This window comes from Rhineura floridana, chromosome 13 (genome assembly GCF_030035675.1).
Source record: "Rhineura floridana isolate rRhiFlo1 chromosome 13, rRhiFlo1.hap2, whole genome shotgun sequence".
NCBI lineage: Eukaryota > Metazoa > Chordata > Lepidosauria > Squamata > Rhineuridae > Rhineura > Rhineura floridana.
Genome location: NC_084492.1, coordinates 4079807 through 4151895, shown reverse-complemented (window position 1 = coordinate 4151895; position 72089 = coordinate 4079807). Strand labels below are relative to the sequence as shown.

General features: G+C 41.0%; 2 protein-coding genes across 3 annotated transcripts; both read left to right on the top strand.

Annotated features, from left to right (window-relative positions):
• The first annotated feature begins 25716 nt into the window (after positions 1-25716).
• LSM14A (LSM14A mRNA processing body assembly factor) lies at positions 25717-69888 on the top strand. Of its 2 annotated transcripts, XM_061594387.1 has the most exons (10): positions 25719-26287; positions 35623-35786; positions 47580-47709; positions 50021-50140; positions 53774-53950; positions 54403-54468; positions 55057-55236; positions 57680-57842; positions 66392-66632; positions 68578-69888. In XM_061594387.1, exons 1-10 carry the CDS (start codon positions 26167-26169, stop codon positions 68599-68601), a joined length of 1386 nt encoding a protein of 461 aa, XP_061450371.1. In that variant the 5' UTR covers positions 25719-26166; the 3' UTR covers positions 68602-69888. The 2 variants fall into 2 exon arrangements, with proteins under 2 accessions (XP_061450372.1, XP_061450371.1); XM_061594388.1 differs by lacking the exon at positions 54403-54468 and having other exon boundaries at positions 25717-26287.
• On the top strand, positions 35969-38790 carry LOC133369272 (uncharacterized). The gene is made up of 2 exons (XM_061594399.1): positions 35969-36114; positions 37109-38790. Exon 2 carries the CDS (start codon positions 38152-38154, stop codon positions 38710-38712), a length of 561 nt encoding a protein of 186 aa, XP_061450383.1. The 5' UTR covers positions 35969-36114; positions 37109-38151; the 3' UTR covers positions 38713-38790.
• Positions 69889-72089: the final 2201 nt, after the last annotated feature.

Genomic DNA, 72089 nt, shown 5'->3' with positions numbered 1-72089 from the left:
CAGCAAGGATCTTGGAATTGTTGTTGATCTCAAGCTGAATATCAGCCAAGCGTGCAATGTGGCTGCAAAAAAGGGCAATTGCTATATTAGGCTGCATTAACAGAAGTATAGTTTTGAAATTGCATGAAGTACTAATTCCTCTCTGTTCAGCACCGGTTAGGCCAATTCTGTACACCACAATTTAAGAAGGATACAGACAAACTGGAACTGGTTCAGAGAAGGGCAACAAGGATGATCAGGAGACTGGAAACAAAGCCCTACGAGGAAACAATGAAAGAACTGGGCTTGTTTAACCTTGAGAAGAGAAGACGGAGGGCCGATATGATAGCACTCTTCAAGTACATGAAAGATTGTCACACAGAGGAGGGCCAGGATCTCGTCTCAATCATCCCAGAGCGGAGGACATGGAATAATGAGCTCAAGTTACAGGAAGCCAGATTTTGAATGAATATCAGAAAACACTTTCTAACTCTTAGAGCAGTACGACAATGGAACCAATGGCCTTATAGGGCCATTCCAACTCTATTATTATGTGATTCTACCAGGCTGCCTGCCCGCTGCTTCTCATCTTCCTCCTTCCCACAGTGCTCCTCTTACCAGACCGTTTCCTTATCCTAAGCAGCTGGACAGGGGCAAGGCAAGGAGGCGGCCCGGCAATCGAGCAGTCATGGAGCACAAGTGGGCCCAAGGCAGCCTGGTGTCAGTGAGGTATGTGGAAGAGAGGAGGAATGTTAAACTGAGCCTCCAGATATTCTGGTGGGCTGTTTTTTGTTTTTTAAAGCGCAAAGGCAAGGCTTTTGAAAAATGTGGCGGCACTATTGTACCCAGTCAAAGTGTGACACAGCCTAAGGGGAAGACATGGTTAAGAATTATGAGCCTCAGAAGTAAATGGCATGAGCATGCACAGAGTGTACCTGCCTCTCCAATGAGGAGTTTCTGTTTGTGTTTAATAAGATGATTCCACAACAGCAACCTCTGCCTGAAATATAAACTCTTCCTTGCCAGTCAGGCACATGATCCATGGGATCACTGCTATTCATTTACCAAAATGCTAAGAAAGAAGACAGAAGCAATTTGCTCTAGCAACAACAAATAGTAATCACTGTAATGTTAAAAGAATCCAGTCAGTGTTTTATGTGTTTCATCAGACTCTAGAGCAGTTTCCGTCCAGGTTTTACAAAAAACAAACCTCAGGAACCTAGGTCTGTTGAAGAGACTGATTTATGGCAGGCTTTTCTCATGCCTAATGTGTTCTAAATAAAATTTGTTCTAAATAAAATAGGTATCCTTTGCATAAAGAGTACATCTTACAATCACCACACAGTATTGTTCTGCACTCAGTGTCCCCACATCAAAACTTACAACAGCATTCAGTACACTTACACAATATATAATTCCAGGTCAAATCAAGCTGTAAGTATATACACCTCTTCTTTAGATGGCATTCCTGTTTGAGAGTTTTAGCCTTTAAACTACCATTCCCATTATGCATTTATATCAACAAGTTGCCAGGCTCACAGCATCCATTGCTGACCAAAAATGAATGTATGTCCTGGCATGCCTTTGAATAAAGCCAATATTCCCTTCTCTCTCAGCATAATTAATTATCATCTTAATTCCATCAACTTTTAATGAGGGTGAACTGCTGCAGAACTGGCAAACACATTTTAAAAAAATAAAAAATAAAATAAATGTTAAGCCCCCCACCAAGACTAAAGTAATGACAACAGAAGATTTATGTAACTTTAAAGATGACAACGAGGACATTGAGCTTGTCAAGGATTATCAATCCGTTGGCACAGTAATTAACCAAATTGGAGACAATAGTCAAGAAATCATAAGAAGGCTAGGACTGGGGAGGGCAGCTATGAGAGAACTAGAAAAGGTCCACAAATGCAAAGATGTATCACTGAATATTAAAGTCAGGATCATTCAGACCATGGTATTCCCAATCTCTATGTATGGATGTGAATGCTGGACAGTGAAAAAAGTGGATATAAGAAAAATCAACTCATTTGAAATGTGATGTTGGAGGACAGCTTTTTGCATACCATAGACTGTGAAAAAAGTGGATAAGAGAAAAATCAATTCATTTGAAATGTGGTGTTGGAGGAGAGTTTTGCATATACCATGGACTGCGAATAATTGGGTGTTAGAACAAATTAAACCAGAACTATCACTAGAAGCTAAAATGATGGAACTGAGGTTATCATACTTTGGAAACATCATGAGAAGACATGATTCACTAGAAAAGTCAATAATGCTGGGAAAAACAGAAAGGAGGAGAAAAAGAGAAAGGCCAAACAAGAGATGGATTGATTCCATAAAGGAAGCCACAGACCTGAACTTACAAGATCTGAACAGGGTGGTTCACGACAGACGCTATTGGAAGTCGCTGATTCATAGGGTCGCCATAAGTCATAATCAACTTCCATGGCCAGATATGAAAGTAAATTCTGCCAGATTATCAACATTTATATGGCCATTTAAAATCGTCAGATTTAGACGGCTCACCAGTTTAGACAAGCATATACCCGCATAATTTACTCTTAGATCCTTAGAAGTTCTATCATACTTGGGAACGAAGTTCTCCATATCTATTTCTCCCCATAGCGTAGATGACAGAAGGGCATCATTGTCAGGGCCAATTCTGGCATTAAAATCGCCCATTACGATGGGGTATGCCTTTGGATAAAGCATTTCAAGATCTACTATATATTGTTCCAACTTCTCCCAAGTTGATTTTATCCTCTGTTTATAAGAAGAGGGCAGGGGATATACATTGATTAGCAGAAGGGTAATAGATCTAGATTCCATTAGGGCCGCAATAGCGATATTTCCACATGTTGGGAGTTCCCTAATATTTACATACAAAGAAGTAGATATCAAAATTGCTAAACCTGCTTTAGGCCTGCCTTTGCCATTTGGGGGGACAGCCATTTGATCCAAGGCCGAAAACCCATTGAGAAAGATTTTTTTTGTTGCCCAGGTTTCCTGAATACAGATCACATCGTGGGTTCTTAAAAACTCCCAGAAACCTGGGGAGTTTTGTTTGGAAGCCCAACCCGCAATATTCCATGTCAGGAATTTTATTTGGTCCAATATCAGATCAGCATTTCCCCGTATTTGTCTTGGGCATGTCACATGGTGCTCCAGTAACGGTCTAGCTAAGTGGCCAACAATAGGGGTTTGTCAGTCGATCTCTATAATTTGGTTTAGTACGTTATCCTTATCCAGAAATATAGCACCAGAGTTTACTTGGGGCCGATCCGTCGTCCGATCGATGTATTCAGTTTCTGGTGTCCTGCCCGAGTCATGGCCCAATTCCTCCGGATCAAGATATCTATTGCGCAACCAGGCATGGAAGCAGTGTAGTACCATATGTTAATTTCCCAACCTCTGCTAAACCTAACCTCCAAATTTATAGTTGGAGATAGACTTGAGAGTGACCATCTACCCTTATCCCTTAACTTGTTATTACCGGGGGTAGGACATCTTGCTGCAAATCCTCAATATGAGGATAATCCATCTGCCCCATGCTATAAGAGAGTTTATTGGACTGTAGCGATCTCCGAAAAGGTGGATACTTTCCTGAATTCCCCTTCAGGTGTGGACCTTAGAAATTGTATAGCAGATGCCAGAGAAATCACTAATATCTTACATGTTTATTCTACTTTGGCCTCTGCCCTAAAAAAGATCCTAAGGCCAACATCCATTTCACGCCGTTCATATAGGCTGACTTCAACTAGATGGTTTGATAAGGATTGTCTTAATGCTAAGAACCAATTGAAAAGGGTATATAGTAGCTATAGGAAAGATAATGCAAATATTCTTCCACCTGAATATTATACTATCAAAAAAAAATACAAGCAACTGATTGCCTCTAAAAAGAGACAATCAATTCAAAATGATTGGAAGGTTCTAATAAACGCTACTATAAATAAAAACTCAAAACTTTTTTGGTCCTTGGTTACTGTTATTGTAACATCTCACCGGCTGTTTGGGAATGCCATTTTTCTGCATTATTTGCAACCTTTAGTGACCATGATCCACAGTTGACCAAAATGGCGGACTTTAGTGACCTGCCAGTCTGGCCTCCCAAACAGCAGCAGGAGATAATTACCCTGGTTAACAACTTAAAAACAGGTAAGGCTGAGGGAATTGACATCATACCCCCAGAATTAATCAAGGCACGTATTGATTGGTGGGCTCCACTACTGGCAAATCTTTTTACCCAGATAAATCTTACTGGCAAACTCCCCTTAGATTGGCTTGAAGCAGTTGTTATTCCAGTGTTCAAGAAAGGGGACAGGGACGATCCCTCAGATTATAGACCAATCAGCCTTTTATCTGTTGTGGGAAAGCTATATGATAGCCTACTAAATGAGAGACTGAAATCTTGAATAGAGGAGGAGGATATCTTGGGCTGGGAGCAGGCGGGTTTTAGGAAAAATAGATCTACAATTGACCATTGCCTAGTTCTTAGTCATCTGGCGGAGAAATATAAGAGCTGCAATGGTAAGGGCCTTTTTGTTGCCTTTATTGATCTTAAGGCCGCCTTCGACTCTATTCCGAGAGAATTATTATGGGTTAAGCTATCCCAGACATCGATGGACAAGCGACTTCTGTCCTTGATAAAATGCCTCTATCAATGCACAACACTTTGGGTACGCTGTGGAGCTGATGGCAGTTTGACAAATCCCATCCCCGCTACTAAAGGGGTATGACAGGGATGTATTTTGGCCCCCACTTTATTTAATTTGTTTCTAAATGATCTGATTAAGCAGTGTTTTGCTGATAATTTTCATTCTCCAAAGCTGGCTGGTATTAAGTGTCCGCTACTGCTATATGCAGATGATGCTGTGTTAATGTCCTTTTCGAAGGTTGGCCTTAAACGGCTGCTACGGGCCTTTATGACTTATTGTGATAAAAATTCGCTTACTATCAACTTCAATAAGACTAAAATTATGGTTTTCTCTCATTGGTCTTCGTTACATCCATGGTTAATAAACGGCCAAAAGATAGACCAGGTCAGACAGTACAGATACTTAGGGATCTTGTTCTGTGCTTCACTCTCCTGGTCTACACATATTCGGGCTACTATTCAATCTGTAAATAATAATCTAAAGGCTATCCTTTTTTTCTCATAAAGGGCGGTCAGTATATTCGGGCTGCTCTTCAAAATTTTAAAACTAAAATACTTCCGCAACTTTTATATGGAATTCCAATTTGGGTACCGTGTTTTAATACCAAGATCGAATCGGTACTTTCGGGCTTCCTGATATCAATATTTAGAATGCCACGCTGTGTTTCTGTGGCTGGTTTGCATCTTGAAGCGGGATTTACCTCAATTGACTGTTCTGCCTGGATCCAGGCTTTTAGATTTTGGACCAAAATAACCTATGCAAACCCTCCTTCAGGACTCCCAAGCTTAATCTGGAGTGACTCATATACCAGCTCCTGGTCTAAAAGCTTCAATGAGAAAATAAAGATTCTTGGCCTTTCAATGGATCTTCTATCCACTATGGATATTGGCACAGCTAATCATATTATTGGCCAGCGTATTAAGGACATTGACCTTCAATATTCTATGGCCAACGCTCGTAAAACCTGCTCTCCATCCTATTTTGGCTTAAATTTCCTTTTTCCCAACCATGCGACCTATTTGGATGATTTGTTCATTCCTCGCTATCGGAACTTATATGCCAAGGCAAGATTTAATTGCCTTCCGTTGGCGATGTTAGAAGGCCGAATTAATGGTGTCCCATATGAAAGCCGTTTTTGTATTTGTACATTGAGAGAGATTGAAACAATTGCACACATTCTTTTCGCCTGTGATATGTATAAGGATGCCCGAACTAGACTTATTTTACCAATTATTAAAACTTTTCCTGGTAGATCTACTGATTGGCTTTTAAAGCATTTTCTATCTGATACAGATAAAGCCACTACTAAATCTGTTGCAAAATTTCTATATGTAGCTCAGTCCATACGTAAAAGGATATCTGATATTAGTTTGCCTGTTTTAGAAGGACTGACAAATTGCTAATACTGTATCGGACTGCTTTTAGTTTTTTTTCTTTTTCTTCTTCTTGTTTTTAAATTTGACTGTCTAACCAACTGTATATTGGTCTATGACTGTAAATAAACATTACTTACTTACATAATCAACTTGAAGGCACATAACAACAAAACAAACATGTATAAGTAAAAAAACATTCTGTTTACAAAGAAGATATCACAGTTGTCCAGTGGTGCTCGCTCACGCTGAAATAAAAATAAGCAAACAGCAAGACTGATCAGGGAAGCAAACATTCCTTGGGTCTAGCTTCCAGAATGTGCTATATGGGTGTAGTCTTCAAGGAAACAGCTCTGAGCATGCTCAGAACAGATGTATGAGGCTAGGAGAGCTGCCTTAGCCACTGTCCCATTAGTTATGTAGTCTTCCTTGATTGCCCTCATGACAATAGGAATGAGTGCAAACTTGGACAATGGGACAGAAAAGCCAGCATTCCTCCTAAATCCTAATATTCAGATTTCACATGGCTTTTCTGTCCAGAAGCATATCGGAGGATCCTCTTTGCCATAGCAATACTTTTGGATTGGGATTGGCTGAGAGCTGCAGAGAGCTGTTTGGCCAGAGAGCAGGAGGTTGACAGAAATGTCTCCAGGAGTCTCTCTAAGTTCAAATGGAAGTATAAAATATATGTGGGAGTGGAAAATGTGTGGCTTTGAGATTGAAGGGGGAGGATTTTAAAAATAATTGCTTGACATTCTTCTTGGGAGGGCTGTGCCCTAGCAGCCTTAGTGCAAGAGCCTCTACTGCTGCAGATGCTCTGGCCAGGGCCGGCCTCAGACATGCCAGGGCCCTTGGGCACCAGACACGTGGGAGCCTTTGGGCAAAAGCCTGCCCCAGGCCTCAGCACTCCCCTTCCGTGACTCGCGCACGGCGAGAGCTTTGGGACCCCGCCATTCCCTTCCTTAACTACCTTGTTCTGTGGTTGCGCACACAGCGGTGCCCTTAAGAAAGATGGCTGCTGAGGTTTACCTAAGGAGCTGAAGCCTCTGCCGCCATCTTGGTTCATGGCAGGGATGCGAGCGCACAGCACACATGCGTGCCATCAGCCAAGATGGCGGCAGAGGCTTCAGCCCCTTAGGAAAACCTCAGCTGCCATTTGTCTTAAGGGCACCGCTGCGTTCACAACCGCAGAACAAGGTAAGTTAAGGAAGGGAATGGCGAAGCTCCAAAGCTCTCGCCCTGTGATCCGTGGCAGCAATCCTGCCGCGAATCGCGGAAGGGGAGCAGAGGGCCCCCCCAGGGGCTCCTGTGCCGCCTCTTGAAACCGGCCCTGGCTCTGGCTCTCATTTTGCCTGTTTTACTTTGCTTAATTGTATATGACTATTCCTACAAACACTCCCTTGGAGCAGTCTAAATAATTATCTCCTTCTCTTAAAATATTTGCCATTTTTCATATTCCCTCTTAAGTCTTTGGTCAATCTGTGTATGCATTTAATTTCCTGAATATTTTTTTATAAGTTAATTCTTTAACTAGGGCCTCTGTTATTTCCAGTATTACACCTCTATTGTTGAAATCATTCTGAAATTTTAAGAAAACATTTAAAATATTTTAAACAAAGGGAACATATTCATGTCTTATTGTCATGACCATGTGGGGAAATGAGGGGCTTATCCACACTGGAGCATACTTTCATATTAAAGATCCTGCTTTTACTGTCATGTTAGATTTGTAAGGTCCACATTTGGTAGCTTCAAATCCGCTGTTTTCCATTCACACTAGTAGGTGTTCCTCTGTGAAGGATTAGTGTTGCTGTTTTCCTTCCCTGCCCTCTAATTTTGCATCTTTAAGTCCTCCCTTCAAGGCTGAAGCCAGGAGCAAACCTTGGTGTGAAATTGACAAGAAAAAATGAAACTGACTAGACCTCCTCTCCCCCTCTCCATTGTCCCAGCCTGAGTGAAAGGCCCACAGGGTGGGGGTATTGAAAGGTAAAGTAGGTAGCGGCTGCCGCAACTTTTGCAGGAGAGAGACTACCCACTAAAAAAATATCAATGCAAAGCACCTACAAGGAGGAGCACAGTGCAGCTGAGACTGTTTTTCCTTTCCTTTTTGCATTATAATTGGTTTGGGTTAATATGGATTTAAAGGGGAAAACTACGTGATAGCTTTTGCTTGCCTGCAACGTCATGTGAACCATGCGAATTACAAGTAGCACACTCTAAATCACCATGTGGATGAGCTTGAGGCCAGGGATGTGGAGTGAGAAAAATTTAGGGCCAGCCCCAGATGTTACTAGTAACTCAGAAACAGTTGCACAAGAAAAGCCTATTGCTTTTCTCTGACTCCAGCGCAGAAATCTTAGAACAACCACAGACTCCCTCACGTCATTGGAGCAGACAACTACTAAAGCAGACTAGTCCCCTTTAAATTAAGAAACTTCTCTCAGAAAGCAGAGCTATCTGCTGAGGTACAGCTCTTATTTAAGGTCCGTCTGTGGCTGAGTATGGCCAGCTCTTATGGAATCTCCAGTCTGAGCCTTTGAATATGAGTAGAAGACTTCCATGTGATTCCCAATTGCACAAGGCATTCTACTCACATTCAGATGAGCATGAGTAAAAAGCTCCCTTCAGACCTTCTCCATGCAATCCACCAAACATGGCTCTCTGCATGCCGCCCTGGGCTTCTGCTGGGAGGAAAGGCAGCATATAAATCAAATAATAAATAAATAAATAAGCAACAGCCTTCATTATAAGAAAACAAAATGGCCTTCATGAAGGTAATCTAGAATTTCCTGCCAAACTGGGCATTATTTCGCCAACACACAAAATAGGGTATGGTCATCTTAGGGGTTTGGTTCCCAAACTGCTACAGGTGAGGGGCTTATATACCTTTGTAGAGGCTGCAACATCTCCCACCTTCTGCATCCCCTCCCCACTTTAAATTAAAACTATGGCATCTGGAACTCTTGCTTCAGCTGCTGTGTTGTTTCCCACCCTTTAGCTACTCCACCCCAGCCTAAATTTAATGTGACAGAGAGAATTATTATTATTACTATCATCATCATCAAACTCTTCCTCCAAAGGAGCCCAGGGTGGCAAACATGTCAATCAAAACTGTGAATAACTTTGTAAGTATTATAAACACTTCAGCAAATAAATTCCACAATAATATGGATGTTAAGTGAATTTCTGATTGGATGCCTAAAGTAATGATTATTAAAATAGGCACACTTGCAGTTAAATTGCAAGAAACCAATGGGTGCTGAAGACCTGGGTTCAAAATTCATGTGACAAAAATATCAATGGGTCATCATACCAAGTAAATTTGGTCAAGTGGGTTGCCATACCAACCCGCTGTTCCAGGCTTCACCTTTCACTATACTCTGACCAGGGTCTTGACAAACTCTGCTATGCCTAAATATAACCTTCTCTTACCTAATATCACTGGCCAATTTAATAAGATTTACTTAGGATTCTAATTAGGATCTTTGTCCCCATGGAAATGGAGAAATAGAATCTACAGGCCATGCTGTCTTTCATTGTGATTGGTAGAAGGAGCTCAAAAAGGCTGATTCCTCTTTTCTTAAGAACTCTACCTAATGTAAAATGACCCTTAATTCAAATTAGGAAGCAAATGGTAAAGTAAATTTTCTGTTGGCTTCCCTGTGAATCTTATGTTTTCATTTTATGTTAATTATCCTGTTTGTATCAACATTTATTGCTCTGTGTCTGTAATATGTTTGGGAGAGGGAATTAAAACCACCTGCTCCTCTCCCACATTAACAGAGCTGCCAGGTGACTTTGCCCAGCGGCTTTTCCATTGCTGCTACAGAGACTGAGAACAGGAAGAATTTGGCCACAGCATGGAGAAATTCAGCAAGAGAGCTTTAAACTGAATCCTAAAGGAGAGGGAGACATAAACTTGGCAGTAACAACTAACAAAGGCTTGTGCACAGTAAGAGGAACTGAGGGACCGATCTAATAGGGCCCCAAAATAGTCTTCATAAAAATGTAGGAAGGAAGCCAGGCCGTAAATCGCATGGTCTTTGATGTCTGTATACTAATGCCCACAGTATGGGAAACAAACATGATGAACTTGAACTCTTAATACAGGAGGGTAAATATGACTTGACAGGTATAACTGAAACTTGGTGGGATGACTCCCATGACTGGAATACAGCAACTGAAGACCATAATTTGTTCAAACAGAACAGAAGGAATAGAAAGGGAGGCAGAGTCACGCTATATGTTAAATATATATATCCACAGAAATACAGGAGGATGAGCATGGTAGCTCCACCGAGAGTTAAAAATATATATCCCTGCACAAAAATATAGGAGGATGAGCTTGGTAGCTCCACTGAGAGTATCCAGATTAAAATTAATGGGGCAAGAAATAAAAGGTACATGGTAGTTGGAGTCTACTACCAACCACCCAATCAAGGAGATGATGATGAAACTTTTGCAAAGCAAACTGCCAGTGTTTTGAGGAGACATGATGTAGTAGTAATGGGGGACTTCAATTAATGGGGAATTTTATATATCCATACATGTATGATCATATCTATTAAAAGGGGGTATATGTTTTATAATAATAAGGAGTTAAAAATTGAACTTCAGGACTATTGGGGCCCTGAGATTTAAGCTTATAGAGAATTTTAAATCTTAGCATTTAATATTTAATTGGTAAGAAAAAAAACCCACTGCCATTGGCAACAGGTCATACTGACTGCCTGTTTTGAATTAAATTGAATTGAAACTTTAGTTTTACCCCGCCCTTTTTCCAAACTGGAAATCAGGGCGGCTTACAAATAAAACTACATGTAGTTAAAAACATAGAAAAACATATAATTAAAATACAATTAAACCATGCACAACCTTAAAACCGTAAAATGCACTTAAAAATCTAAAAACAATTTAAAATAATACAGATAATAATATAAAACAATAAAACAAACCTTGTAAAGCCCAATCCTAAACACCTTCTATCCCAAAAGCCTGTTGGAATAAAAAAGTCTTTACTTGCCGATGGAAGGATGGCAAGGAGGGGGCCATTCGTGCCTCCCTAGGAAGGGAGTTCCAGAACCTAGCAGCAGCCACCGAGAAGGCCCTATCTCGTGTCCCGACCAATCGCACTTGCGAGGGTGTTGGGACTGAGAGAAGGGCCTCTCCTGAAGATCTCAGGGCCCGGGCAGGCTCGTATAGGGAGATACGGTCTGACAGATAGCCTGGATCTGGGCCGTATAGGGCTTTAAAGGTCAAAACCAGCACTTTGAATTGTGACTGGAAACAAACTGGCAGCCAGTGGAGCTGTTGTAACAAGGGAGTTGTATGGTCCCTGTAACCAGCCCCTGTTAATACTCTGGCTGCAGCTCTTTGTACCAGTTTAAGTTTCCGAACAGTCTTCAAAGGCAGCCCCACGTAGAGCTAAACAGGATATAACTAAGGCATGCATCACCATAGTCAAATCAGGCATTTCCAGTAACGGGCACAGCTGGCGCACTAGTCTTAAATAGGCAAAGGGACTCCTGGCCACAGCCAAGACCTGGGCCTCCAAGTTCAGAGCAGAGTCCAGGAGCACACCCAAACTGCGAACCTGTGTCTTCAGGGGGAGTGTAACCCCATCGAGCACAGGCTGAATCCCTATTCCCTGATCTGACCTTCGACTGACCAGGAGCACCTCCGTCTTGTCTGGATTTAGTTTCAATTTGTTCGCCCTCATCCAGTCCATCACTGATGCCAGGCACTGGTTCAGGACCAGGACAGCTGGCAAACCAACTGGTACTTGACAAAGGCTGAGATTAATTGCTTTATTGTTCAGAATTAAGCAGCAGGAGAGAGTTGTGATTAATGAAGTTGCTAAAGTTTGATTCCTATGTATAGCAATGATGCCATCTAGAGAGGAAAATTCTTATAGCATAATTGAATGTTTTGATGAAGGGAAATGGAGAGATTTTGTAATGGTTTTAAAACAAAGTGGTGTTTGTGGTTCTATAAGTGTGTTTTCACAAAGAAAAGGGTACATCTGGGGTGGCCTGTTTGTCTGTCTATATATCTAAGTGGCTAAAAAACAAATACTAGTTAACCAGTTCTTTCTTTTTGTTTGTGTAACTTCAAAATGAGCCCAAATGTTTTAAATAAAATCCTCCTTCATGAGCTATGTATTTTATAAGTAAGGAAAAGGGATTTCTGAGAAAATAGGACAAGAACCCCTATAGCAAAGAAATTAGAACTAGGGGTGCTCATATATTCACAAACACCCTGAGTTAAGTTCCCAAAACTTAACTCAGGGGCTCAGCAGTTCTGGAAGGGAGATACCGGGGCATTCCGCAAGCTCAATGGTTTTGCCCTTGTAGACTGGGAGAGATAGAAACATTGACCCATGTTCTATTCGTATGCCCAATATACCTTAGTGAACGAACTAAATTCCTCCAACCCTTTACAGAACGGTTTCCTAATACCCCCCTTGAATGGCTGTTGGAACAGCTACTGAATGGCTCAAAAAGGAACCTTACGTTATCGGTGGCCAAATTCATTCTAGATTATCTAGATCCATTTCAATCAGGTTTCAGGCCTGGTTTTGGCACTGAGACGGCCTTGGTCGCCCTGTTTGATGACCTATGCCGGGAGAGAGACAGAGGGAGTGTAACTCTGTTGATTCTCCTTGATCTCTCAGCGGCTTTTGATACCATCGACCATGGTATCCTTCTGGAGAGGCTTGCGGAATTGGGAGTTGGAGGCACTGCGTGGCAGTGGTTCCGCTCCTACTTGGCGGGCCGTCTCCAGAAGATAGTGCTTGGGGAACATTGCTCGACACCATGGACACTCCAATGTGGGGTCCCGCAGGGTTCGGTTTTGTCTCCCATGCTTTTTAACATCTATATGAAGCCATTGGGTGCGGTCATCAGGAGTTTTGGAGTGCGTTGTCACCAGTACGCTGATGACACGCAGCTCTACTTCTCCTTTTCATCCTCTTCAGGTGAGGCGGTCAATGTGCTGAGCCGTTGCCTGGACGCAACAATGGACTGGATGAGAACTAACAAACTGAGACTCAATCCTGATAAGACTGAGATGCTGTTGGTGGATGGTTTCTCCAATCAGATGGTGGATACATATCCTGTCCTGGACGGGGTTACACTCCCCCTAAAGGAACAGGTTCGTAGTCTGGGAGTCGTTCTAGACTCTTCCCTGTCACTTGAGGCTCATGTAGCCTCGGTGGCACAGAATGCGTTCTACCAACTTCGGTTGGTAGCCCAGCTACGTCCCTACCTGACTAAGGAGGATCTTACATCAGTAGTACATGCTCTGGTAACCTCACATTTGGATTACTGTAATGCGCTCTACGTAGGGCTACCTCTGAAGACAGTTCGGAAGCTACAGCTGGTGCAAAATGCGGCAGCCAGACTGCTAACAAGAACGAAGCGATTGGACCATATAACACCTGTTCTGGCCCGCTTGCACTGGCTTCCAACACGCTTCCGGGCCAGATTCAAAGTGTTGGTATTAACCTACAAAGCCTTATACGGCGCGGGACCACGATATCTGTCGGAACGCCTGTCCCGTTATGAACCGGCTCGTACACTACGGTCTGCTACGAAGGCCCTCCTCCGGGTCCCGACCCATAGGGAGGCCCAGAGGGTGGTGACAAGATCTAGGGCCTTCTCAGTGGTGGCCCCCGAACTATGGAATAGTCTCCCCGAGGAGGTGCGCTTGGCGCCGACCCTATCATCCTTTCGGCGCCAAGTTAAAACCTTTCTCTTCTCCGAGGCATTTTAATTTTTTGTTAATTATGGTAATGTTTGTAATTTGATCTTAGTTATGCAGTTTTTAGATTGTGAAAATTGATTTTAGATTGTGATGCTTTTGTATTTTCCTGTATTTTATTGTATTTATGTTCACCGCCCAGAGAGCTATTGCTAGTCGGGCGGTATATAAGTTTTAAAAAATAATAATAAATAAATAAATAAATAATTCATGCAGCTCAATCCAAACGCGCTAACCTTGTGCCTTGAAGGCCTATCAGATAGCTATAGACTGTTTAGCTCATTTTACTTACTATGACTTTTAGCACTTATTTTACTACTTTCTCCTTGTATTTTATGCTCTGGTATGGGTCTTTGACCGTAAATAAAGATTATTGTATTGTAACTCAGGGAACTTATCCAAGATATTTTCGGGTGTGCCAGAGTCAGCCTGACTGATCAGAAACAATGCAACAATGGATGTACCAAGGAACTGTTCCAGCTAGTCCCAAAATTCATTAGTTTTGAGGAGACAGTATGACAATGGTAACATTTATGATATGGACAGAACCTTGGAATCGCCACTGGAGTTAGCTTTCTGATTGGTTTGGAATGATGTTATGTGGGCAAGGACTCATAAGATTGGTCAAATCATTGTCACATGTTGTACCTGTACTCTATAAAACAGCTTGCACACAGTGTCTCAGTGCAGTCTCTCCTGGATGTTTCTGAGGGACTGACCATGCATATGGCCCTGCATATGCTTGTAAAGAATAAAGGCCTACCTTTTTGCTTCAAGCCTGTGTCTTCAAATATTTTCTTTAAGGACCCCCAGCAAAAGATCCCAATGGAGAAAGAATTCTCCTACATATTTACCCCAATATCTGTTGGGAGATAAATTCTGCAAAACACAGCCCTTACAAGAAATTCCTGACTGAAATGTTACCATGGTGCCACACACATTCAAAATGTTTTTTCCAAATGTTTGTTCCAATATGGAACAAACTTAGGTCAACATAGAAAAATCAGGGACAACTTTATCTTACTTTCTTAATGTCCCTCATAACTAAATATTATAAGCAATCTTTTTTAAAAACAGGATTTGACTCTCTGGAAGAAATGGTCTAAGAAATTATCACCTATATACCACTAATTGCTATACTGTTTCACCCTTTATTTTATGAAAATGTTAAATTTGTAATTTTCAAAGAATGGGAAAAGGAGGAAAGATTTTTATGTAGGTGATCGACCAAAAACAGGTGACTAAATCAAAAGAAAACTGGCTGAAACTAGACATGACTGGTACCATATCACACAAGTATTATATCTGATCATACTGCTAGGAGTGATCAGCCAAGTCACTAAACCATTGATAGATTTGGAAAATTTAATATAAATGGCAAGTCATAATTGTTAAGGTTTTTATCAAACCTTTATAAAATCTTCATGAAACATGTGGCACACATTAAAGTTTAAAATTAATTTGGGAAAAAGATCTTCAAACTCAAATTGATTCTGAAAAGTGGAGCAGTTTGTAGTCAATAAGACCATTTAAATCTGTTTCTGCTAGAATAAAAGAAAATGCAATTAAAATTGTCTTTCACTGGTATCTCACCCCTATGAAATTACACATGATAGATTCATCATTGTTCTGTTGGAGAAACCATGGGGAACAGGGAACCTTTTACCCCATGTGGTGGGAATGTAAGAAAACTGTTATATTTTGGACAGCAGTATTTCATGAAATAAATAAGATTATGGGCCAGTCGTTACAACCTAGCCTACAACTTGCATTGTTAATGATTTTTAATGATTCATGGAATGTCCCTTTAAAGAATAACTACTATGTTGTTAACAGCAGCATGTTTGGTACTAGCCAAACAATGGAAAACATTTTACCTTAATTTGATAGATTTTTGGTACCAAGAAGTCTGGAAAACAGCATTAATGGAATTACTTACCTGTAGAGTTAAAGCATAAAGAAAAGAAACAGAGGCAGACAATTTTCATGAAGTATAGTATGTTTATTGAATTTGCATCTTTTGAGGATACTACATGTAAACCATCATCTACACATGGACATTTATGGACAACTGTGCTTGATTAATGGACTTATAAGTCATCCCATTCTGCAATGGACTTAATCAATTCAATGTTGTGTTGGGCTCTCATGATTGTATATGCTCGTTTCTTTTCTGGTTGTATTGTTTTGTTCAATGTTTATGTTCCTTTTTTGAAAATTCAATGAAATTTTTTTAAGATACAAAATGTTTTTAATAGCAACTGGCAAAACCTGTTGCTTTCAACGTTTATTTCAAAGTCCTAATTGCAAGTGGAGCTACCAAAGTCTCTCTGGAATTTTGTTCATAACCCTTATATGTGGAATACATTGCTATTATTGCTTTAAATGTGCCTGGGCTGCATTTGTCAGCTTATGAGGTATGTATTTTCTCCCTTCCAAAATAAAACTTGGGTTTAAATGCTTAGGGCATATACACATCAGCAGCTTAAAATGCAACAACATCATTTCTCCTCCCCCCCACACACACACTGTGTTTCAAGTTCACCTGACATGTATTACCTGTTTGGTTTCCCCATGCTTGTAACACCCCAGGTATTCTTATTCATCATGAGACTGCACTGGACACAGAGTAAATGGTAATATGTACACAGCCTTAATAATTAACACATTGCTTTTCTCTTGGCCACTAAGCTGTTGGGCCATTGGCATCTTGCTTATAGTTGCAGAGCTCTGCACAGGCAGGGGCTATCCCATTTTCCTCTTATGAATTAGGGTACCTTGATCTTTCAGGTGAGGATTTCTTCACTGCTCATGTGAAGCACTGCCAGACATCAAAGATAGTAGCGCAGCTCCTGTGGAGCAAAGCTCCATGAGTGTACTGGAGCCTCTGTGATGAGTAGCAGGCATGAGAGGGAGCCAAGATGCCCCGCCCCAGCATAGCCTAAGACCCAACCTTCTTGCAGTCTTTCATTTGGGGAAGCATTGCAAAGAACTGCTCTTAACCTGAACCGTTCAGTTAAGGGAAAGGGGTGCAGAATGATAATTTTTCTTGCTGTCTCCTGATTTTCCCTCCTGTATCCCCACTTGAAAATAGCAGAAAGAAATACAGGGGTGAGACTGGGGCAAGATTTTCCACCTGCATTGCCCATCACCCCTGCTCTTGGTGACATTTTTCTGAGGACTGTCCTTTACCAGGAAGCTGAATGCTTTTGGTTTTTAGCTGTTGTTGCTTTTGAGAAATGCTAGTATTTTTTGGCTTGCATTTTTGTAGATTGTATTGTTTTTATTTGTATTTTGTATTTGTGTTTTTCTATTTGCGTGGAAGCTGCCTTGGGGGCCTTTTGGCCAAAAGGCAGCCTAGAAATAAACCATAAAATAACAGAAACTGGTTATACCAAACACTATGTGGGGCTTCCCTTGGGATTGGTCCGTAAGCTGCAGCTTGGTTGTATTACACCTGTGCCAAGGGAATAGGACTGGCTGCTACCAGCCCATGTTCACGGTCTTCTTGTTAAGATATAAAGCCCTGAAACACTCAGGACCAGGTTACTTGAAAGATGGCCTGCTGTCCCTGTATAGACCTTATAAGACTACTTAGATGATCTAGATAAATTCTACTCAGGACACCACACCTTACAGAATATCATAGGGCAGCATCAAAAAAAGGGCAGTTTCTTCTGTTGCCCCTGTACAGTAGAATACCCTTCCTTCCGTTATACATGAACCAGCTACCACCAGTTGCTTCATATGCCTTGCTTTTTGCCCAGGCTTTCCCTGACCCATAAGATCGGGCCCTATTTCATGTTTTTGTGTCTCCTGAATTCTTATTTATTTGTTTTCATGTGATTTTATGCCACTTGTTTATTCATTTTAAGTTGTACTTTAGCTTTAATATAGTACACTGCTCAGAGATTTAAAAATATGGGTGATATTCAATGTCAGTCTGACTCAGAGTAGATCCATTTAAGTTAATGGACATGAATAACGTAGGTTTATTAATTTCAGTGGGTCTACTTTCAGTAGGACTTCGTTGAATACAATCCCACTGAGTGGTTTATAAATTCTTTTATGTAAGCAAACACATAAAGATGAAGATTTTCTGCCTTATGTTCAATTACACCAGTGTTCTGTTGTGCAAGATTAAAACAAGCTTGATAATCTGAAACTCATGCCAGACACCTTTCTTCACAAGCTCCGTACCTAACAAGCAAAAGGACAAATATTTTTAATCAGAGTGGCTTTCTACGTTGACTGCTATAAACACACACAAGATTTCTTCAAAGACTTCAGCACATATTAAGCATTCTCAAGAAGATGGGCCAAGGGATGCATTCAATGCCTCAAGCATCCTTCACCTATCACTACAGTAGCACCTTCAACGAGATATCAATCTTCTGATCTTAGGAACAGGGAATAAAACTTCTACCTGACATCTGAACAACACCTTTGCTTCCCCCCCCCTCTCTTTTCATGGGGGGGCGGGGCTGTTTTGTTTTGCTGGCTTTCAAGTAAAAACAACAACATTAAAAGCCCCTGAGTTAGGATGTCTTCAATGTTCAGGAAGCCTAAAAGCTATATACATTGTGTTCATGAAAAGACAGTCTAGACTTGTCTGCTTCATTGGAAGGAGGCTCAAATAAATGTTCATATGCATTTCACTTCCATTCAGTTGTAAAATCCAGTGAAACAATAAAAGTTTAATGAAGAAAACTTATGAAGATTCTCTACCCTTTTCTGTCTCCCCTGTGGGCTGCTATAAACTCACTTTGACAGCCAACCCAATTCCAGTGAATAATTGACAGAGAGAAAGCACACATGATTTGGTCTACCTTCATAGGCAGAAGCTTGGGAACAACAACAATTGCAGCCATGCTGCCCAGTATATGAATTCTCTTTTACCACTATTGGACATGAAACAAACAACAAGGTGCATCATCAGTGGGTTTAAGAAAGTTGAGCAGAGCGCATGGAACCACTGTTGTTGCTTCTATGGATGAAAGGGAGTGAGGATAAAGGTAAATGAAATGCAAATAGAAAAACAAAAACAAAAGGCAGTGATGATTTCTTAAATGCAATACGATACCAACCACAACAAGATTCCTACGAGTAAGGCTAAGCATCCCACAACCAGTCAGGATTCCTAACCAAAAACCAAAAATATGAAAAATGAAGAAATGACTATCAAATATGTTTATTATTTACACAACCTATAAAGATATTTATAGTGCAATCCTAAATTTGTTTATTCAGAAGCAAGTCCCAATGTATTCAGTGGGGCTTACTCAAACAGGGACAGAACTGCAACCTCAAGTGATAAGCAACTTCATTCATGCAACCCAAAATTCAGAATCATGCCACTTGAAGCTGTTTTGCAACTGTTTATACTTGTTTTTATGGTTACTGGATTTTAAAGGGATTTATTTCTTATTGTGAGCTACCTTGTTTTCCAGACTGCAACCCTACCTCACAGGGTTGTTGGAAAGATACCCATATACACACACACACACTGGAGATGTAAAAATACATACACCCCACACAATAGTTTGTCAAAACCAGTTGATCATTGCAGAACATTAAAAAAAATAAAATCAGTATTAGTTTCCTACAAAATAATAAAATCAGTATTAGTTTCCTACAAAATAAAAACAGTGATACCTAAGCAAGCCCTGCCTAATTGCTTTAAAAATAGGATTGGAGGGGGAAAGATATATAACACAAACACAATTCTTTCCTATGTTCACTCAAAAGTCCCATCAATTTGCAGCACAATCCTAACCATGTCTACTCAAAAGGAAGTCCTATTGAATCCAATGGGGTTTGTTTACTCTGGAAAAGCAAGTACTGGATTAAAGCTTCATATTGGTAGGGTTGCCATATTGCCCGGTTAGCAGGGTTTTACCCGGATTCTATGCATGCCACCCAGCGCCCGGCTAGCCCCTTTGGTGGCCCGGATTCTCAGCTTTAATTAAAAAAAAAATTAAGTTCCTAGGTGGTCCGGTTCTCAAGATATACATAAAAACGTCAGCCGCCCCCCCAACTGTTAAATCTTTCTTTAAACAGTAGTACTATAGCACTTCGTAGCTTTAACCCCGCCCGTTCAGCATTGCAGCCAATCAGAGATTGCGTTTCAGTTTCATTCACCTGAGGCAGTGTCTAGAAAACAAAATGGTGGTTCCCCCCCCCCCCCGTTTATCTGAAATCTCATAAATTGGGTAAGTATATACATTTCAGTTTCTTTTCCTCTTGTGTGCAGGAGTCAGATCCTGGGCAGTGTTTTCAAAACCTTCCCAATACTTGCTTTTGTGGGGGTAAAAGCATGCTAATCCCATATGCCCAGAGTAAATCCCATTGAATTCAGTAGGACTTACTTTTGAGTAGACATGGTTATGAATGTGCTCAAAATCAATGGGACTTTGGAGTGAATGTAAAAACGAATTGTGTTTGTGTTCTAACTCTTTCTGCCCCCTTCTCCAGTCCTATTTTAAAGCAAGTAGGCAGGGCTTACTTAGGTATTACAGTTTTTATTCTGTAGGAAAGTAATACTGATTTTTTTTAAACTAATACTGATTTTTCTGCAATGACCAACTGGTTTGACAATAAACTATTATATGGGCTGTATGTATTTATACATCTGCAGCGTGTGCGTGTATGGAGTCTTTCCAACACCCCTGTGAGGTAGGGTTGGAAACCAAGGCAGCTCACAACAAGAAATAAAGCCATTTAAAATCCAGTAACCATAAAAACAAGTATAAACAGTTGCAAAACAGCGTAAAGTGGCATGATTCAGAATTTTGGGTTGTGTGAATGAAGTTGCTTATCACTTGAGGTTGCATTTCTGTCCCTGTTTGAGTAAGCCCCACTGAATACGCTGGGACTTGCTTCTGAATAAATAAACCTAGGATTGCACTATAAATATCTTTACAGTTTGTGTAAATAATAAATATATTTGATAGTCATGCTTATATAAATATTTCTTCATTTATCATATTTTTGGTTTTTGGTTAGCAATCCTGACTGGTTGTGAGATGCTTAGTTTTTTGCCTTACTCATAGGAATCTTGTTGTGGTTGGTATGGTATTACATTTAGGAAAGTGTTACTGCCTTTTGTGTTGTTTTTTTCCTATTTGCATTTCATTTATCTTTAACCTCACTCCGTTACAGCCATAGAAGCAACAGCAGCATATGCAAAATAATTAACTCCCATTAGTGATAAGAACAAGAATTTATAATTATTATTTCAATTAAAACAAGAGGCTTATCAATACTTTGAAGAGGACCAGATATTTATTTTCTTTCTGAGCCCAGGACTGGGTCTTTCATGATGCCCGGTGGGGGGGGGGAGCAGGAGAGTAGTTGATAAGACAGACATCCTGGTATTGGTAATCTAATTAGCAAGGTATGTGTGGAGTTGTTGCACACTTCCAGGCCCAGTTTCATTTTGAGTATGGAGGTGGAACCTGTGTAGATGTGGTTGATCAAAGGGAAAAGAAATTTTGAGTTAAGCAAAGCTCTGCTTTTATAAAACCTAAGAAACATACAAACACTTTGAATGTCTGAGTGCCTGCACCAGTGGAATACTGGAGGAACTTGTAAAACTTGCTACAACAGTATTTACAACTGAGCATGTGGTGTGAAAGACTCCTTTTCCTAACATTTTGGCTTCTTGTTTTTCTCCACCCACCACATCTTTGAAATATATCGTATATGGTTAACTGTACTGATGCCCTGACTTACTTTGTTTGTTGCTATTTTGTGTTTTTATTATGTTTTTATATTGATTGTGTATTTTTATTGTTTTTATTATATTTGTAAGCTGTGCTGAGCTCTGTTTTTAACAGCAAAAGGGCAGGATATAAATTCTCTTAATCAATCAATAAATACTCCCTAGTGTTGGAAACTAGAGTCTAGGCATTTAAGGCTGAAAATGTTGCTTTTAAAAAAAAGATTTCTCACATCTTTCCCCAGTTTTTGGTGGTAATTCCTAGGCACAAAAACAAAACAACTGGACAATCCAAATTTTAATATGCAAATAATATGCATAACTTTACATAATATGCAAATTAACCTGCTCGGATTTGTGGAACTGGAATATGGCAACCCTACATATTGGGAAGTTTGCAAAACACTGCCCTCTTCAAAATGTAAACCTGTTTAACTCCTACACACAAGAGAGAAAAAGACTGAAAGCTTACTTATTCAAACTGTGAGATGTTCAGAAAAGCAGGAAAAAGCGAGACTTCCGGGAAGGGTGACTTCGCTTGTGCCTGCTTTTGAGACGGGCTCCCGCCTCAGAAGAAGCTTTTTCAGATATAAATCAGTCAGAACATTTTTTTTTTGACTGATGAAATTTCTCCCGGGCAGGGAGAAACGTAGAGATCAACCTCAAAAGCCTGTTTTTGTTGGGAGGACTGGATTTCATTAATTTATGAGAAAAGGTCCAGCCAGCAATGCCGGACGGACTTCCGAACAAGCTCTATCTGATTAATGCGACACGTTTATCTTTTCTTCAAAGAGAAAACGGACTAACAGGCAAGCACCCTTCTTTCTATCTTTTTTTTTTTACTTGGTTTAAATTGTTGCAGCAAAAAGAGATTTGTCAAATGAATCAGCTTTAAAGAACTTCTGGGTGAGCTATAACTCTTCTCTGTTATTCACGAAATTAACAGCTTATCTCTGCTTCTATTGCAAAAAGCTGTCCTGGAAGTGCATTCTAAAGATATAAACAGAAGAGGGATTTCTATTCCGAGGAGAAAAAAATAAAAAATATGAACTTTGGAACATTATATTGTCTGGGACTATTCTCTTTTTGGTCTATTTTATTTTGACGAATCTGCTTCTTCACGACGCCACTAACTGTTGTGATGCTGGGAACTAAATTTGATTTGTATTCTTGAACATAGAGAGATAAGGCAGGCTGCTCTGTTTATACTGTGATGTCATCAAGCCTGGAATATTAACCCAATTGTTGCTGAAATAAGAAGTGGTTCTTCTTTATTTTTGTTTTGTTTTGGTGGTTTTAAAAATGGCAATCAAGAAAGTGGCTGAGAATCTGGAAGTAATTATGTTTCAGAAAATAATGGATGAGATTGAGATAACGAAACAAACCCTGCGACAGGGCAGTAAGGAGCTGAAAATGGAACTGAGCAAAATGACGCAGGAGCTTAAAGAAATAGGGGATCCTGTGAGAGAGGAGAATGAGATCAGAGATGAGAAAAGAAAAAATAAAGGGAAGATACAAGCCCTGGAGATTGGAACAAATGTGGAATTGGAAAAAGATCTGGAGTTTATGGATATTAGAAATAAAATCTACTGTTTGGAATTTAACGTTATCTCTGAAGAAATTAATGAAGATATTAGAGATAAAGTTATCAATGGCTTGGACAATTTTCTGGACTGGAATGACGTGATGGAGCTTGATATAGAGAAAATCTATGGAATTAACTGCAGCCATGTGACAATGGAAAAACTCTCAAGAGATGAGCCAGTGCATTTTGTAAAAAAGAAGAACACAGATATGACTTTACAACAATATTTCAGCAACTTATTCAGAATCGATGGCAAGAAAATATTTGGGATAGAGGAAATTCCCATCAGACTCTTATTATATGACTATGGCTATGACAGCAAGATTATTATGGAATACTGATAATGGAAGATTGGACACTGAAATTACTGGACTTAACAGGACTATTGAAGATGGAAGATGGAATTAATATGGATAATGGAATAATGGCTATTGAAATTATTGGACCTAACAGATTTTGATGAGATGGATTAATCGATATGTTTATTTGGACTATGGTTATGACAATAAGATTATTATTATTATTAACGAGATGGGTTAATCGACATGTTTATTTGGAGAAAAATTGATAGATATATTTCTTAAAGAATTGAAACCTCTCTTTGACTTTTTGTGGAAAGAATAAAGTAATGTTTATGAGATTTGATGATTAATTAAGATAACTACTGGAGGAAAGTGATTTTATAATATAATTTAAGAGACAGGATTGTTATATATTGTAGACCTATAACTGATCTGCGACAAATGGGAAGTCAACATTTTATTTTTTTGTTTAATCATTTTTGTTTTGTTTTGTTTTTTGTCTTTGAATGTTTTATGATTTTGTTTTGTTTGTTTTATGAAAATTTGAATAAAAATTATTGTAAAAAAAAAGAAAAGCAGGAAAAAGCATGTTTTCTGAGCCTTGGGCCAGTCACTGCCTCTCAGCCTCAGAGGGAGGCAATGGTAAACACCCTCTGAATACCGCTTACCATGAAACCCCTGTTCATAGGGTTGCCATAAGTCAGAATCGACTTGAAGGCAGGCAATTCAATTTGACTCTATTCTTTTATGGCTCTATAATTCTTTGTCAATCACAATCCTTATTGGCGAAAAACCTGAAAGGGCCGGGATTAGAGCAGAAGTTAGAGCAACTAAGAAGTTGGGGGGGGGGTTTGGCTGGCTGGCCTTTTGGTGTACATCTCTGAAATCAGACCACCTAAAAACTTTTTTTTTAATTGAAAGCTGAAAGTCCAAACACATTTACCAGGAAATAAGTCCCACTGACCTCAGTGGGGCTACTTCTGAATGCATGTATAGGATTGCACTCTTATGGAAGAACTGGGTGGCCGTGGCTATTGCTAACTGAATATGAGCCAACAGGGCAATGTGGCTGCAAAAAAGGCAAATGCTATTTTAGGCTTCATTAACACAAGTGTAGTTTCCAAATTGTGTGAAGTACTAGTTCCCCTCTATTCAGCACCGGTTAGGCCTCATCTTGAATACTGCATTTAATTCTGGACAAACTGGAATAGTTCTGAACAAACTGGAGGGCAAGTTCAGGGGACTGGAAACAAAGCCCTATGAGACTGAAAGAATGGGCCTGTTTAGCCTTGAGAAGACTAAGGGGAGATATGATAGAACTCTTCAAGCACTTGAAAAGTGGTCACACTGAGGATGCCAGCATCTCTTCTCGATCATCCAACAGACACGGAATAATGAAGCAGAACCAGCATGAAAACAATCACATATATCAGATAACAAAAGTTGTTGTACAACTTGAATGTGTTTCTCAAATATATTTATCTATCTATCTATATAGATATATCTATATCTATCTATATAGATAGATAGATAGATAGATAGATAGATTAGTTAGTGGTTAAACAGTGTATATCAGTCTGCGCACACATCTAGCCCAGCATCCTATTTCCCAAAGCGGCCAACCAACTAGATGCTTCAGCAAGCCCACAAGCAGACCTTGAAGACAACAGCCTTTGCCTGCTGTTACTCTCCAGTAACAGTGGGATGTCTAAATACACGAAAAAGGCAAAATAATGCAATTCCTTCAACTGGGCAATTAATCTCAACCCAAACAATCTGTGTTGAAATCTGTGTTGCAGAGGACCATCACCAAGAGATGTACTTTCACAGCCATAGTATATGGCCAGAGTGGGAAGCCTGTGGCACTCCAGATGCTGTTGGACTCCAACTCCCATCATCCCTGTTCATTGGCTATGCTGGCTGGGGCTGATGGGATTTGCGGGTCTGTCAACTTCTGGAGGGCCGTTAGTTCCCCAACCACTGCTGTATGGCGCTGCAGACATGACCTTCTGAGGGCCCGAGTCTCGAATCTAAGGAGCTGTTGCCGTTCTTGTATTTTTGTGGTAGAGGTGTGAACTTCGGGTCTGCCAGACGTTGTTGGACTCCCAACTCTCATCAGCCCCAGCCAGTAGGCAGGGATTATGGGAGTTGTAGTCCAATAAATATCTGCGAGGATCCACTTGCCTGCTGAAGGGGTGGGCAGAACCTGCTGTTCACTACACTGCACAGACCTTCTGCATGTTTACTCTAGAGCAAGGAAGTGTCCCCCCTCCCGTTCAGTTCCAATGGGCCGCCTCCCGAGGGAAAGCGGAGACGTTTGCTAAATGGAGCTTGCCCCACCCGCGCACGGCCTAGGCCGGCTTCCCTTCTCTTCGTCTCGGGCCTCTCGCCCACCTCGCGCGCTCTCCCTTTTCTCGCGAGACTTAGCGCCTCGTTCCCGACGTCCGTCTCGCGGCTGAAGTGGTGGCGGTGGCGAAGCGGGAGGAAGAGAGGCGAGTGGGGAGTTCTGGCGGAGAGGACGGCGGCGGCGGCCATGTTGGGAGTGCCGGGGCGGCTGTAGCACGAAAGGCCTGTGTGCTGCTGGTAGTGGCGGTGGGGCTCTGAGCGCTCGCCCGGGCCCAAGGGAGAGGCGGCCTAGTCCAGCGTGAGGCAGCGACCATTGTGAGGCAGAGAGTCCGTCCCAAGCCGGGCCCGACCCAGGCGAGAGGGGGGGGCTGAGAAGGCCCCGAGCCAGGGCATATTGGGCCTCTGGGCAGGGCGCTCCCGCCTCGCCGGCGCCATGAGCGGAGGGACGCCGTACATCGGCAGCAAGATCAGCCTCATCTCCAAGGCCGAGATCCGCTATGAGGGCATCCTCTACACCATCGACACCGAAAACTCCACCGTAGCACTTGCTAAGGGTAAGGGGGTCCAGGAAGAGGGGGGGCTCGGCCGAGGAGGAAAGGGGCCTGTCGTTGCGCCTGCACCGCTTTCCCCCGTGGAAGTGGGTTGGCTGTGTCGTCGGTCTCAGGGGCCTGAGTGAAAATAAAGGCACGCGGGGGAGGGGGACGAGGCAGGAGCCTTGATTGGAGGTAAGTAAGTGGGCAGTTATTAAGGGAAGGTGCCCGTGGCGCTCCCGAGCTTGAAGAGACGCGTCGCGCGAGATGCAGTCAAAATCGGGGCGGTGATGGTGAAGCGCTGCTGGGAGGAGCCCTGCGCGTTATTGGCGTCCGCTCGGAGCCGAAAGGCGAGTGTGATCTTCCGGAGCAGCCTTCGTCAACCTGCTGCCCCCGGATATTTTGGGGTAGAACTCTCGTCACGGCCGTGCTGGCTGAGGCCGGTGGGAGTGGTGGTCCCAGAAACATAGACAGACAAACGGGGCAAAAAAACAAATAAAAATAAAATAGCTGCCTTGCAACGCCCACTTTGGGCTCCTGCTGGGAGGAAAGGCGGGATATAAATCAAACAATAAAATAAATAAGTCCAGCAGAAGTCAGGCAGGCAAGCACACACATGCCTGATGTGCTGGTAGACGGAAGTTCTGGGACTAGACCTCTTCAGACTGCAGGTGGGAGGTACCGATTTTGAACCCTCCTTGATTTTAAAGACAGCATCACTGAATGTCTTTTAAAAACATCCCAGCAAGAAAAATATGCTATAATTCCGTTAACTCCTCTTCCTTGAATTGATATACAGGAAGCTTTTTATGTATATCGGGGAGCATTCAAAAATGATTATACACAGCCATTAAGATTTGTTGGTGCCCATTCAGCCCTCTCAGAACAATACCACTTTATTCCCACCTTGTTCCGATGCTTGTGAGGACCAGTCCTTACTTTCCAGTAAACTTGCCAGGGGTAAGTTTATATGATTCCCATCTAATGTGGACAGCAAGTTTCAGGGTAGCTGACTCATTCTACCCCCCCATGTTGCCGGACTATCATCAACGTAGCTGTGCTGGCTGAGGCTTATGGGAGTTGGAATACATCAACATCTGGAGGGCCACAGGTTAGCCACCCTGTTTTAAGACTGTGTATAATTTTATGAATCTTATTTTCGTTTGAGAACATACAGACGTCTTTCTGGAGAGAAATGGGGGATCCAGGGATGCTGGCCAATTAAATGTAAATGCCACAGGTTTGACAAAAATAAGGAAACCAAATCCTTTCTGCCCTTGAGACTAGAGAGCAAGACAAGCATGAGAGGCAGTCTTTATTTTGAGATACCTTGGGTTATGAACACAATAGTGGTTTCTTCCCCCCCTCATTTTTGTAATGTTCACCTTTTATTGTGTGGTTTGGCCTCTTAAAACAATAAATTTTAAAATACCCTTACTAGAAGCATAGGAAGCTGCCGTATACGAAGTCAGACCCACAGGTCCAAATTCCAGAAAGCTTCTAAAATTGTAACTAGATACTTATGCAACTGTAATTCATATGTATTCCCCTGCCCCCCCAAGTCTAGAAAAATCAATTGCTACCTTGAAGGAATTACATTGTGCATTTCTTATGCTTGGTAACAAGCATGGCCGACTTTGGTTGAGTTCTGACATCACAAAAAGTTGATGATTTATCATGATGGGAAGGAGCTCCCACAGGCCTCAGGTTCACACAGAGATGGGAAGGCCTGGAAAAATTCAGGCAAAAAATGGCTTTTTTGCCCCTGAAAAACTGAGAAATTTGGGCTTTGACGTGTAAGAGGATATAGAAGCTTGTTTCAATCTGGGCAAATGTTCAGTTTTTAGAAGCCCATGATAAATATGATGGCAAATATAAAGAAACAGAAAGTGATAGCGATAGTTTAAAAAATTAGACTGATTGAGACTTAGTTCTACCCTTCCCCCCTTTTCTCAGCCTTTTCTATAGAAATTAGTGCTTTATGTCTGCTTGGCACTGTAGAGGACTGAAGGAGACATTATTTTCAGAATATATTTTGTAATTATAATGTTAATGTTTTCTTCTGATTTTAGTTTTTGCCTGCTCATCATAAGTTGGCAGAATGAAAGAGACGCTAGGTTCCCAACAGCTTGCATTTGTAATTTTTTTCAAAAAAAAGTTAAGAATGTAAATTAAATTTGTAATTATTGTCTGAATAAATTGAACTTTTAATATGCCGAACATGATAATTTAATGGCAAACCATGTTATACACAATACATTTTATGTTCCTAAAGTAAAAAAGACTTTTGATCTGTAAAGGGCAATGAAAAATAAATATTGCATATTTTCCCCAAAAATGTCCATTTTTTCCAAGGGGGGGAAATATAGGAAAAAAACTTTTCCCCCATGGATTCAAAATTTCTGGACATTTTACACCTCTGTGTTCACACATCCCCCCCACAGTCATTGCTAACTGCAGTTTAGTGTTATGTCCAAACCCTAAATCAAGTGTGGTTAAGCTGTGGCCCTCCAGATGTTGTTGCATTCTCATTCCCAGACCTTCTCTCTGAGGGCCTGGAAAGTAGGCAGCACGGACTGGATGAATTAGTCTTCTTTAAGCTTCATTTCCCCATACATGTATTTACAGGCGGGCCCCGCTTATACGGCAGGTTCCGTTCCGGACTGCCACCAAAAAGTGGAAACCGCCAAAAAGCAGAACCCATTGAAGATAATGGTGCGCATCGCGCGAAAATGGCATGCGAGAGCAAAACTGCTGTAAGAGCAGAACAAGCGCCTTAAAGCGGGGACTTTCCCTAATTGAAAGCCACCACATTAGCAGAACGCCGAAAGGCAAAGCACCATAAAGCGGGGCCCTACTGTATCCCCCTTTGTATTTTAAATATATTTAAATAGTTTTTTTGCAGAAATTAGAAATGTGGGCTGCATTAGCTAACTTAAGAGCTGTTAGATACAACAAGCGTAGTCCAAAAACTTCTCTTAAAATTGTTAACAGTGGATGCAAGCCCTTTCTAGGAACGATGGGTGGCAGGTCAAAGTCCAATTAATTATCAAGAAAGGGAGATTGGGGCAAAGCCAGTCTCACCTTGTGTGGGGCTAGTGGGCTGGGCCAACCGTCTTCTGCAAGTTGCAGCCTCCAGTCATGGGTCCTTGGCAGCGAATGCTTGTCCAAGATAAGATAAAAGGGTCCTCTGCTGTGGTTGCTAGTGTGTACATTCAAAGGCATGGTAGTATGAGGTGTTTGAGTGTGTCGCACACAGCAGTTCCTAGAGCGCAAGTTTTCTTAAAGTATTTTAAAGGGGAAAAAACCATACATATTAGATATGTAGGGGGTAAGATGCAGTGGAGCACCTGGCATGTGGGTCATTTTTCTGGGCTTTGCGTTGGTGGGTCCAGGAAAAGTTGTCTATGGCTAGGAGGCAGGACCTAGGTTTCTGTGGGTGGTGGCTGAGTATTCTCTGGGAGTGACTGAGCCATACAGATTCTCAGCTGTCTTGGGTCTCCAAGAGGTTTTGGTGTCCACTTGTGGAGAAATTCACTGGTCTTGTTGGCAGTATGATGTTGTCTCTGGCCCTAACCCCATTTGGGGGAAGGGCAAGAGGCTGGGCTGTGTATGACCTTAACCAAACGGTTAATATACATAGAACTGGGCTCTGTGAGTGTTTTCACGTTGGACAATTCATACTATGAGCCTGTTACGTTTTATATCATTTGTGAATGAAGTGTTTTCTCTCCTGTGTACCCACTATTGTTTACCTGGCCTGTGAACTAGGTGTTCATATTGTCCCTCATTCACTATGATCCTGTTCACCCCATTCTGCCTAAACTTGTGCATGCCCCAGTCCTGGTTTTGTTTTGCATTATTTCATCCAGCCCTACTTCTCTATGGAATCACATTGAGGCTAAACCTTCAAAGCTTTTAAGCACTACTCAAGAGTAACTACTGATGCACTCATAGAGTTACTTTTGTGTGTGAATGTTTTCCCTCACAGGGTACTTTTTTGTTAATTCCCTCTTAGTTTAACTATTTCTTTCAATCTTTTTACACTTTCTGTTCGCCCTTTTTGTATCGTGTTCGCCAACTGCACATGCTTAGATTATCCAGCCCAACTGGTAGCAGCTTTCCAGTGACTTTGGGATAGAGACAATTAATTAATTATATGTTATACCCCGCCTTTTGTTCACCATGGAACCCAAAGCAGCATACATATGGTTCCCAGGCGGTCTCCCATCCAGGCATTGGCCAGACCCAGACCTGCTTAGCTTCAGCAAAGTAATGGCCTCATGTGCCTTCAGACTTACCAAAGATTCATTTTACTGGAGATACTAGGGGCTGAACCTGGGACTTTCAGCATTGTAGGAGGAAAAATGGTTGTCTCTGGTGCTCAGATATATGTGATCCTTCTTTCTTATGGGGAACATTCAGGCTTGTGTAATTTGGCTTGTTTTCATGAGTTATCTATACAGTATGTAGTTGTGCAGAACATGTGCTGTCTGCTTGTATATAGGTCTAGTTGCTTGTTCATCAGCGAGTGGATGGCAGACTTCTTGGGCAGCATGTTGGACTCAATTGTCTCCAATCTACTTCCACTCTGGCTCAATGAATAGCTTAATCTGGTTTGGCTGGCATTTCGTTGGAGTTAATTTGAATCTAAATTGGGATAAATAGAGATTTATTTATTTATTTATTGTATTTATATACTGCCCCATAGCCAAAGCTCTCTGGGCTGTTTACAGTAACTAAAAACATTAAAACAAATATACAAATCTAAAACACATCTTTTAAAAACAATTTAAAACACCATTTAAAAATTTAAAACAAATTTATTAGTTTATTTCTAAATTACCGTTCATCACAGAGCTATTTACAATGTAAAACCAGCAATAAAACATACAGTAAGAATACAAAGCTTTTTAAAAAATCATAAAATTAGAGTAATAGTAAATTCAATTAAACTGATCAATGGAGACTATTCTCCAGAACTCAGCAGACACACTGGTCACAGAGACGGATTTTACATGCATGTGAAATGTCAGCTGCCAATTTATGCTGATCTTTGTTTTCATACGCTGTTAGTAGCTCAGTTCAGACAGTGTTATATAATATTAGCTATGCCCCAGCTTCCATGCTGGAGAAGGCACTGTGAAAAAGCTTTATGGGAGCAGCTCATCTTGTCTGTGAATGGGAAGGGCAGTGCTAGTTGTTGGCACCACTGCAAAGTTGCTGCACCCTGGAGTTGAGTGTCAGCAGAAGGACCTTTTACAAGGAAGGCTACTGTGCTCCAGAATCTCTTGGGGGTAGAGTTACCTTGTGACAGCAGCAGTTGCTGGACTGTTACGCTTGCCAGTTTTGGGTATTTGACTTGCAAATGGACTTGAGGGAGGACATGGAAGAAGAAAGGAAAGGTGTTGCCTTACTTGTTTTGGCTGCCATGAATTTTTGTGGTCCCTGCTTGTAAATTCTGTTTCTGCTCCTTGTGCTATACATGGTCGCTGCAAACCATTGCTTCAGTCTTAAAACTGGTGGTTTTGTAAGAAGGCTGAAGGCATCAAGTGCATTTGGAAAAGAAAAATATGCCATTGCTCATCAAGACAGTCTGGCAAAAGCAGTGATTTGATCATTCATGAAGTAACTTGTATATACGTATTGTTTGTTCAGCTTCTTTCTTTCATAGTGCAAAAATGTTTCATATTTCATAAAATATTAAATCTGGGGTCACCAACCTCTTGGACCAGTGGACATATTTCAAAGAAAATAGGATTCTTGTGCATTTAACAGCTGTATCTCCACAATCAGAACCAGCAAGACTCAGCTGACTTCCCATGGTAAGCATGAGGCTGTCATCAGGGGTGGGTTGGTGTGGTGAGCAGCAATGATTGCATTCTCTCTAATTTTGTGTTATGCCCTACAGCAGCCATGTTGTGTTAGACTATACCCACATGGCAGCCATTTTGTGACTGATGCCCTCAGCACTCTCTTAAAATTTGAAATGTGCCCCCTGGTCCAAACAGATTGGCAACCCCTACTCTTTGTAAGTTTCAGATTGCTCCTAGGACTGCTGGGACAAAGAAAGCCCTATGCGTTTCAGCTCTGGTGAGAGGTAGATTTGGGTACCTGCTTGATTTTAAAAATGGGGGGTGGCCATTGTGTGTTACTTTTGTAGCAGTCCGGAAACAGTACCTAGTGCCCTTCGGATTTAATTGGATTAGGCTCTGCTAACTCCTCACACACTCCATTTTGAGATTATGACCAAATGCAGACTGTGTGGCTTCAGCATCAAATCAGCTCCCCGCCCCCATCTCTTTCCCATCTTTTCTTTTTTTTCTTTTTGCATCCTAATAAAAGAGTTCTGGAGAACATGAAATCTTGCTCCCTGTTCTGACATAATAAAGAAATTGCCGGACTGCTTCCCCCCCCCCCCCCCCATGGACCAGGATGGCTTATTTTCTTTTTTGTGTGCCTACCCCGAATTGTGATTCCTCTTTCTTTATATCCTCTGGCTTTGGTTGCAGGTTTGTCTCACATACAAACATGCTCCACTTTCACAGTTTACTTGGCTGCAGCAAGATTTACCTTCAGATTGTTTCAGGCATCAGTGCTCATAGCTAGTACAGTAGATTAAAATAGATAAAATAGATAAAAAATATTATTTATCATCCAGAGTCTTAGATTTTGAGTAGAATATACCTGAAAGATCGTCTTACCTCTTGTATACCCAGTTGATCACTGTGGTCTGCAGGTGAGGCCATCTTATCAGGAGGTCCATTCTGCACAACATTGGAAGCAGATCTTTAATGTTGTGGCACCTGCCTCTTGGAATTCCCTCTCTTTTAAATCTTAGACAGGGACCATCTCTGTTATCTTTTCTGCACCTACTGAAGACCTTCCTCTTTCAACAAGCCTTGTAAGTTGAGACCTTATCCTGGTCTGTGTCTGTTTTGGAATTGCTTTTTATGTTTTTAAAGATTTTTAAAATATGTTTTTAAGATGTTTTATTTTTTAAATGTTTTTGAGATTTTAAGATTTTTTTTGTGTTTTGTCCTGTTTACTGCCCTGGGCTCCTGGGAGGAAGGGTAGGATAAAAGTTTAATAAATAAATAAATTAGCCCACTCCACAAGCTAAAAAAAGGTGACTATCTTTCCCTGTAAACTACACTTGGTGTTTAGGATTTTACACTCATAAGCTTTTCAGTTGGAAGAAAAATTAACATGAAGGTAAACAGAATCATCTTATGCAGTGATGGAATATTTTTGTAGTGTTGCTTGCTGGCCATCAGAGTAAATAATTTTATAAAAAGAAAAATAGTAAGTTATGAAGCACATGTATGTACTTTATTAACATTAGTTTTAACATTAAATAAGTTAGAGATACAGGCTTGGATCCTGAAATTATTTATGTCCATGGGAAAGCTTATTTTAAGTTTGCCTTTCTGTGAGACTTTCTGAAGGTCCAGGGCTCTTGTCATGATATACAAAGCCCCGGACATCTTGGGTCCCGATTCCTTAAGGACCACCTGACCCCTTATACCCCAGCTCCATTGCTGAGATCTTCCAGAGGAATGCTGTTAGTACCCCATGTTACAGAGGCCTGACTGTCATTTAGTGCTGCTGGTCCCACACTGTGGAATACTCTTCCAGCAGAGATTTGCAGAGATTCACTCCTAATTTTCAGGAGTCTTGAAGACTTGGTGCTATCTGTTTAAAATGTCTCAGGCCTATGCAGCTGTTTAAAATGTCTCTTGAGTAAATAGGCATTTAATGATTGTTTTAAAATGTTTTTCTGTTCTGATGTTTTGTGAGAGGGCGGCACATAAATTTGTAAATAATTTGTTCATGATCCCTTTTTACCTCTTCATAAGGTTGGCTTGTTTCTGTTCCAGCCTGTTAGTAGTGCCTCTACTTTTCAGCAGGAGGAAGTAGCATAGCTTCCTGTGGTAATAACTTCCAGAAGGATAGTGCTGTTTGTTGTTGCTGTTGGGTTTTTGTCGTTGTTGCTGCAGACTAAGAGTTTTGCACCTTTCCTTTCTCTCTTCTAGCTCTGCCACCCCCACCCCCCCCAATGTTCCTCTGGTGAAACTGATTTCCATTCTTTCTTTTACTTTCCTAGTGGGCCAGTTGATCGTTTCCCTGCCAAAATGTTGTAGTCTCTTGTGTTATAATATTTGTTTTGTGATCACTTGAGTTTGTGTGTATTTTAGACTGGTCTCTGACTGTAATAAATTACTTACTCACTGTGGCTCTCCCAAGTTGTTATATTTGTATTGCTAGACCCTCTTAATATTTCTGCTAATTCTGTTAATTACCTCATCTCAGTACATTCTCATTCATTCCTGCCTATACTTAATAGCGGATTTTACATACAGATTATGATTACATTAATGTACATATCTGCATTCCACAAACCATTTAGAGAAGCAACTGTAACTATAAAATATCCTTTCAGGTAGGCCTACTATAGATCAGTGCTGAATACTGCCTCCTCATTAGTGGTCAGGCATGGGAGACTGACCACTTTCTGTTGGGCTGCATGGAGAAGGGTGAAGCCCAACGGAGCTGCATTTGAAGACAGGTTAAAATGGTAACAAATGTAAGTGTTGTGTGTAAGTTAAGTGATGAAAATGCCAAGTCATTTTAAGCAGAGCAACTTTTCTTTGCTGTGCTTACTCTTTTAACCTGGTAACAGAAACACAATTATCTACAGTTTACATAGTGTTTACTCCTCCATTTTTAAGAATCTTGCTAATAGGGAAAAAACCCTCTAAATGCCCTTTTTAGGATATATCATGCACATTTAGTAGAATTTACTTATTTCTAACCATGTTGGTATCTTGTCTGTGAACATTGTATTTTTGTTAGACATTTTGGACTGTGTGGCTGATAATATGGCCAGGATATGGGTTAAAAAGGCATGACGTTGCTGTTCAGGCATTTCTCTACAAAACATCTGCTGTGTTCATTTTGCATTATTTTTAATTTTTCTGTGCCTCTGGGTTTGCTCTTGCGTGCATTCATCGTCATGTGCATAACTCCACATTAGCCCATGAATGTAAACACTCACGACATGCCAAATGCTGAATTCTCCATTGAGTGTCAAAATGCTCTTTTCCCAATGTTACTGTGTACCCAGATGACAATAAACACGACTTGCTAAATTTTTGGTGCAAATTGACCTGTATTTTTTTTTACTTGTATTCTTTTGAAACTGAAGTAAAGTGTCAGTCTGGTGGACCTAATGAATACCCAACTGCATATTCTGTGATTGATTAGATCAAGCTGATCCAAGTTGCTTATTTCTCTATGCATAAGTATTATGAAAAAGTTTTGAATGATGCATGATAAAATCTGTGTTTTTTCTGCAGTTCGTTCTTTTGGTACAGAAGATAGACCAACTGATCGGCCTATACCACCTCGTGACGAAGTATTTGAATACATTATATTCCGTGGCAGCGATATTAAGGATTTAACGGTTTGTGAACCACCCAAACCACAGTGTTCTCTGCCCCAGGATCCAGCTATTGTTCAGGTACAGTTGTCATGTAGCAGATCTAGCTTTAGCTATGTCTGGTTACGCATAGTGGTAAGTTTTGGTGTATGTATACTTGAAAGGGTACAGTATGAATTAATAGAATTCAGATACAACCAAAAACTTTGTTGTATGTCTTAAACAGGTTTTTCCCGAAGTTACCATGACAAAATGACCATGAACACAAGAAGAGCCCTGTTGGATCAGACCAGAGACCCATCTAGACCTGCATCCTGTTCTCCCAACAGCCAACCAAATGCTTTTGGGAAGCCCACATGCAGGATCTGAGTGCAACAGCACTCCACTCACTTCTGTTTTCCAGCAACAGGTATTCAGGGATATACTGCCAGGAAACATGGAGGCAGAGCATAGCCATCATGTCTCGTAGTCATTGATTGCCTCATCCTCCATGAAGTCGTCTAATCCTTTAAAGTCATCCAAGTTGGCAGCCATCACTACATCTTTGAGAGTGAATTGCTTATAGTTCAACTATATAAATGGTGCATGATAAACTCTGTGTTTTTTCTGCATTTCGTTCTGTACAGAAGATAGACGAGCTGATCGGCCTATACCACCTTGCTCTATGTGAAGAAGTATATTTCTTTGGTCTGTCCTGAATCTTTCAACTTTCATCTTTATTTGATGGCCCCAGGTTTTATGGGAGAGGGGAAAAATATCTCCTCATCTGCTTTCCCCACACCTTGCATATTCTTATCCACTAAGTCATAATCTTTGCATACCTCTATCATGTCTTCTCTTACTCACCTTTTTTTTCACCCAAATGCTCTATTGCTCCAACCACTTAATCATTTGGGTTGCCCTTTTCTGAAACTCTTCCAGCTCCACAATATCCTTTTTTGATGTGCGGCAACTAGAATTGTACACAGTACGGTCTCATCGTATATTTGTATAGCAGCTTTATGTTTTATTTTCAGTTATTTTCCTATGATCCCTAGAATGGAATTTTCACCTTTTTCATAGCTGCTGCACACTGGGTTGACATCTTCATTGAGCAATCTGCTATGACCCCAAGGCCTCATTCCTTGTCAGTCATCACCAGTTCAGACCCCGTTAGCATATAGTGAAGTTAGACTTTTCCCCCCAGTGTGTATCATTTTTATACTTGCGTACATTGAATTGCATTTGCAATTCTACTGCCCATTCACCCAGTTTGGAGAGATCCTTTTGGAGCTCTTTACAATCCTTTTTTTGTTTGAACCACCCCAAACAATTACCAGTACCAATTGTTGGGGGACTGCACTTTCTACATCTCTTCAATGCAATAACTCTTTGTTCCCACTTTTTGCTTTTTGTTCCTTAAGCAATTCCTGATCCACAAGAGGGCCTCTCCTCCTACGACTGCTAAGCTTGCTCAGGAATCTTTGGTGATGGGCTTAATCAAAAGCTGTTTGAAAATTTAAATGCAAAATATTAATTGGACCACCTCCATGTTTTCTGACACTCTGAAAGAACTAAAGAGCTGGTGAGACAGGACTTATCCTTGCAGAAGCCATGCTGATCCTGCTTCAGCAAGGTTTGTTCTTCTGTATGCTTGCTAATCCTGTTTTTGAAAATGCTTTCCACTAATTTCACCAGAGCAAACATTAAGGTGACCAGTCTGTAGTTTCCCAGATCCCCTCAGGATCCCTTTTGATAACTTAGTGTTACATTGATCACTTTCCAGTCCTCAGGTATGGAGGCTGATCTTAGGAACAAGTTACATAGGGTTGTATTTAACTAAGTCTTACTCAGAGTAGACCCATTGAAATTAATAAAACTAAGTTAGTAATGTCTAATTTCAGTAGGTCTACTCTGAGTAGGACTAACTTTGAAGACCACCCATATTTTTGTTAGAAAACCAGCAATGTCATATTTGAGTTCTTTAAGAATCGTGGATGCCATCCTGACCCAGCATTTGACTCTATTAACCATGCTGGTATCTTTCCTAATCTGCAGGAAAGCTCAGCTTCTACTGTTGTGGTTTTGAACAACCCCCAAGAATTCTAGAGAGTTTTGACCCTCTTCACTTTCCCTTTCAAACTTTTTTTAAAACTAGTCTCCACATTTTGGGGAAGTTTCCCCTTTGAAGTCAAATATGACTATGTTGACCTTAGTGAATTTGATAGCACTATTGTCCCTGTTCCCATCTCACACCAGGCCCTAGAACACCACTTAAGATTAAGTCCAAGGTTACCACCCCTCTGGTTGGTTCCATGACCAACTGTTCTGGGGCACAGTCATTTATAGTATCTAGAAATTTTACTACCGTATATTCCGGCGTATAAGATGACTTTTTAACCCAGGAAAATCTTCTCAAAAGTTGGGGGTCGTCTTATACGCCCAGTCGTCTTATACGCCGGAATATATGGTATTTCTCCTGCTCGCAGCCTGGCCCGGCGTCCCCTCCCCTGAGGGGAATCCCCATTGCTCCTCCGTCCCGCCATCTCCGCCTCCTCCACTGCGGCGAAGGCGGCGCCCTGCGCGGCCTCCTCCGTCGCAAAATGGCGGCCGGGGTGGGGAGCAGCAGCAGCCTCCCCGCGTCCTTCTCCTCCGTGGCGGCCTCGCCTGCGCCGCCTCCTGCTGCTGCTCCTCCGCCCGCGGCTGCTCAGGCAAGCGACGGGGCCGCGGGGGCGGCGGCTGCTCCTCGGGCGGCCAACGGCGGGCCACTTTCGCTGCTCTTGCCGTCACAGGCCGCGCCTCCGCTGACGCACAACCACTGGGCGGCGGCAGCAGCAGCGGGAGGTGGCGGAGGCGGGAACCCGCTGCCGACAGCTGCCCCTGCGGCCTCCTCCTCGGCGCCCTCCGCCTCCGGCCCGCTGGCGCTGCGGGAGCCGGCCTACAACTGGGAGGCGATGAAGCCGACGGTGCAGGAGCACTTGAAGAGACACTTGAAGAGAGACACTGCTTACAAGTGCCTGTACGCTAATGCTAGGAGCCTCCGAACCAAGATGGGAGAACTGGAGTGCTTGGTCTTAGAGAAGAGCATTGATATAGTGAGCATAACGGAGACCTGGTGGAATGGAGAAAACCAGTGGGATACGGTTATCCCTGGATATAAACTATATCGGAAGGACAGGGAAGGACGTATTGGTGGCGGAGTCGCTCTATACGTGAAAGAAGGCATTGAATCCAGCAAGCTCGAAACCCCAAAAGAGGCAGACTCCTCCACAGAATCGTTGTGGGTGGTGATACCGTGCCCCAGGAGGGACTTAATACTGGGAACGATCTATCGTCCCCCTGATCAAAATGCTCAGGGAGACCTTGAGATGAGATATGAAATTGAGGAAGCATCCAAACTAGGAAATGTGGTAGTAATGGGTGACTTCAACTACCCGGACATAGACATGTGTTGTCATGACATGTGTTCCAGTCATGACAAAGAAGCAAAGTTTCTAGATATTCTAAATGACTATTCCCTAGATCAGTTGGTCATGGAACCGATCAGAGGGACGGCAACCCTGGACTTAATCCTCAGTGGGGACCGGGACCTGGTGCGAGATGTAAATGTTGTTGAACCGATTGGGAGCAGTGACCACAGTGCTATTAAATTAAACATACATGTAACTGGCCAATTGCCAAGAAAATCCAACACGGTCACATTTGACTTCAAAAGAGGAAACTTCACAAAAATGAGGGGATTGGTAAAAACAAAGCTGAAAAACAAAGTCCAGTGGGTCACATCACTCGAAAATGCTTGGAAGTTGTTTAAAAACACTATATTAGAAGCTCAACTGGAGTGCATACCACAGATCAGAAAAGGTACCGCCAGGGCCAAGAAGATGCCAGCATGGTTAACGAGCAAAGTCAAGGAAGCTCTTAGAGGCAAAAAGTCTTCCTTCAGAAAATGGAAGTCTTGTCCGAATGAAGAAAATAAAAAAGAACACAAACTCTGGCAAAAGAAATGCAAGAAGACAATAAGGGATGCTAAAAAAGAATTTGAGGAGCACATTGCTAAGAACATAAAAACCAACAACAAAAAATTCTATAAATACATTCAAAGCAGGAGACCATCTAGGGAGACAATTGGACCCTTGGATGATAAGGGAGTCAAAGGTGTACTAAAGAACGATAAGGAGATTGCAGAGAAGCTAAATGAATTCTTTGCATCTGTCTTCACAGTGGAAGATATAGGGCAGATCCCTGAACCTGAACTAACATTTGCAGGAAGGGATTCTGAGGAACTAAGACAAATAGTGGTAACGAGAGAGGAAGTTCTAAGCTTAATGGACAATATAAAAACTGACAGATCACCGGGCCCAGATGGCATCCACCCGAGAGTTCTCAAAGAACTCAAAGGTGAAATTGCTGATCTGCTAACTAAAATATGTAACTTGTCCCTCGGGTCCTCCTCCGTGCCTGAGGACTGGAAAGTGGCAAATGTAACGCCAATCTTCAAAAAGGGATCCAGAGGGGATCCCGGAAATTACAGGCCAGTTAGCTTAACTTCTGTCCCTGGAAAACTGGTAGAAAGTATTATTAAAGCTAGATTAACTAAGCACATAGAAGAACAAGCCTTGCTGAAGCAGAGCCAGCATGGCTTCTGCAAGGGAAAGTCCTGTCTCAGTAACCTATTAGAATTCTTTGAGAGTGTCAACAAGCATATAGATAGAGGTGATCCAGTGGACATAGTGTACTTAGACTTTCAAAAAGCGTTTGACAAGGTACCTCACCAAAGGCTTCTGAGGAAGCTTAGCAGTCATGGAATAAGAGGAGAGGTCCTCTTGTGGATAAGGAATTGGTTAAGAAGCAGAAAGCAGAGAGTAGGAATAAACGGACAGTTCTCCCAATGGAGGGCTGTAGAAAGTGGAGTCCCTCAAGGATCGGTATTGGGACCTGTACTTTTCAACTTGTTCATTAATGACCTAGAATTAGGAGTGAGCAGTGAAGTGGCCAAGTTTGCTGATGACACTAAATTGTTCAGGGTTGTTAAAACAAAAAGGGATTGCGAAGAGCTCCAAAAAGACCTCTCCAAACTGAGTGAATGGGCGGAAAAATGGCAAATGCAATTCAATATAAACAAGTGTAAAATTATGCATATTGGAGCAAAAAATCTTAATTTCACATATACGCTCATGAGGTCTGAACTGGTGGTGACCGACCAGGAGAGAGACCTCGGGGTTGTAGTGGACAGCACGATGAAAATGTCGACCCAGTGTGCAGCAGCTGTGAAAAAGGCAAATTCCATGCTAGCGATAATTAGGAAAGGTATTGAAAATAAAACAGCCGATATCATAATGCCGTTGTATAAATCTATGGTGCGGCCGCATTTGGAATACTGTGTACAGTTCTGGTCGCCTCATCTCAAAAAGGATATTATAGAGTTGGAAAAGGTTCAGAAGAGGGCAACCAGAATGATCAAGGGGATGGAGCGACTCCCTTACGAGGAAAGGTTGCAGCATTTGGGGCTTTTTAGTTTAGAGAAAAGGCGGGTCAGAGGAGACATGATAGAAGTGTATAAAATTATGCATGGCATTGAGAAAGTGGATAGAGAAAAGTTCTTCTCCCTCTCTCATAATACTAGAACTCGTGGACACTCAAAGAAGCTGAATGTTGGAAGATTCAGGACAGACAAAAGGAAGTACTTCTTTACTCAGCGCATAGTTAAACTATGGAATTTGCTCCCACAAGATGCAGTAATGGCCACCAGCTTGGATGGCTTTAAAAGAAGATTAGACAAATTCATGGAGGACAGGGCTATCAATGGCTACTAGCCATGATGGCTGTGCTCTGCCACCCTAGTCAGAGGCAGCATGCTTCTGAAAACCAGTTGCCGGAAGCCTCAGGAGGGGAGAGTGTTCTTGCACTCGGGTCCTGCTTGCGGGCTTCCCCCAGGCACCTTGTTGGCCACTGTGAGAACAGGATGCTGGACTAGATGGGCCACTGGCCTGATCCAGCAGGCTCTTCTTATGTTCTTATGTTCTCTTCAACAACGAGGTGCTCAGCGACGTCCACTTCTTGGTGGGCAAAGGCTGCACCGGGGCGCAGCGCATCCCCGCCCACAGGTCGGTGAGGGCTATGAGGCGAGGGGGCGCTGGCCATGCAGGGAAGAAAGGGGAGAGGGACGCTGGCTTTTTAAACGGGGATCAGGGTCAAAAGTTGGGGGGTCATCTTATACGCCCAGTCGTCTTACACGCCGGAATATACGGTACTTTGTCATGACTGAGTCATGGACATAGCCAGTCTGTGTGAGGTTGTTGAACTCTTACTACAACATTTCTCCGTTTGGATGCCCCCTTGATTTTATCCACCATCTCAAGACCACCCTGGGTATTTTGGCCAAGGGAACAACAGTATGTTCCCAGTACTAAATTACTCATGGGGCCCAGGTTCACAACCACAGTGATTCTGTGAAGGAGTCTGCCCCTTCGAGGATTTCTAGCTGCTTGTCCTCTTTGCAGTACAGAGTGACAACACCTCCATTACACCCTTCCCTGTTCTTCCTTTAGAGTTAGTATCCAGATATAAGTGTTCCACTGTTTTTCTTCCGCCCACTGTATCTGTGCTTTCCTCTAAGACCGAGGCTCCGGTTTGCCCATCTTGGCTTGGAGGCTTCTAGCATTAGCATATAATCACTTGTACATAGTGTCTTTCTCCAGGGGTCTTTGGCACATGCATTTTATCCTGCAGTGCTTAGGCTGTTTTGAATCGCTCTTGTGTGCTCCTGCACTTTCAGTGCGTAGTTCTACCTCTCCCCCCATTTGGACATCCCTAGGGGGATGATCTGTTCCAAATTGGCTGCTTTTTTCCACTTGTCAATTTAAAATTTGCTCTGTTACCTTCTGATTTTAAGTGCCAACAGTCTGGTTTCATCTTGGTAGAGCCTGCCCCATTTGTACGGGCCCAGCTTGTCCCAAAATGTTTCCCAAAGTCCTCCCAATACCATAGTCTTATTCACACACTGACACTATGCTGAGGGACGTACCTTGTACCTCTTTACCTTGGCCTTTGACTCTTGAGATATATTTTAGGATCCATCCACTTCTCTTGACTGTAATTTGGTTTAACTGACTTTAATATTCTGTGTTTAAATTGTTGTAACCTGCCCTGGGACCTCACGGTGAAGAGTGGGTAATAAATCTATGAATAATAAAATCATAATCATCAGTGAAATAAATATTACTATGAATAGCTTCCCATGAGGCATCCCAAAGTGTTTTACAATATAATACCATATATAAAGCAGTTAAAACAATTGGGGGGGGGAAGTTATATTTATTATTAAATTTATATCTTGCCCTTCCAAAGGGAGGCCAGGGCAGCAAACAACAAATAAAAAACTTGCTAAAAAACAAATATAAATTTTAAAACAGTTTAAAACAACAATACCAAATGCATACATAAAATCAAATCCAAGATAGATACTAACTGGATAAAGATTTTAGAAGGTTTGTTGAGACAGCTGCTCTCATTCACATGAAACAGGTAGCATTTTAGAGAGAACTACACTGAAGGTCCTGGCTTTCAGCTACTATCAGCTATTACCTCCATTAACTTGTGTGTTGCCATTATATCCTGTGGTCTTGAGCCAATCCAAATAACTAGAGTGTTATTTGGTCCGTAACTAGACGTACAATGACACCATCACATATCCACCCATATATTACTGAAGTCTTGAAAGCAGGTGTGGGGAACCTTAATAAGCTCCACAGGCCAGATCCTTGTGAGGATTGGCCTTTGAGACCAAATTTAACAGGTGGGCATGGCTGGCTGCCTGTCAAAGTCCCTTGCGGGGGTTTCCAGGTGCCTGAAGCTGCTGTGCAAGAAAGACACTCTTCTGCTGCTTTGCACAGCACCAGTATTGCTTGGGAATCATACTGGCTTCCTGCTTACCATTACACCGCTGCTGGCGGCAGCGGCGGCTGAAGGATGAAAGACAGAAACTGTCTTTCTTTTCTTTAGGCCTCCACCCCCTGCTGTTGCTATTGCTGGAAGGGAAAGAAGCCAGTTTTTTTCCCTGGCGCTCTACACAGCAGCAGCAAGCGCTTGGGAACATATATGGTCCGAACTGGCAGTGGCTGACCAGAAATAAGACCTTTGGATCATAGAATCATAATTAGTAGAGTTGGAAGTGGCCTACAAGGCCATCAAGTTCAACCCTCTGCTCAATGCAGGAATCCAAATCAAAGCATTCCAAACAGATGGCTGTCCAGCTGCCTCTTGAATGCCTCCAGTGTCAGAGAGCCCACTACCTCTCTACGTAATTGGTTCCATTGTCATATGGCTCTAACAGTTAGGAAGTTTTTCCTGATGTCCAGTGGAAAGCTGGCTTTCTACAACTTCAGCTCATTATTCTGTGTCCTGCACTCTGGAACAATCGAGAAGAGATCCCATCCCTCCTGTGTGTGGCAACCTTCCAAGTACTTGAAGAGTGCTATCATTTCTCCCCTCAGTCTTCTCTTCTCCAGGTAAACATGCCCAGTTCTTTCAGTCTCTCCTCGTAGGGCTTTGTTTCTGATCATCCTGATAATCCTTGTTGCCCTCCTCTGAACCTGTTCCAGTTTGTCTGCATCCTTCTTGAAGTGCGTAGACCAGAACTGGATGCAGTATTCAAGATGAGGCCTAACCAGTGCTGAATAGAAGGGAACTAATACTTCACATGATTTGGAAACTATACTTCTGTTAATGCGGCCTAATATAGCATTTGCCTTTTTTGCAGCCACCTCACACTATTGGCTCATATTTAGCTTGTGATCAACGACAATTCCAAGATCCTTTTCACATGTCATATTGCTGAGCCAAGTATCCCCCATCTTATAACTGTGCATTTGATTTCTTTTTCCTAAGTATAGAACTTTGCACTTATCCCTGTTGAATTTCATTCTGTTGTTTCCAGCCCAATGCTCCAGCCTATCGAGGTCCCTTTGAATTTTGTTTCTGTCTTCTATGGTATTAACTATGCCCCCCAATCATCTGCAAATTTGATAAGCATGCTCTGTACCTCCTCATCCAAGTCGTTAATAAAAATGTTGAAGAGCACTGGGCCCAGAACCAAGCCCTGTGGTACCCCACTCGTCACTTCCACCCAGTTTGAGAAGGAACTATTGATAAGCACTCTTTGAGTACAATTCTGGAGCCAACTGTGGATCCACCTGATAGTTGTTCCATCCAGCCCACATTTAGCTAGCTTGCTAATCAGAATATCATGGGGCACTTTGTCAAAAGCTTTGCTGTAGTTGAGATATATTATGTCCACAGCATTCCCACAGTCTACAAGGGAGGTTACCCGATCAAAAACGAGATAAGATTAGTCTGATAGGATTTGTTCTTCATAAATCCATGTTGGCTCCTAGTAATTATTGCATTGTTTTCAAGGTGCTTACAGATTGACTGCTTTATAATCTGCTCCAGAGTTTTTCCAGGGATTGATGTTAGGCTCACTGGTCTGTAGTTCCCTGGTTCCTCCTTTTTGCTCTCTTTGAAGATAGGGACAACATTAGCTCTCCTCCAGTCATCCGGCACTTCACCGGTCCTCCATGATTTCGCAAAGATAATAGTGGTTCTGAGAGTTCTTCAGCCAGTTCCTTCAATACTCTAGGATGCAGTTTATCAGGCCCTGCCAATTTGAACTCATTCAAAGTGATTAGGTATTCCTTGACCATTTGTCTATCAATCTCAAGCTCCAATCCCGCCCCTTCCACTTCATGTTTCCCGGGAGGGTCATAGACCCTTTTTTGGGAGAAGACTGAGCCAAAGTAGGAATTGCACACTTCTGCCTTTTCTTTGTCATCGTATGGGTCATATTGGATAGGTTAATTAAGATGTTGACCTGGTGTGCGGTATCTGTGAAAAAGGCAAAATCCATGCTGGGGGTCATTAGGAAAGGCATTGAAAATAAAACTGCTAATATCATAATGCCGTTGTACAAATATATGGTGTGACTCCATTTGGAATACCGTGTACTGTTCTCATTGCCTCATCTCAAAAAGGATATTGTAGAGCTGGAGAAGCTTCAAAAAAAAGGCAGCCAGGATGATCAAGGGGATGGAGTAACTCCCCCGTGAGGAAGGGTTGCAGCATTTGAGGCTTTTTAGTGTAGAGAAAAGGGAAATAAGAGGTGACATGATAGATGTTTATAAAATCATGCACTACATGGAGAGGTTAGAAAGAATTTTTTCTCCCTCTCTCATAACACTAGAAGTCATCAACATCCAATGAAGCTGAATGCTGGAATATTCAGGACAGATAAAGTCCTTCACACAGCACATAATTAAGCTATGGAACTCGCTCCCCGAGGCAGCAGTGATGGCCACCAACTCAGACGGCTTTAAAAGAGGATAGGACAAATTCATGGATGATAAACGGCATCAAAGGCTGTTAGCTACGATGGCTATGCTGTACCTCCACAGTTGGAGGCAGTACTCTTCTAAATATCAGTTGCTGGAAACCGCATGGGGGGTGCTGTTGTGTTCAGGTCCTGCTTGCAGGTTTCCCATAAAGGGCACCGAGTTGGCCTCTATAAAAACTAGATGGGCCACTGGCCTGATTCAGCAAGCTGTTTTTATCGCTGGCTTCCATCTCTCCCTTCCCTCAATGCCCAAAGGCACTGCAAGTCTTACCCCTTTGCACTTTTAGCTCCTGACATTGGAAACTTGGAGGAGGAGACTTACAAAGACTTTTCCACGTCTCCCCTCGCCCCCTTCATCCCCAGTGTGAGGAAGTTAATGGGGGAAGGGGGTGGTCTTGGAAAAGACTTTAAGACAGCCCCCATGCTCCCGTTTTAGCAAACAAGTGCAGGAGCTCTCTTAAAGCCTTTGCAAAAGCCTCTTAGAGGAAGTGCACGTGCATGTGCTGCTTCAAAGGGTGCTTTTGGGCTTAATTTCCCGTTCAGCTGATGAGTGGGGATTCTCGTGCTGCCTTGGTATCTTGTTCCCTTTGGGAAGCAGATTCCCAAATGCAGGATGAAATCCTGTCCTTGGACCCATGAGCTGACGTCGCTCATGATGTCAGCTGGTGGGCGTGTTTTGAACAAAATGGCCTCCCAGGTCAAATTGGACCCTTTGGGAAGCCATGATTGTCCTGAAGGCTGGAAGTTCCTCACCCCTGCTTTAAAGAGGCCATGTAATATAACTGATGGCTATAGCAGATTTCAGTATCCAGTAATCATGTTTAGCATTCTCTTGAGTTCCCAGTTTCCCCAATGCAAGCTCACCTCTTGTATTTTATTTTAGCATTTGTCACATCATTGATGTAGTGCTGGATTATATTCTTTTAGATTTTAACCCAGACTGTGGGAACGTTCTAGCCAGAAGCTGAACAGAATAGGGGCAGTTTTTGTTCTAAAGAGATTAATTTTTTTTAAAAAAAAGCCAGTTTGCTATCTAAAACCCCTTTATGATGGAGCACTAACTTTGATAGAGCACACAGCAACCCTTTATGGTAAGTGCTAATACCTGAGATTTGCCTATTCCATATTTCTTAACAGGTTAGGTTCCAAAAGTGTTTTCAATAAGGAGCAGTGTGTCTTTCTTTTCTGCCTGTATAGAGGACTATCCATTTAAATTGCATCAAACATAGCTATGCAGAGGTGTTGTATATTGGTGATCCATGCCCTTTTTTGAATTTTGAAATGGCTGTGTTAGCTGGAGAATGAAGCATGCAGTTGGTAAAGTAATAGCTTAGACTGATTGGAGTGTGTTGCGTCACGCACTTCCAAATGCAACCCTGATAACAAAAGGGTTCTTGCACTCTGGTTTTATTGCTAGCTATATGCAGCATAATTATTTTGCATGTTTCATAATAATTGTTTTTTTCTGCCTTGATCAAGTTTTTTTTAATGAATGTGGTTTTCTTTAGTCTTCTCTAGGATCATCTTCTACTTCATTCCAATCTGTGGGTTCCTATGGTCCTTTTGGCAGAATGCCAGCTTACAGTCAGTTTAGTCCAAATCCATTAGTGGGCCAGCAATTTGGTGCTGTTGGTGTTGGTATGTTTGCATTTTCAACTTTTCTTCTTGGCAAGCAAGTAAAGTGCATACTGTTCCCATCCCATAGGATTAACATCTGCTGTGGTGATTTTACAGAAATGCATGTGCGTGAAAACGCCTGATTCAGCAGGCAAACCTCCCACCCCTCAATAATTTCTCTTTGCAAGCATCATTAAGGTGGGTGGTGTGTGCTCTTATGAAGCTCCTGTTTTCTTTCCTGTTGTGCAGGACACATTCCTGGTGGAGTATACATAATGTTCCATGATTAGACCAGTTTTGGTAAATGTTTTCATTTTGGCATATCTGCTTTACAAGGTTGTCAGACTTGCTGGTGGTTCTTTGGGTTACTTGAAATCTACCAAGATTAAAAGGAGGGGGTTACCTGTAGGAGTAATATTGAGACAGATCTCTGGGTTCAGCCATGCTTTGTGGCTTGGTGTAGTTTAGCCCAGTGGCAGAAGCTCAGGAGAGCCTCTGGAACAGGAGCCAAAACGGTGCTGTAAACAATACTAATCTAAAGACAGTTTACAATGTTTACGGCATCTTGGGTGAAAAGATGATGGGAGGCAAGAGCATCTGCTCTATTGCTGATCTATAGCTTCTAAAATACTTAATATGAAAAGTATAAGGAGATACTTTGTTTACTTTTCCATGTTGTAAATACTGGACTCTGGCCAAAATCCAGTAAATTGCAAACATCTGGTTTTGCACTGTAGGCATTCTGTTTTTCCCTTACTAATTTGCTTAGGAAACATTAGTCCAGTGGATGAGGAATATGAGAAGTTCACCAGGCAAGTCACTGTGCAACTTAGTCTCAGGTTCCGGTTTGTAAAGTGGTTCTGTTCAGATGTTGCTATGCTGTAATATCACCCTAGAGTTTGGTGTGTACGCCATTATTATGAGAAAAGTGTCTTCGCTGTAGCTTCAGGGAGTTAAAATGTAGATGTACTGCCTTCAAGTCGTTTCCGGCTTATGGCGACCCTATGAATAGGGTTTTCATGAGGCTGAGAGGCAGTGACTGGCCCAAGGTCACCCAGTGAGCTTCATGGCTATGTGGGGATTCGAACCCGGGTCTCCCAGGTCATAGTCCAACATTTTAACCATAATATCACACTGGCTGTCACAGAGTTACAATGTTATATTTAATAATACTATATCCCTGATGATGATTTTCCCATATCTTTCTTGGAACAGTTTTGTGTAGAATGTATATGTCAGAGAGGCACCACATTAAAATTGAATAAATCAAATACTACTTTCTCATGGCATTGTAGGAGAGGAGCAGCTCAAGCTCATTAGCTTGATGTTTATCAGTAGGGAGCATTTGAACAAGTACATTGTGACCCACTTTTTTGAGTTATTGTAAGATAAAATAAAGTCCTAATAGCAAGATGAACGGATTGTTTTTTAAAAAGTAAAAGTATCATGAGCCAGCCTGCTATAGCTAATTTATGAATACATATTTTAAGTAATTTATTTAATATTGTACTTCTGTTGAGATCCTTTTTCAACTGCATGTGCAGTTTTGGAGTTGGCAACTAGTAAACAGAGATATCGGATCATGCTTCTAAAATTTTGGTCACAACTGAATTTGGGAAATACTCCTTTCACCAACAGTCTTCTTGCCAGCTGAGCTGAAAGAGTTACCAGTTCTTTCAGCCTAGTAGAATGGCAGAACTGAGCACCAGAATGAGGTTTGCAAGTGTGCCTCCTTTGGATGTATTTGTATTTATACGCAGTCACTTACTCTAGCTTACTGTGCATTTACTTCAAAATCTGTGCAGATTTCTGCTGGTAGCGAAACACTTTTCTTCTTAATTCTGAAAGCTAGTGCAGACATGATCACATAATTAGCAGTGTGGAACATTTAAAAGCTGTTTTGCTATATCTTAGTAGCTTTAAGAAAAATAGTCATGTTTTGTCACACAAGTTAGTTTACACTTGATTACTTCCACTTGCTTCATGGTTGGTGTGGCAAAGAGTGCGTCATTCACTAGCAGCTGGACTAAAAGTTATGCTTATCTGGCTTTAGTTTGACAATGGCAATTTAACTGGTTGAAGAATTGCTCCCTTAGCCTTACTAAGGCTATGTCAACATTTTCAGCACCATGCGGCTTCTCCCAAGGAGTACTGTAAACTATATTTTTGGGTGACGTCTAAGCATCATTAATGGAGAGTTGTCAGCACTCTTGTAGAATTGGTAGGACTGCTTGGGCAAAACAGGACGGTTGAACATTTTGGTTACGTGAATGTTCATTGAAGCGTAGCCTTATGCCATGGAGCTTGACGTCTCTTTTCTGTCTTCATGCAGGAAGTTCACTGACATCTTTTGGAACGGAAACTTCAGCCAATGCTAACTTATCCCAAAGCAATGCAGTTGGTTCCACTTTTACAACTGATGCAAGGTCACTAAAAACACAGCTCTCTCAAGGTAAAGGCTGGTGGTGTCAGTCAGATTCTTGATCATTTTGAGTCAGTAGGTACATGCATTATCATAGTGTATTATTCAATTCAAATTAAATTAAATATATTCTTCCTATTGCAAATATAATGCAGTTCCAATTTGGTTCTTCTCTTCTGGTGCTAGCATTAGGTATTTTTTGTTTGGTTATTTGTTTATTTCAAACTTGCACAGCAGGCTAATCACATGACAAGTGTCATGTTTAGTTTGGACCTATGTAACCCTGTCTTCAGAGTTTAGCTTGGTGGCCATGGGAGTCTCTTCTGTGGTGGTCCCCATGATGGGGAATTCCTTACCCAGGTAAATTCACATAGCTCCTTCTTTGCTAGCTTTAGTCCATCCTAGTGTCCTAAGCTTTTAATATTCTTTTTTTTAAAATAATATTTCTTGAATTTTAAATTTATGTATACAAAAAATAAGAGAGAACTTTTTCCATAACCCTCCCCCTCTCTCCATAGATGGCTTTCCCCTTATAACAAAATATCTCATAAATCACTTAAAATATAGATTTGAGATGTATACAAACAGATGTCAATATAAAATCAAATACAAAATTCCTCAGGACAGCCAAATAGAACAGAATGTTGTGGGGACTGTGAGGCATCCTTCCCTGGCTCTCCCTGTCAGGTTCCTACCTGCGCGTGGCTACTGCCTGTCACTAGGCACCACCAGGGACTCCACCAGTCCGGACCGCTCTCTTATGGTTTCTGTCCCCGCTGTAGCACCGAGTCCACATCTATGCAAAAGTGCATAGATCCAGGGACACAACTTTTTTTGGGGAAAAGGCCAAAAGGTAAAAAAGAATATGGAAAGGAGAAGACCGCTGGAAACAGCGGCCATCTCCTTTGTTTTGCCCCCCCCCCCCGGATGGAACATGAGCTAAAAAAGAAGAAAAAAGTTTTGGGGACACATGGGAAGGAAAGAGGGGAGAAGAAAGAACTATCATTCCCCCCTCCTTCCCCCCCAACCAAGATTAATATATGGGTGACTTGCGTGCTATTTCTCAGACAACATCATTTTGGAGGTTTAAACGCTGGAGAATTTGTCAGAATTATGTGAGTATTGATGCACAGTCTCTTAATCTTGCATTAGAATAACTTGGTGTGAGAGATCGAGCTTCTGCATGGATATTAGCTGTTGATTCTGTAGGGGTGCGTTTGTGAGGGTGAATATTTTTCTTGCTGCTTTCCCAGTGCCTGTTATATCTCTGTTGCATGTCATTTTGGTCAGCTTCTAGGTCTTCCTTTTGGATCCCTTCAAGGGTGTTCTATGTTGCATGCCATCAGGAGGGATAGAGCCTCCTTCATGGTGCTCACTGTCAGCAGCCCTCTATTCTTAGGGACAATCAATCAAAATCCCCAGTGGTACCTGATTCCTGCCTTCTGCAAGAGGGTGGTGACCGGTTTAAAATTTCTTCACTTTTGCAGCGTATCAGGGCATAAATCTTGTAATGCCATAACAGGCTTGCCAACAAACTGCAAATCTTTAATCTTTCTCAGGGCTCGCATTAAATCTTTGTGAACCTTGTAAATTAAGCAGTAATATCTAGTGGGGGTGCTTTATCATTGGGTTTTGCAGCTAGTGCCTGGTGAGCTTGTTCGAAATCATTTACCAATATTTCTAGGCCCAGGTGATGCAGAGTATGCTTCTTTCCTGCCAACAACCTTAAGATTTTTTTTTTTTTTCAATCAGAGCAAACTGCCAGATTTTACTGTCCCATATGTTGGTATGATCTGACTGCTCCACATCCCCTCCAACAATGAGCAGATAGTGCTGGATTGATTACCAGACAACCAAAGTGGGGTCAAATACCACTTCTGAAAGATCTTTAACATCGCTTCTCTCATAGAGGATGAAACCAAAGAAAATGGAAATTTAATCCATAACTTTATCCAAAATCAAAATTAATAGTCAGTTTCCAATCTGTTTCCTACATTGTTTTCATTCCTTCTGCTGATCCAAAAACTTTTCTAATGGCATAAATTTTAGAAACCAGCTTTTAATATTCATTTTGGTTCTGTCCCAATATGCCAGTTTTTTAAAACTAGTGTAAATCTAATAAAACTAGTGTTGAGGACTTTATGATTTGATGGAATTTCAAAGCTGCCTTGAAAGCTTTTAAGTAGAGCCGTGGAGTAGGCATTTTTTTAAAATTAAGTATGTTTCACTTATTTTATTGAAGTCTGCTTCTTTACAGTTTTCAAGGAATGAGGATAAAGTCATTTATGCAAAGTGCTATATAACACAGTAGCCAAAGTCCATTTATTTATCCATTCATTTAGGGTATCCCACTTTTCAGGTGAATCTCAAAAGTGGCTCACATAGAAATATTAAAACAATAATTATCAAGTATAATTATATAAGAAAACAGCAAATACAAGCTACAAGAACAGTTGAAAACTAGATCTCTCCTCCCCTCAACGCAATAACTCTGGTGGCTGCTGAGGGAAGAAAAAATCATTTCAGCTGAAACACTGGGAGTTAGATGGAGGGCAGCTCTCGAGGCTATCCTGTCTTTACTCCTTGGGGCGAGATCGTTCTTGAGTGCCTTTTGATGACAGTTGGGAGGAGGACAGGCTATCTCAGCTTAAACACCAGGAACAAGATGTCCTTTTAAATGGTTTATCTCTCTCTGCCGTGTTAGCACATCATGCTGAGCAATGGTTTAGCACAACATGCACAAGCTGTAACAGGCCTAAGTCTCCACCCCTTTCCTCCCACACAGCAGGAATAAGCCAACTTTGGGTGGAGGGGAAGCACCCAAATTCCTCCCTGCTGCATGGGAGGAAAGAGGAGAGAGAGGACATGGCATACTAATCCATTATTTAGTGTGATGTGCAAACATCTCTCTCCCTTCACCGCCCTCATGGCCCAACTTTGACAGGTGGGTGGACACCACCCACCCAGCTGGATTTAATCCCCCTCTTGCCCATAAATTGATGTTAGCGCATCAGCTGATGCTAGATTGACCTGTATTCCGGAGGTTCCTCACCCTTGGTTCATAGTGGCATTGCCTTTTGAACTGAAGTTGATATATTAAAAGATCTGCATCCCGTAAACTGCTAATAAGGAAAATATTGCAGTATCTTTCTGAATCCATACTAACTATTGGATGCTGGGGTTCCATAAAATAAACACTAAGGGGGGTGTAGCTGCAGTTTCAGGTGACATATATTTGTTAGTACAGTAGGGCCCCACTCATACGGCGGGTTACGTTCTGGACCCCCGCTGAAAAGCGGAACTCATTGAATAGAATGGCGTGCAACGCCCGAAACCCGCCATAAAAGCAGAACAAGCACCGTATGAGTGGGGCTTTAGTCTAATTGCGTCTAATTGAGACCACTGCATTAGCGAAGCACCATAAAGCGGGGCCCTACTGTAGTTGAATTGGTAAAGATGAGTTGCCTTCCCTCTACCCGTTTTTGCTTTTCTTTTAAGATTGAGTGAGAAGGAATGTCTGTATGATCTCAGTCTGGGTTAGTGGATCTCAAGGTGCAAAGCTATGGACATAATTGTCTTGACAGGGTAAAGCAGATTAAAAGACAAAGTAATACTTATGCTAAGGTTGGACATAAGAAATTGTGATTTCTGGTTCTGTTTCAGGTCGCTCAAGTCCTTCATTGGATCATTTGAGAAAGAGCCCAACTCTGGAGCAAGCAGTGCAGACAGCATCAACCCACTTATCTGCTTCAGCAGCAGTTGGGAGAAGGAGTCCTGTTTCAGCCAGACCTCAAGGGTCTGCTAACCAAAAATCATTAGAAAATCAGGAACACAGGAAAGGTAGAACTTGACCTTTAGATGTTGATTATTTTGTTGATAAATTTTTGTCAAACTGGAAAGTCTACTTTTTGCTGGTCAACTAGTGAAGGCTTTTGTTGAAAGTTGGATAGAAAATTTGTCTGTTTCTAAAAGTTCAGTGTCTATGGACATTGAAGGGACAAATTGGTGAGTCAGATGTTGCTTGGTGTAAGGCAAAGTTTACACATGCATGCTTCTATTTTGCCTCTTGGAAATATTCTTGGCAGCCTAGGGAGATTGACTTAAGATGTGTCAAAAGATCCACTTTCCCTTCCTTAGAAGACAATCCTCTTCCCTCTCCCAGTCATTTTTGGGGATGAGGCCTGATTAGTTTTTATTAAGGGGTTGGGGGAAAGAGGATGCAGTGCTTAGATCCATGCACACTCACAATTAGTTCACAGTGAATGAAACAAAAAAGTTGTTTGTGTTCTTAGCTGAAGCACACAAGGTTTCAAGATCTGAAGCAGAGCATCTGAGAAATGAAAACAAGCGTCAACTGGGTAAACTGACTTTGTTTTTTGAAGGGGAAAAATAGTGCTTTTAAAGTCATTTAAAACAACCAAGTTAAGAGGCTATTGGTAAAATTGTCTATATTTTCCCCCAGTATATATTTGTAGCACTTTTTGTACCCTACTCTTAAGCCCAAAAGGCTTTTTGAGGACTAAGGCTATCAGCGGCTCCAGTACTAGCAGTAGTCTGCCTTTGAGTATCAGCCGCTGAGGAACACAAGCGAGAAAAGACTGTTGCATTCATGCGCTGCTTTGGGGCTTCCTAGAGGCATCTGATTGGCCAGTGTGGGAACAGAATGCTGGACTTGATGGACTTTAGTCTGACCCAGCAGGGCTGCACATACATTTTTAGAGAAGTATATGATGGGGTACAGCTATATTTGCTGAAAATGCAACATGAGGAGATTATAGGTCTTGAACCGCCTGATGTCTGGTAATCATCTCTGCTTGGCAGAAAAAAAGCTGCCCATCAGTCCCGGCTCAGAGCAGGAGTTTTATTGTGCTGCTTACAAGAACAACAAATCTGAAACTGCAGATCTATATTGTCTGTAGGTCCCTTCACAGCCTATTTTTTCCCAGGTCCAGGTGCACCTTCAGTACGAAGGGGCCGCGGGGGGCACCGAGGAGGCAGAGGAAGATTTGGTATTAGACGGGATGTTCCAATGAAGTTTGAGAAGGACTTTGACTTTGAAAGTGCTAATGCACAATTCAATAAAGAGGAAATAGATCGCGAATTTCACAATAAGCTAAAACTGAAAGGTAAGATGAAACATGACTTACCATCTAACAAAGGAATAAGGATTGTGTTGTAAATTGCAAGTAAATTTGAGTCTTATAGAAGCTTAGGAACTATGTTCACAGGTATTTAATGGATACTAGATACTGTTTGGAAAACTGACTTCTGTTTTCAAACACTTTAATCAAAGTTCTAAAAAAACAAACTTCTGCACTTGGAAGTATAAAATACCACATTTTACATGGAGTTGTGAGTGGAGCTTCTTATTCCTGTGGGGGCTGAGAGTTAAATTAGAATAATCCTGTGGTGTTTTGAAATTAAGTTTTATAGGTACTGTATTTTCAGATGAAACTGTTTTCACTTGGGTACATTCAAAGTCTGTGGGTGTGACTTGTTTCCTCCTTTTTCTCTTTTGCCTTCCATCCTCCCTGAGGTAATCTCAAATTCCTCAAGGAAATTATAAACAGGATTGTATGTACTCAGTATGTATGGGTATGCATTACAATATTGTTCCCAGGCCAAGAAATTCTGCAGTTGGTGTAGGTTATGCAGTTTAACTTAATTATCTTGCCATTTTTACTATATTCTGTGGTTCTAATTTTGCTAGTAATGGGACAGGGCAAAAAGCCACACAAGCAACTGTAGCGCTATGCTTTCTGACAGCACGAAGTCATCTGCAGTTGCCACTGTGACCTCAGAGAGAGTCAGCAGACAGACTTCTGCTTTCCAACATAACTACAGTCTTTGAAGTGTCTTTTAAATAATCATTCCTTAATAATAATAATAATCAGGCCTTTGGAAGAAACTGAAGCACTACACCTTTGAATCTGTGAGACTTCTCTGCTGTTGTTTTAATGTTAACTTTTATTATTTAAAATTTGTTTTGTAGTTTCACTGTATTTCCCTATTATCTTCAGATGAAGGGTGGTTTAGAAAGATAATGATGATATTTTCACAGTTATAAAGGCTAGAATCTTGCATTTTAATGATTCTAAAGTCCTGAGCTCCCATCAGATTAATCTGATTTGATAAATTTGGCACTAGCAGCAATGAGCTGTAATCCTGCCCTTAGAATTGTGTTCTGCTGCCAGCCTTGTATTTCATTTAATCAAATATTGTTTAGACAAATCTGCAATGCTTTTTAAAGTTTATGTAGGAGCAGGTTCATAGTTTAGGGGTTCTCCTAGAACAGCGTTGCCCAACTAGTGGGCCACCAGATGTTGTTGAACCACAATTCTCATCTTTCCTGACCATTGGCAATGCTGGCTAAGGCTGATGGGAGTTGTGGTCCAACAACATCTGGTGGCCCACTAGTTGGGAAAGGCTGTCCTAGAACCATCTCTGTCACTTGAGGCTCAGGTAGCCTTGGTGGCACGGAGTGCCTTCTACCAACTTCGGTTGGTGGCCCAGCTACACCCCTATCTGGGCAGGGATAACCTGGCTTCAGTTGTCCATGCTCTGGTAACCTCCAAGTTAGATTACTGCAATGCACTCTATGTGGGGCTGCCTTTGAAGACAGTTCAGAAACTGTAGCTTGTGCAAAATGCAGCAGCCAGATTGGTAACAGGGACCAGACAGTTTGAACATATAAAACCGATTCTGGCCCATTTGCATCGGCTGCCTGTATGTTTCCGAGCTTGATTCAAAGTGCTGGTTTTAACCTATAAAGCCTTACACGGCTTGGGACCACAATACCTGATGGAACGCCTCTCCTGACACGAACCCACCTGTACACTACAGGTCCTCCTCTGGGTGCCTATTCCGAGGGAACCTGGGAGGCTGGCAATAAGGGAGAGGACTTATGGAATGATCTTTTTGATGAGGTGCGCCTGGCACCAACACTTTTTATCTTTTCAGCGCCAGGTCAAGACTTTCCTCTTCTCCCAGGCATTTTAGCTAAGTGTTTTTAAATTGGTTTTTTTTTTAAGTGTTTTTAAATTTGTATATTTGTTTTTAATTGTTGTAAACTGCCCAGAGAGCTTTGGCTATGGAGCAGTATACAAATGTAATAAATAATGATAATAATGTATGGATGTTAATGACAAAACCTTACAAGGAAAGCTTTTGCAACAGGTATTAAAGGTGTGTTTTTAAAATATTACACTGTTTGTGATTTACCACATTCTCTTCTGTGGTTTCTGTTCTCTTGAAGAGAACTGAAGTCACACAAATCAGGCAGGCAGTGCAGTTTTTTTCTTATTTTTACAAATAAAAATGTCTTTTTTTGTTGGAGAACTGTTGAGGACCAGTTGAAAGGAGAATGGCCAGGAGGGGAGAGTGAGTATCTTAAGTTATGGCAAGCTATTGTTGTGTTTGCTAAACTATAGCATACACAAACGGCAAGCTATTTTTGTGTTTCCTAAATCACAAGTAACTTTCTACCTCTCTTTGAAGGTGCATTTTCATGGACTGTTCATTGAGATTGTGCTTTTCCTCTCTTTTCTTCATCCCCCCCAAATCCTCTAGAAGATAAATCAGAGAAACCTGTAAATGGAGAAGATAAGGGTGACTCAGGTTTTGACACTCAGAACAGTGAAGGCAATCCAGATGAAGAGGATCCACTTGGACCCAACTGCTATTATGACAAAACCAAGTCTTTCTTCGATAACATTTCCTGTGATGATAATAGGTATTTGATTTGATTTGGCAATCTACTGAGCAAGCTGAAAATATAATAATTTCTGAATGGCAAGGCCCATAGATACTAAAATGCAGGGTGAAATCCTGTTCTTTGCACCCACGTAATAGGTGAAGTATTCGGTTTCATGAACCAAAGAAAATAACCGTTTGGTAATTCAGAGAAGGTTGGGCACACTGTTGTTCAGAGAGGTTGAGACTGACTGTGTTCATGCATAATGACAAGCCAGACTTTCTGTGAATGAGCAGTGTGCTTGTGCATGCTGCCCAATTGCTCCCACTTCATTCCTTCGGTAAAACCAGGAAGCTTTCATTACCCATTTTGTTCAAACCAGGACCCATGCTTTGTTGGCTTCCTAATAACGGTTTGTTAGGGTGTAGCAAACCACAATCCTTGGCCTTACAGGGACCAGCTTTGTTGGTGGAGATGTACATTTTTAAAATTTGCAACAAATGTTAAAAAGTGAAAGCACTGAAGAACCCATACATCCCTTTCCATTTTTGTTTTAGTTCGATGTGTTTAAAATACTTAGTGACTATTCTGATTTAACGCATTGAGCTTGTTCTCTTTCTGTGCTGCGGATACCCAATTTTCTTTATTTTTCTTGACCATAGACTAGGTGAACTAATTGGCCTGATTCAGATGTAACATGAGTTTAGGGCTAAGGACCTCTGTGAACCTCAGGCTTGCATCTTCCTTCTCCAGTGCGACTGCCTAGGATGAGATGGAAGCATCCACTTATGTTTTTAAATTAAGCAAGAGTTTCTCTTTACAACTAAACTGGGGACTGTGATTAGTCTAAAGTATGGTTTGTTGAAACAAACCAGAAACTACAGTTTGATCCAGGCTTGTTTCAATAAGCTAAAGTTTAAGCTAACCACTCTTTGTTCTTGTTGAGTATGGCAACCAACCAAGCAGATGCTTCCAGTCTCCTCCAGCACAGCCATGAGGAAAAAAGAGAAAGTAACATGTGAGCCCAACACTTATTGCAGTGGATTATAGTTTACTGTTATGCTTGAACCATGCAATTGAATTTGAATCAACACAAGCCTGAGGTTTACTCCATACATGCAGCAGAAGGAGGTGGTAGAATGATGTGTACCACTGCAGCATGCAGGTAGGTGATGCCACTTTTGAATTCTTCTTCACATAACATAAACTCCCTGCACATTAAAAAAACAACAACCCTAGAAGAACATCAGGGAAGAGCTTTTCATTGAGCTGTCTCCCTGTTCTTCTAGATTCCCATTTGGTGAAGGGGGTATGTAAGGGAGTGTTCAAAACTGTGATTTCTCTCTTGCAGGCTGTCATGGTACAGCCCATTTTACCATATTTGTAGACTGCACTTGAAATGATGGTTGCCAAGTCTTGTGACTTCAGTGTCACAGGGCTCAGACAACAGATGCAATAGGGATTTGCACCATTAATTATGGTTCAGGTTGGACTCTTTTGGTCAGGTTTGCCATAGCTTTCTGATGCTCCCAAGTTGCAGCAGTGACCAGGAGCACATCTTATGAGAAGACCATAATCCTTTTTGTCAGACTTGGGCACAGCAACTGCCAAGTACCCTAATGCATTCTGCATGGCTGTGATAATGACATTGAATCAAGATGTCTTAGGGTTCCCTTTTTCCTTCCTCTTAATGTAGCAAATAAATTTCATGCAGTGTCAGCATGGCTGGCCTAAAACCATTTGGTTGGTAGCTTACTAGAGCTGAGTTGAAAGAGCCTTACTACAAAGGAGTTTCTTCAACAGTTGATGAACAAGTAGCTTATCAGGAGCTTAATCCTAATGAAATCTTAACACCCCTAGCTAGTTCTGTGCCCAGCAGGTTGTGAGTGAGGCAGTTGCCACCAATAAACCTTTCCTGCTCTTTCCCCAATCTCCTCTGAATAATTGTGTACTGAGGGAATTAAGTTTGGGAACAGTGTCTACAGAATATCTCTGTTACCTGTTATCTCTCTAATTTTTAGCTTCCATGAAAATTAATTTTAACATCCATTCTCATTTCTGCTTCCTGCTCCAAAGCCCAACAAAATATCAGTCATCATCTGTCTGTGTGCCACTTTTCCACAGGAGTGTACCCAGATTGGTTCAAAACATATCAAATGAACAAATAAGTATAACAATTTTAAAAACTTATTAGGAATTATTTAAAAAATCATAGTATCCATTAGTGCATAAAAATCAGTTCATACAACATTGTACAAACAGTACAAATCTAACCTAATTAAATAGCTTAAGCTAAACTAAACATGAGATGCCCTCCGTTCACTGCACAGGGGTGGGGGGAATGTCAGTGGCAACCACCAATTTTAACTGGCTATTAAGCCAAGCCAAAACGTTGTGATCTGCTTACTTTGTTTGAACCCCTTTTACAAGATGTTTTTGGGTACCTCTGAGGCCCAGTAAGCTTTGTCTTAGTTTCTGAGATTCTGCCTTAACAGTTGATCTGTCAGTCTATAATGGTTCAAAGTCCTATGGTGAGCTGGGAGAGTATAAATGTCTGGGAAGAGGGTTACTGTGAGACAGTACCTCCTATGTGGCTTTGCAGCCTTTGGGCCAGCTTTCATATAAAAGGAGGTTGGCAATTGCTGACGGTACAAGTCCCCCAACTGCAAGAGTAGTTGATTCTTTTAAATGGGTTTACTTGTCGTAGGGTAAACCCAAGTGTAGGAATTCTTGGATTAAACTGTGTCTTGTGACTGGAAGACTGTCGGGAAGGTTCAAACTGATACAGCAGTCTACACTGTGATATGGGTGTGTGGTCACAGTATAGTGCACACCAGTACTTTGCCTCTGCAGGGTCCTCATGTTGTTGTTGTTATGTGCCTTCAAGTTGATTACGACTTGTAAAAAAAATCTCAAAGCGATTTACAAAGGGAATTAAAACAGTAAAATTATTGGGAAAAACAGTTAAAGACAGGTATTTAAAAAGATTCAAAATAATAAGACTAACAATGAGTTAAAAACAGGTAAAAACACAATAGCTTCTACATGCCTGGCTAGGCTTGCCTAAACAAAAATTATTTTAGTAGGTGCTGAAAAGAGTACCATGAAGGCTTTTATTGTAATATGCCTTCAAGTTGATTACGACTTATGGCGACCCTATGAATCAGCGACCTCCAATAGCATCTGTTATAAACCACCCTGTTCAGATCTTGTAAGTTCAGGTCTGTGGCTTCCTTTATGAAATCAATCCATCTCTTGTTTCGTCTTCCTCTTTTTCTACTCCCTTCTGTTTTTCCCAGCACTATTGTCTTTTCTTGTGAATCATGCCTTCTCGTATATCCAAAGTATGATAACCTCAGTTTCATCCTTTTAGCTTCTAGTGACAGTTCTGGTTTAATTTGTTCTAGCACCCAATTATTTGTCTTTTTCACGGTCCATGGTATGCACAAAGCTCTCCTCCAACACCACATTTCAAATGACTTGATTTTTCTCTTATCTGCTTTTTTCACTGTCCAACTTTCACATCCATACATAGAGATCGAGAATACCATGGTCTGAATAATCCTGACTTTAATGTTCAGTGATTGCATCTTTGCATTAGAGGACCTTTTCTAGTTCTCTCATAGCTGCCTTCCCCAGTCCTAGACTTCTTTTTTTTTTTTAACAATAATTTTTATTCAAATTTTCATAAAACATACAAAACAAAATCATAAAACATTCAAAGACAAAAAACAAAACAAAACAAAAATGATTAAACAAAAAAATAAAATGTTGACTTCCCATTTGTCACAGATCAAATCAGTTATAGGTCTACAATATATAACAATCCTGTCTCTTAAATTATATTATAAAATCACTTTCCTCCAGTAGTTATCTTAATTAATCATCAAATCTCATAAACATTACTTTATTCTTTCCACAAAAAGTCAAAGAGAGGTTTCAATTCTTTAAGAAATATATCTATCAATTTTTCTCCAAATAAACATGTCGATTAATCCATCTCGTTAATAATAATAATAATCTTATTGTCATAACCATAGTCCAAATAAACATATCGATTAATCCATCTCATCAAAATCTGTTAGGTCCAATAATTTCAATAGCCATTATTCCATTATCCATATTAATTCCATCTTCCATCTTCAATAGTCCTGTTAAGTCCAGTAATTTCAGTGTCCAATCTTCCATTATCAGTATTCCATAATAATCTTGCTGTCATAGCCATAGTCATATAATAAGAGTCTGATGGGAATTTCCTCTATCCCAAATATTTTCTTGCCATCAATTCTGAATAAGTTGCTGAAATATTGTTGTAAAGTCATATCTCTGTTCTTCTTTTTTACAGAATGCACTGGCTCATCTCTTGAGAGTTTTTCCATTGTCACATGGCTGCAGTTAATAGATTTTCTCTATATCAAGCTCCATCACATCATTCCAGTCCAGAAGATTATCCAAGCCATTGATAACTTTATCTCTAATATCTTCATTAATTTCTTCAGAGATAACGTTAAATTCCAAACAGTAGATTTTATTTCTAATATCCATAAACTCCAGATCTTTTTCCAATTCCACATTTGTTCCAATCTCCAGGGCTTGTATCTTCCCTTTATTTTTTCTTTTCTCATCTCTGATCTCATTCTCCTCTCTCACAGGATCCCCTATTTCTTTAAGCTCCTGCGTCATTTTGCTCAGTTCAATTTTCAGCTCCTTGCTGCCCTGTCGCAGGGTTTGTTTCGTTATCTCAATCTCATCCATTATTTTCTGAAACATAATTACTTCCAGATTCTCAGCCACTTTCTTGATTGCCATTTTTTAAACCACGAAAACAAAACAAAACAAAAATAAAGAAGAACCACTTCTTATTTCAGCAACAATTGGGTTAATATTCCAGGCTTGATGACATCACAGTATAAACAGAGCAGCCTGCCTTATCTCTCTATGTTCAAGAATACAAAACAAATTTAGTTCCCAGCATCAAAACAGTTAGTAGCGTCGTGAAGAAGCAGATTCGTCAAAATAAAATAGACCAAAAAGAGAATAGTCCCAGACAATATAATGTTCCTCGGAATAGAAATCCCTCTTCTGTTTATATCTTTAGAGTGCACTTCCAGGACAGCTTTTTGCAATAGAAACAGAGATAAGCTGTTAATTTCGTGAATAACAGAGAAGAGTTATAGCTCACCCAGAAGTTCTTTAAAGCTGATTCATTTGACAAATCTCTTTTTGCTGCAACAATTTAAACCAAGTAAAAAAAATAATAGAAAGAAGGTGCTTGCCTGTTAGTCCGTTTTCTCTTTGAAGAAAAGATAAACGTATCGCATTAATCAGATAGAGCTTGTTCGGAAGTCCGTCCGGCATTGCTGGCTGGACCTTTTCTCATAAATTAATGAAATCCAGTCCTCCCAACAAAAACAGGCTTTTGAGGTTGATCTCTACGTTTCTCCCTGCCCGGGACAAATTTCATCAGTCAAAAAAAAAATGTTCTGACTGATTTATATCTGAATAAGCTTCTTCTGCGGCGGGAGCCCTTCTCAAAAGCAGGCACAAGCGAAGTCACCCTTCCCGGAAGTCCCCAGTCCTAGACTTCTTCTGATTTCTGGACTATTGTTGTTTGGTTAACGACTGTGCCGAGGTATTGCTAATCCTTGACAAGTTCAATGTCCTCATTGACAACTTTAAAGTTACATAAATCTTCTGTTGTCATTAGTCTTTTTGACGTTCAACTGTAGTCCTGCTTTTGTGCTTTCCTCTTTAACTTTCATCAGCATTCGTTTCAGATCATTACTGGTTTCTGCTAGTAATCCATATTGTGGATCCATACACTCCTGATTGTGATGCATAACAATGCACACCTACCCTACCCAACCCAAGAAGGTTCCTCCTCGTTTTTTTCTTGATACTTCTGACCTACTGCATTTTTTTTAGATTTTCCAAGAGTGCCCTTTAATGCATGGGTGAGGAACCTGATCTGGCTGGTGGCCCAAATCCTTGTCTCCCCTACCAAGCCCAATTTGACAGATGGGCGGGGTCACCCTCCTTTCAGCCACCTGACATTACAATGATGTCAGGTGATGATCTTAGGAACTAAGGCACTACACAGGGCTTAAAAAGAGCCTTGTGCAATACTTTGAAATCACAGAGTATCAGTTGATGGCTGCTAACTTCAAGACTGTTTTCTGCAGTGGTTGGGCTGTGTGATTAAGCTCAGCCCAATCTAGCTGTGTCTCTACATTCCCAAGATAAGAAGAGCCTGCTGGCCAGTGGCCCATCTAGTCCAGCATCCTGTTCTCACAGTGACCAACTAGATGCCCATGGGAAGCCCACAAGCAAGACCTGAGCACAAGAGTACTCTCCACCCCCCAGCAACTAGTATTCAGAAGCATACTGTCTCCTACTGTGGAGGTGTAGCCATTGTAGTTTGTAGCTTTGATACTGTTGTTCTCCAAGGTGAGGTACCTTGCCAAAAGCTTTTTGAATGTCCAAGTACACTATGTCCACTGGATCACCTCTGTCCAAGTGCTTGTTGACACTCTCAAAGAACTCCCAACAGGTTCGTGAGACAAGAGTTGCCCTTGTAGAAGCCATGCTGGCTCTGCTTCAGCAAGGTTTGTTCTTCTATATGCTTGTTATTTTATCTTTAACAATGCTTTCTACCATTTTTTCTGGAACAAACATTAAGCTAACTCACCTGAAGTTTCTAGGATCCCTTTTTAAAGATTGATGTTACATTGGCCATTTTCCAGTTCCCAGGCATGAAAACAGATCTGAGGGATGTTACATATTTCTGTTAGAAGATCAACTATTTCACATTTGAGTTTTTTGAGAACTCTCAAGTGGATGCCATCTGGACCCAGCGATTTGTCAGTTTTTATTTTGTCCATTAAGACAAGAACTTCATCTCTCATCACCACTATTTGCCTCAGTTCCTCAGACTCCTTTGCTACAAAAGTTAGTTCAGGCACAGGAATCTGCCCTATATCCTCCACTGTGAAGACAGATGCAAACAATTCATTAGCTTATCTGCAGTCTCCTTATTCTGCTTTAGAACACATTGGACTCCCTTGTTGTCTGAGGGTCCAACCACCTCCCTCAACGGTATCCTGCTACTAATGTATTTAAATAATTTTGTTGTTGTTGGTTTTGGTTTTTGGCAATGTGTTCCTGAAATTCATTTTTTAGCATCCCTTACTGTCTTCTTGCATTTCTTTTGCCAGAGTTCGTGTTCCTTCTAATTCTCCTTATTTGGACAAGACTTCCATTTTTTGAAGGAAGCCTTTTTGCTGCTTGTGTTACTCTGCTCATTAACCACACCAGCATTCTCTTGGCCCTGGTGGTACCTTCCCTGCTCTGCAGTATACACTCCAGTTGAGCTTTTAATCCTGGGTTTTTGAACAGCTCCCAAGCATTATGGAGTTATTTAACCTTCTGGACTTCGCCTTTCAATTTCCTTTTTATCAAACCTCCATTTTTGGGAACTTTCCTCTTTTGAAGTCAAAAGTGAACATGTTGGATTTTCTTCGCAATTGGCCATTTACATGTATATCTAATTCAGTAGTACTGTGGTCACTGTTCCCAATCAGTTTGACAAAGCTTACATCTCACACCAAGTCCTGGGCACCACTTAAAATTAAGTCCAGGATCCCTGCCCTCCCAGTTGGTTCCATGGCCAACTGTTCTAGGGCACAGTCATCTAGGATGTCTAGAAATTGTATCTGTTGTCATGACTGGAACACATATGTAGCCAGGCTATGTCAGGGTAGTTGAAGTCACCCATTTGCAGGTTTGGATTCAATTCATATGATGATAGGTGTGGAGCAGCTGGGCATGGTTTGGGGAAAATAGCTTCATGAGCCAAATTTGACCCACAGGCCAGAGGTTCCCCACTTCTCCTTTAAGCTATGCCCCAGGTTGGGGATATCTTTTTGGTGCATCTAGACTCCTGGCAAAGTCTGAGCATTCTAGAAGCATTATAAGACTTTATCATTTTGGCCTTGGTTTGATAGGGGGTAGGAAATATTAAAAGCTTTTGTTACATTTCTGTTTGATTTGTTAAACATCATATTGTAACCTTTAACATTTTTATGTGCATCTGTATGAATAATTTGATATAGTAAGAGGAGTCACCTATACTTTGTCTCACTCTAACTGCATGCAGAGGTGTTGATATTTATCCCAAAAGCGTGGGAAGTTCTCTTTTACATGGTGCTCCCTAAGCTAATTTGCCGTCCTGGGCTCCTGCTGGGAGGAAAGGCAGGATATAAATCAAATAATAACACTTCAGCAGTAGCTGCTTAAATGGATCAGCATGTCTTAAAGAACAGGAGGAAATTCTTCACTCAGGCAGGCAGTGGTAATTGGAATTATACCACTTGTTCTGATTTGAGGAGCTGTTTTAGCACTCTTACAATTTTAAATGCTACAAAATAGAGTCTGTAATGTCACTTCTGCACAGTGGTGTTGCTGTGTAATTACTCTGTGCATATTAATGTACTAAACTGTTTTAAAATCTCACCTGTCCTTGGCATTGATACTGCTCCTGATGCATACCTAGTGACCTGGAGCAAGTGTTCTTGTCATTCATGTTTCAGAAACAGAAGACCAACTTGGGCTGAAGAAAGAAGACTGAATGCAGAGACATTTGGAATTCCATTGCGTCCAAACCGGGGCCGGGGGGGCTTCAGAGGCAGAGGGGGAGGCGGAGGAGTAGGTGGCTTCCGGGGTGGTAGAGGACGTGGAGGCACAAGAGGAAATTACGGCACCCCTCGAGGATTTCGTGGTGGATTCAGAGGCGGACGCGGTGGCAGGGAGTTTGGGGACTTTGAATATAGGGTAATGCATATTTAAAAACTTTATTTCGGGAGTGGGGAACTTGTACTCTAGCTCCCATCAGCTACACCAGCATGGCTAGTGATCAGGGATGAAGGGTGTCACAGTCCAGCAATGACTTAGAAGGCCACAAGTTTCCCATCCTGTCTGTCATCACTTATAGCCGTAGGCTATAAGACTGTATTCAAGAAGCACAGAAGTAAAAATTCAATTCACTTGAATTATAATTATAAAAATTATGACAAACCTAGAAATGTCTCTACAGTAAGAAAGATATTTAATATCGGGTGAGATAATCAAAACACAATCTCATAATCTTTTATATACTGGGCATGGATTTTCTCTGAGCCAGTCAAATTTTAGTCAGCCTCAAGTGGAATGCTTCTTACACCTCAATATACTTCATACTCTCTACACAAGACTATAGCTGAGGCAAAACAGTCCTGTATATCTTTCTGCCTCAGTTCTTGTTCCTGTTAGTTTGAATTTCTGCACAATGTGCTAGCCATTGTGAACTATGTTAGGTTAATTTGTTTAGCTGTGGGAGAAAGAGTTGGGGCCACAACTATAGGTCCAATTTCTTATGCTGACATGTCAAAGATTTCAAGGGGCCAGCATGAAAAGTTTCTTGTTCTCTCAAACATAGCATCTTTGAAGACATTAAAATAAATTGTTTTCTTGCATATTCCCATCCCAATGCAATCTTTTTATCTCTTTTGGACAACCATTTGGGGGAGGGGGGGTTGGTAAAGTCAAGCATCTAGTGGAAAAAGGAAAATATGACTGGATCAGCATATAGTCACACTCTAATAAACGCTTTAAAATTGTCAAAATATGAAATTACCAATTCAGAGGATTAAATGTCAATAGGTCCAAATTTGGATCCTTGTCATTCCCATTACGTATGCATATGGAACTTAAACTGGAACAAAAAGGGACCTACCTGCTCTATTAATACCAGAACCTTTAAATGGAAAAGAGTTTTGTTGTTTTGGGGAGAGTCCAATGCCAATTTTAGTTAATGTTTTTCCTGTTCTGGCATTTGTATCACCAGCTATTAAATTAATTGGTGAATGTATAGGATTCAGAAACATTAGTCAGAATGCTGAGTCAATTCATACTGAATTAATCCCAATCCTAGAATGTTTGGGGTGGGATGTGTGATGATGTATATCTACAGAAAAGTTGAGGCCTAAGCGCTAGGCCCCTTGCAGGATTAATATATCATCAATATGCAGAACACCCAGACTCAGACTAACTGAGGTCATAGTTGTCAAAGCACTACAGTCATAGAATATAGGGTAATGTAGTATTTTCCTTAGAAAACTGGCATTCCCAACCCAACAGAAATGTATTCTGTTTTCATAACAGGATACATAAAGAATTTTGATTCTCAGCTGACCTATATTAGCTCCCATTTCTTCCCAGTGCTCCTAGCGCCAAGTATAAATTCAAGTTTCTTTTTTGTGGGTGTTAGCCAAATGCTGCAACACACACACACACACACACACAATTTGCTCCGAATTGGTGATGGAAACAAAACACATAGTTAAAGGCAGAAATTTCCTTTTTTAGGAATGAACAGAAACAGGCATACCTCATCCTCTGGATATGGTTAAGTATAGAAAACATTCAGATAGCCTTTTATGCTAATAGTCCCAAATAGTTATTGCATAATACCTGCATGACTACCTCGGAACATGCGTCATTAGTGGAGTTGGTCTACAGAGGATAATAAGCTACTGTTGCAGTGATTACTAGCTTCGGAAGACATCTGGGTATTTACTTGCAAGTTTTATAATCGGTGCAATCCAGAGAAAATTGGGCACCATTTAGAATACTGTTACCCTAGCCTTCTCTGGATTGAATCCTTATCTGCTCCTGTTCTTCATTAATTGTAGGACTAGGTTGGTCCAAAAGTAACTTTTTTCATTTTTGTGTTTTTTAGAAAGACAACAAAGTTGCTGCATAGCCAACACAGAAGTTGAAAGCAGGTGGACCTGTAGATTTTCATGATCCAGACAATGTGTCAGTCTTTGCAAAGAATTGTTAATTTGCTGTAAAACTTGTCACCAGCACTGGGGTTTGTTTTTAATTTCAAAGGGATATGGAGCAGTAACCTTTTTGGGGAAAAGGCCATTTTCAAAAACAATGTGCATTAAATATATTTGAGATAGAAGACTTAAGTAATTTCTTATATATAGTTAAAATATAAAGCAGTACTTCAGTGGAGTTTTTAAGTATTTTTTTTCATCACAAAAAATTATCCAGTTGTATTTGATAACTACTGCAGGCTGCAAAGAATTGTATGCAGAAGGCCGTCAGTACTGTGAGTGTGTTGATCCAGTGAAAGTTGTTTTTGGAAATTCTGTAATCTCCCTTTTGAGATAATTGTACTCTTTGTCAAATAGGGTGCTGGGCAATATAAAACCTGATTTTTGTCAGTCAAAAAATGTAAACACAGTAAAACCTGTTTCTTAGGCAAAGGAAAACTTTTTATAGTTGTAAAATTCCATGATTATCCCACTGCCAAAGAAACACTAGATACTTTATATAGCTGTATAAAAAGCAACTAATTTTTTAAGAATAAACATTTTTAAGTCTGCAAACGTGCTGTGTTGAAATGCTAAAACACCCACACCATAACACCCACACGTTATTTGTTCTGATTTTTTTTCTTTGTAGCTTTTCAGCTTTAAACTTATTTGATTTTTAAATTTTGACTATAAATAAACATTTGAAATATTATTCCATTATACAAAAACTGGATACAATAATTTATCTTGCAAGAAATTTATTTTGTAGGGGTTTGAACAGATTAAGGGGCTTTTTCAAATGAAGACAAACCTCACCACTCATGTCATGATTCACAGTTCACGTTAGTGATAACTCTTAAAGTAAAAATGACATAGGCACACAAGTTCTGATGCTCCCTTTGTGCCTGGAATAAAAATTAAATGTCTCCATGTGTTGATTCTTGAAATGTTGACTTTGTTTTACTATTGTTGACATACTCAATTAAAAGTGACTCTTTAGTGTTTGCAGTTGCTTGAGTTTCGATGGACTGTAGCTTGGAGACATTGACTGCTCATACTTATCCCAACAGTGATTTGGTATGGAGTAAACTTTTGCCAGTTCTGAATTACTAGTTATAACTTCTTTTGATATTAAGTTATAATTAGAAACAGTAATATAGTAACTTGTATTTTGTATGTGTATATGAAAGCCACAGGAATAAAGGGATCCAAAGATTAAAACATTTTTATCTAATTTGCTGATCTTCTTTTGTTTCTCCTTCATGTTCAGTAGTGATAAAATGTGGATAACTGCACTGTTAGAAAATGGGAATATTTAAGTGATAGAATCATAATTTTATATCTTTTTGTATAGCACTATAAGGAAGTATTTTGTAATTGGTTTATTCATGAGGTCAAGTATTTGGCAACCGTAGAAGTTAGATACTATTTGGTAATGTTTTGCATGTTGACAACAATGCCTTTTTGGGTTCCACAAATCATGATACTGTTTTGAGTTTTTTAGACATAAGGCAAGTGCTGTACTGTCGCAATAACTATGTATACTGTATGAGGTTCCCAAGTTTATTTAAACCAGATACAATGAGACATGCTGTGAAGGTATGAAGATTTTATCTTGCCTGCCAATACTTTGGGTTTTACCTCAATCATCATCAGCTTGACAGACCTCCAGTGTACCTTGCTACAGAAAAGTGGGGCTTTTATTTTGAGCCAGAATAAAACAGTTCAATAAAAACAGTCTTTGTGGGAAAAAAATTCTAGCTTATTCTTGTTTTGCAACCTGCCATAAATAGGGTTGGGGATGGGGGGCAGGAATTTGATTTACCCTCACTTTGAGGCCATTGTATAGTTCTGTGTAGTGGATAAACCTGTAACTTAAGTGTGCTGTTTCATCAAACTGTAACCTTTCAACTCTAGAAAGAAGTCAGCAGGGCTTGTAAATACGGTAGGTAAAAATAACTGTAAGATCAAATAATGGATTTTTTTAAAAAAGGTTTCAGCTATTATTTTCTCTCATAAAAATAACCTGGTTTATAGTGAAATTAATACAAACTTTATACAAAAAGTCTCCTACAAACTTATGAAAGGCTGTTTTCTTTTGTAAAGAGAGAGCTGGGAAGAAAACAACTACAGTAGGGTCCTGCCCATACAGCGGGTTACGTTCCGGACCCCTGCTGTAAAACTAAAACCGCTGTAAAGCAGATCCCATTGACTTACATTGACCAAAATGGTGCTCGGCGGCAAAAAAACACCATAAAAGCAGAACAAGCACTGTAAAGCGGGGCCTTTCTACAACTCACAACCGCTGTATTAGCGGAACGCTGTAAAGCAAAGCGCTGTAAAGCGGGGCCCTACTGTAAACAGTGCATGTTCTTATAACCAGAGCTTGGCAAAGTTACTTTTTTTAAACTACAACTCCCATGAGACCCACCCAGCATGGCCACTGGATTGGGCTGATGGGAGTTGTAGTTCAAAAAAGTATCTTGTCCAAGTTCTGATTATAACTTGATACTGGGGACCAGAGAGTGGTACATAATCATAGCCTAGAATTCAGGTGCTGCCGTCCTTTATTTCACCAGGATCATCCACTGAGCCCATTTTATGTCCAACAGCCTGAGTTCTGCAACTTGTTCATTTTGGATTTATGAAAATAGCAGGGATGCTTATCTCATGGAGAAACACCAGTTTGCCCAGTAATTATCATCCCTTGCTTCTGGAAAGCTCTATACAATAATTGCAATCCAGTTTTGCATACACCACCAGTGTGGTGTAGTTGTTAAGGTGTTGGACTTTGACCTGGGAGACCAGGGTTCAAATCCCCACACAGCTATGATGCTCACTGGGTGACCTTGGGCCAGTCACTGCCTCTCAGCCTTAGAGGAAGGCAATGGTAAACCACGTCTGAATACCCCTTACCATGAAAACTCACCATAAATTGGAATCGACTTAAGGCATTTTCATTTTTTCCATGTTCATCTGGGTATGTTTCCAAATAAGGAGACCTAGCATGGAGCCTGTTGACCTTCATTTAAGTAATGATGCTTAGTATATTTATGTGTGTATATGCCTTGTTTATAAGTACATACATATACAATTCTACAGGAGAAAAAGGCATGTGAGTACATGGTGATAGGCTTTGAATTATGCCTTTAGATTGGGATGAGCAACCTGTGGTCATTGACCTTATTTCATTAAGGTGGCAAAGGTATGAATTTAGTGGGGAACGGAAAAAAGGGGATGGCTCCACTTCCCCTCACTATGTGGCTCCTGATTTGTGAAATTAGAATGCATACTTGCTCAGCAAATTCATAGATTTTAAAATGGAAAACCTGGTTTAAATAGATAGGGTAGTGGGGAAAGGCACTAAGCCAGCAGCAGAACATTCAAGAAGTGATGTTGGATGGGCCCAAAAATGGCACTCGGA

Coding starts and splice junctions, on each gene's coding strand:
- LOC133369272 (XM_061594399.1), top strand. CDS start 38,152: ATGGTATTTCTCCTGCTCGCAGCCTGGCCCGGCGTCCCCTCCCCTGAG.
- LSM14A (XM_061594387.1), top strand. CDS start 26,167: ATGAGCGGAGGGACGCCGTACATCGGCAGCAAGATCAGCCTCATCTCC. Junction 35,787..47,579: donor AGGATCCAGCTATTGTTCAG/GTACAGTTGTCA, acceptor GGTTTTCTTTAG/TCTTCTCTAGGATCATCTTC. Junction 54,469..55,056: donor TGAAAACAAGCGTCAACTGG/GTAAACTGACTT, acceptor ATTTTTTCCCAG/GTCCAGGTGCACCTTCAGTA.